This window comes from Drosophila hydei, unplaced genomic scaffold, assembly GCF_003285905.1.
Source record: "Drosophila hydei strain 15085-1641.00,03,60 unplaced genomic scaffold, DhydRS2 tig00000237-arrow-arrow-pilon, whole genome shotgun sequence".
Lineage (NCBI taxonomy): Eukaryota > Metazoa > Arthropoda > Insecta > Diptera > Drosophilidae > Drosophila > Drosophila hydei.
The window spans coordinates 1,429,721-1,496,010 of NW_022045691.1; the positions used below are offsets into that span (position 1 = coordinate 1,429,721).

The 66,290-nt window shown below is 43.9% G+C and overlaps 15 protein-coding genes across 28 annotated transcripts in view; 8 read left to right on the forward strand and 7 right to left on the reverse strand.

Moving 5' to 3' along the window:
• Positions 1-252: 252 nt before the first annotated feature.
• LOC111605152 (hornerin) lies at positions 253-1,599 on the reverse strand (the record flags this gene model as incomplete). Its single annotated transcript, XM_030223582.1, has 1 exon — positions 253-1,599. A coding segment is annotated over one exon (1,347 nt), but the record flags the coding sequence as incomplete, so codon positions are not given.
• Positions 1,600-9,229: 7,630 nt separating this feature from the next.
• LOC111605148 (putative cyclin-dependent serine/threonine-protein kinase DDB_G0272797/DDB_G0274007) lies at positions 9,230-10,631 on the reverse strand. Its single transcript, XM_023323531.2, has 2 exons — positions 10,274-10,631; positions 9,230-10,215 (listed from the first exon to the last, which is right to left on the reverse strand). Exons 1-2 carry the CDS (start codon positions 10,286-10,288, stop codon positions 9,289-9,291), a joined length of 942 nt encoding a protein of 313 aa, XP_023179299.2. The 5' UTR covers positions 10,289-10,631; the 3' UTR covers positions 9,230-9,288.
• Positions 10,632-11,564: 933 nt separating this feature from the next.
• On the forward strand, positions 11,565-16,085 carry LOC111605147 (sex-lethal homolog). 2 transcript variants are annotated; one of them, XM_023323530.2, is made up of 7 exons: positions 11,565-11,692; positions 12,801-12,908; positions 13,010-13,660; positions 13,922-14,029; positions 14,143-14,324; positions 15,372-15,883; positions 15,982-16,085. In XM_023323530.2, exons 2-7 carry the CDS (start codon positions 12,831-12,833, stop codon positions 15,996-15,998), a joined length of 1,548 nt encoding a protein of 515 aa, XP_023179298.2. In that variant the 5' UTR covers positions 11,565-11,692; positions 12,801-12,830; the 3' UTR covers positions 15,999-16,085. The 2 variants fall into 2 exon arrangements, with proteins under 2 accessions (XP_023179298.2, XP_023179297.2); XM_023323529.2 differs by lacking the exon at positions 15,982-16,085 and having other exon boundaries at positions 15,372-15,964.
• A 4,341-nt stretch (positions 16,086-20,426) lies between these two features.
• LOC111605154 (5'-AMP-activated protein kinase catalytic subunit alpha-2) lies at positions 20,427-23,875 on the forward strand. Its single transcript, XM_023323537.2, has 2 exons — positions 20,427-21,275; positions 22,287-23,875. Exons 1-2 carry the CDS (start codon positions 20,997-20,999, stop codon positions 23,757-23,759), a joined length of 1,752 nt encoding a protein of 583 aa, XP_023179305.1. The 5' UTR covers positions 20,427-20,996; the 3' UTR covers positions 23,760-23,875.
• Positions 23,876-25,029: 1,154 nt separating this feature from the next.
• LOC111605142 (thioredoxin, mitochondrial) lies at positions 25,030-26,586 on the reverse strand. The gene is made up of 2 exons (XM_023323522.2): positions 26,207-26,586; positions 25,030-25,591 (listed from the first exon to the last, which is right to left on the reverse strand). The coding sequence occupies exons 1-2, from the start codon at positions 26,393-26,395 to the stop codon at positions 25,292-25,294; spliced, it is 489 nt and encodes a 162-aa protein (XP_023179290.1). The 5' UTR covers positions 26,396-26,586; the 3' UTR covers positions 25,030-25,291.
• A 303-nt stretch (positions 26,587-26,889) lies between these two features.
• LOC111605139 lies at positions 26,890-29,235 on the forward strand. Its single transcript, XM_023323518.2, has 3 exons — positions 26,890-27,556; positions 27,621-28,152; positions 28,228-29,235. Exons 1-3 carry the CDS (start codon positions 27,240-27,242, stop codon positions 29,233-29,235), a joined length of 1,857 nt encoding a protein of 618 aa, XP_023179286.1. The 5' UTR covers positions 26,890-27,239.
• Positions 29,236-30,009: 774 nt separating this feature from the next.
• Positions 30,010-31,973, forward strand: LOC111605151. The gene is made up of 3 exons (XM_023323533.2): positions 30,010-30,676; positions 30,779-30,891; positions 30,945-31,973. Exons 1-3 carry the CDS (start codon positions 30,073-30,075, stop codon positions 31,971-31,973), a joined length of 1,746 nt encoding a protein of 581 aa, XP_023179301.2. The 5' UTR covers positions 30,010-30,072.
• Positions 31,974-32,185: 212 nt separating this feature from the next.
• Positions 32,186-35,638, reverse strand: LOC111605126 (titin-like). Of its 3 annotated transcripts, none has more exons than XM_023323483.2 (2): positions 35,329-35,638; positions 32,186-34,866 (listed from the first exon to the last, which is right to left on the reverse strand). In XM_023323483.2, exon 2 carries the CDS (start codon positions 34,736-34,738, stop codon positions 32,195-32,197), a length of 2,544 nt encoding a protein of 847 aa, XP_023179251.2. In that variant the 5' UTR covers positions 34,739-34,866; positions 35,329-35,638; the 3' UTR covers positions 32,186-32,194. The 3 variants fall into 3 exon arrangements, with proteins under 3 accessions (XP_023179251.2, XP_023179253.2, XP_023179252.2); XM_023323485.2 differs by lacking the exon at positions 35,329-35,638 and adding an exon at positions 35,084-35,218; XM_023323484.2 differs by lacking the exon at positions 35,329-35,638 and adding an exon at positions 35,053-35,218.
• A 636-nt stretch (positions 35,639-36,274) lies between these two features.
• Positions 36,275-38,086, forward strand: LOC111605149. The gene has a single exon (XM_023323532.2). It carries the CDS (start codon positions 36,275-36,277, stop codon positions 38,084-38,086), a length of 1,812 nt encoding a protein of 603 aa, XP_023179300.2.
• Positions 38,087-38,662: 576 nt separating this feature from the next.
• On the reverse strand, positions 38,663-42,252 carry LOC111605128. 5 transcript variants are annotated; one of them, XM_030223554.1, is made up of 4 exons: positions 42,236-42,252; positions 41,702-41,874; positions 40,169-41,243; positions 38,663-39,813 (listed from the first exon to the last, which is right to left on the reverse strand). In XM_030223554.1, exons 3-4 carry the CDS (start codon positions 41,054-41,056, stop codon positions 38,785-38,787), a joined length of 1,917 nt encoding a protein of 638 aa, XP_030079414.1. In that variant the 5' UTR covers positions 41,057-41,243; positions 41,702-41,874; positions 42,236-42,252; the 3' UTR covers positions 38,663-38,784. The 5 variants fall into 5 exon arrangements, with proteins under 5 accessions (XP_030079414.1, XP_023179255.2, XP_023179257.2 ...); XM_023323487.2 differs by lacking the exon at positions 42,236-42,252 and adding an exon at positions 41,483-41,512 and having other exon boundaries at positions 40,169-41,160; positions 41,702-42,004; XM_023323489.2 differs by lacking the exon at positions 42,236-42,252 and having other exon boundaries at positions 40,169-41,160; positions 41,702-42,004.
• A 1,085-nt stretch (positions 42,253-43,337) lies between these two features.
• LOC111605137 (defective chorion-1 protein, FC125 isoform) lies at positions 43,338-49,919 on the forward strand. 2 transcript variants are annotated; one of them, XM_023323514.2, is made up of 5 exons: positions 43,339-43,666; positions 44,089-46,576; positions 46,631-46,890; positions 47,487-47,626; positions 49,144-49,919. In XM_023323514.2, the coding sequence occupies exons 1-5, from the start codon at positions 43,469-43,471 to the stop codon at positions 49,844-49,846; spliced, it is 3,789 nt and encodes a 1,262-aa protein (XP_023179282.2). In that variant the 5' UTR covers positions 43,339-43,468; the 3' UTR covers positions 49,847-49,919. The 2 variants fall into 2 exon arrangements, with proteins under 2 accessions (XP_023179283.2, XP_023179282.2); XM_023323515.2 differs by lacking the exon at positions 49,144-49,919 and having other exon boundaries at positions 43,338-43,666; positions 47,473-47,554.
• Positions 47,635-49,127, forward strand: LOC115482972 (defective chorion-1 protein, FC177 isoform-like). Of its 2 annotated transcripts, XM_030223562.1 has the most exons (2): positions 47,635-48,737; positions 48,846-49,127. In XM_030223562.1, the coding sequence occupies exons 1-2, from the start codon at positions 47,661-47,663 to the stop codon at positions 49,032-49,034; spliced, it is 1,266 nt and encodes a 421-aa protein (XP_030079422.1). In that variant the 5' UTR covers positions 47,635-47,660; the 3' UTR covers positions 49,035-49,127. The 2 variants fall into 2 exon arrangements, with proteins under 2 accessions (XP_030079422.1, XP_030079421.1); XM_030223561.1 differs by having other exon boundaries at positions 47,635-49,127.
• A 1,003-nt stretch (positions 49,920-50,922) lies between the features above and the next one.
• Positions 50,923-53,688, forward strand: LOC111605138. Its single transcript, XM_023323516.2, has 3 exons — positions 50,923-51,935; positions 52,331-52,588; positions 52,762-53,688. The coding sequence occupies exons 1-3, from the start codon at positions 51,105-51,107 to the stop codon at positions 53,557-53,559; spliced, it is 1,887 nt and encodes a 628-aa protein (XP_023179284.2). The 5' UTR covers positions 50,923-51,104; the 3' UTR covers positions 53,560-53,688.
• A 3,508-nt stretch (positions 53,689-57,196) lies between these two features.
• Positions 57,197-62,338, reverse strand: LOC111605125 (RING-box protein 1-like). 5 transcript variants are annotated; one of them, XR_002751787.2, is made up of 6 exons: positions 62,258-62,338; positions 62,083-62,194; positions 61,895-62,021; positions 61,797-61,826; positions 61,691-61,745; positions 61,502-61,635 (listed from the first exon to the last, which is right to left on the reverse strand). XR_002751787.2 is itself a non-coding variant. In XM_023323481.2 (5 exons), exons 3-5 carry the CDS (start codon positions 57,651-57,653, stop codon positions 57,223-57,225), a joined length of 297 nt encoding a protein of 98 aa, XP_023179249.1. In that variant the 5' UTR covers positions 57,654-57,765; positions 62,083-62,194; positions 62,258-62,338; the 3' UTR covers positions 57,197-57,222. The 5 variants fall into 5 exon arrangements, 1 of the variants encoding a protein (XP_023179249.1); XR_002751785.2 differs by having other exon boundaries at positions 61,503-61,635; positions 61,797-61,833; XM_023323481.2 differs by lacking the exons at positions 61,502-61,635; positions 61,691-61,745; positions 61,797-61,826; positions 61,895-62,021 and adding exons at positions 57,197-57,422; positions 57,476-57,503; positions 57,585-57,765.
• Positions 62,339-65,211: 2,873 nt separating this feature from the next.
• Positions 65,212-66,290, reverse strand: part of LOC111605143 (mitochondrial carrier homolog 2) — a 1,228-nt gene continuing 149 nt past the window's right edge. The window contains exon 1 of the mRNA XM_023323523.2: positions 65,212-66,290. This exon is cut by the window's right edge and continues 149 nt beyond it. Coding sequence (XP_023179291.2) covers positions 65,250-66,290 — 1,041 coding nt within the window. The 3' untranslated portion in view covers positions 65,212-65,249.

The following is a 66,290-nucleotide window of genomic DNA, read 5'->3' on the forward strand; positions in this document are numbered from 1 at the left end:
TATATATATATATATATCCAATTTTGATGAGCTGCGCATGCTAAAGAGATCGATCGAAAGTCAGAAAAGTAAGAGGGGGGCGTGGCTATGTTTCAATTTGCTTTTATTGGACGAGCGCTCCATTTGGCATAAACTTAAACAAAATCTACATGAATATAAAATATAATATATGAAAAAAAAAATAGATATATATACATATATATATATATTTATATATATATATATATAGGTATTATAAGTAATGTGAATAATTTAGTGATAGTTGTGTGTGGGCGGCAGATATGTGGATTCTGGCTCGAATATGGGCGTGGCCGAGTCGCCCGATTGCCCGGGCGCACCATAGAGCACCGCCGGACCTGGAGCCGCATACTCATAGCCCGCTGCCGTGGGCGGCTGCAAATACTGTGTGGTGGGCGTGGCAAAGTCTGAATAGCCAAGGCTCGCCTCGTGCTTGGCGCCGAGGAAGGCGCTCGGCTTGAACGGCGCCTTCGCCAGCTCAGCGACCAGCTCATTTTGATCCTCGTGCTGATGGATGTCCGTGTTGAGGGCCAGCGGCTTGCTGGACGTATAGCTAAAGTGACCCAAGCCCTTGTGGCCGAGCGCATAGGCCGGTGTCTGCTGTTCCGTATGACTCTTCTCGGCCGGCAGCTGCTGCTCTTCGTGATGCAGTTCATGCTGCTGCTGATGCTCCTCCTCCTGCTGGCCGTGCTCATAGCCAGGCAGCAGCGGCACGCCGTAGCTGTTCAGCGGCTGCTTGGCAAATTGCTGCAGACTGGGCGCCTCGTAGCTGTAGCCCAAATGCTGTTCATGTTCTGGAGCGGGCGCAAAGCCCAAGCCGTGACTGCTGCCACCCAGGCTAGCCGGATGACCATGACCAAAGCTAATGCCATGGGAGGATCCGCTGCTGCTGCCGACGCTGCCTAGACTACCGCTGCCAATGCTGCCGAGGCTGCTGCTTCCTAAGCTGCCACTGCTGCTGCTATAACCGGGCGTGGCCAGCAGATAGGTGCTGCTGCTGCCATGCTGCTTGTGCGAACCACCGCCCAGCAGGTTCAAGTAGCTCGAAGCGCCGCCATGTCCAGAGTACTTGTAACCACCATGACCCTGTTGAGCAAATCCATGACCACCGCTGCTGCCGCCACCACCACCGCCGCCATTGCTGGTCTGTACAATGTACGTTTCCACCTTGGGCGGACGCGGATGATAGCCATGGCCAGCACCAGCAGCAGCTCCGCCAGCAAGGCTCGAGGAGCTAATGTACACAGGACGCCCGTGACCATGGTAAGAGCCTAGCGATTGATATGTGTGTGGCTGATGACTATAATGATGATGGTGATGATTATGATAGGGATGATGATGCTGCGCTTGATGATGAAGCTGGCCATGATGGCTGCTGTCCGTGTCAAGGCTGGCAAAGTCAAAGCCGCTGCTAGCGGCCAAGCCATTGCCGTGCAACTGGGCGTAGGTGCTCTCATAGCCGCCAGAGCTGGCAGCGGGCGGCAAGTATTTGTGTGAGGGTCCATGATAGAGGCCGCTGCCAAAGCTCAAGCCAGCATCACGCTTTAGCTTGGCGGACTGCACATCTTTTTGCTGCTGCTGCTGCTGCTGCTGCTGCTGTGGCTGCTTGGCGGCGGCAAAGGCGCATAAGGCGCAAATGAGAAGCGCGCGCGAAAACTGCATTAAAAATTGAAAATTTTCGTTTTTAATTTGAATTGAAATTCGGCAATGCATTTATAAATTTAAGACCAGTGCGCAACAACAGTCGTGATATTTGGTATAAATTTGCAAATACAAGTAAAGGATTAAACGCGTTAGTGCATTATTTAAATTTTATTTGTCATTTCACAACACTTACAGCGAGCTGCATTTTCGGGGTGCACGTCAAAAAATACCAACAAAAAAAGCTCAGCAAATACTATTGATCTATTTATATCTGTTATCCTTTCGTTCACTTGCTCTCTCTCTTTCTCTCGGTCTTTCTTTTTCTCGATCTAACTCGGGTTTATTCCACAACCGCTGCGCGTCGAATGTTGACGACCTCTGCGCCGGCCAACCCTTTTATACGCGGCCTCTGCAACAAATCGCTTGTCATTGCGCACGTCTACGTCGGCGTCGCAGTTAACTTGACGCAGCGGCGTCGGCGGCGATGCGAAAAGCGCCAACTCGACGCGGCGTTTTTGTTGCTGCCCATTTTGCATATGAACTAAAGCGATTTTGGCTTTGCTTCGCTTTGGTTTACCGCTAACCGTCTCTTCTTACTCGCACTCGCACTCTCACTCTTGTTTGGGTTGGTATGGCGCACGCTTTGCGGACATGAGTCTGGACCGTTGCCTTGGCACAGTGGGACATCATTAATTGAGTATGTTAATGTTTTTTGGCGGTAATTTAGCTAAATATGAGTTATTTGTTCACTCAAATTTAGAAGATTACAAATTTCTAATTAGATATAGTGTGTTTTGCATTTTTGTAAAGGAAGTTAATTGATTATGTATTAATTTTTACGTATTAAACATACATTGGGCTTATTCCAGTATACTTGTCTTTTTTTTACGATTTTTGTGCTCACTTGACGACTGACATAATTTTATTTACTTTTTCCACAGTCACGTACCACGGTGCATTGTGACTGTTGCATTGCCTCCCGTTCGTTCGCCTCAAGTTCAAGTGACACATTTGCCATATCGCATGTCTCAGTGCACAGTGCGGCCCACCGCCTCTCTCTCCCTCTCTCTCTCTCTTTCTTGCCTTCACAGACACCCTCTCTTTAAGCTGGTGCGTGTCTTTCTTTTCTTTTGGGTTTTTGGATTTAGCCAGCTTTCCCAGTCTTTTGGCTTATGCGTGAATTGCAATTAATTCCAAGTAACATTTTGATGAATGTGAGTGCGGATGACAGGGCGTACCCCGACCCACAACAGTCCTCTCCCCCCTGCGCCAACCTATTCTTGGCGCTGGCAGCGTTAACGGTAATTTAACCGCTTTACTAGTGCATATGCTCATTGTTGTTGCTGCAATTGCCATTGCTGATGAATGTTTTCGTTTGTTGTTGTTGCTATTTTGTCAGCTGTTGCAAATTTGTAACAGATTGTGTTTGTCTTTCATTTTTGAAATTTGTATTTTTTGTTTTCTACAAACTGCAATTTAGTTCGGGTTGGCTGTTCTCGTAATCTTTCCCTTTTAATTAAGCTCTTTGCGGCAATGTCGTAACAATATTTTCGCCAAGGTCTCGTAATTCACTTGTCACTAGCGTTAACCGTTAACCGTTAACTTTTACTTAGGGTTATCCCCTGGCTGTGCCTTATATGTGATGCATCTATCAAGTCAATCAATTTATCGATCATTCAGTCAATCATTTATGATCTTCCATTTGTTTTTAATAGACCTAATTAACTCTACGAGTCGTACACCTTGATTGACTTTTTAAAGTCTCTTTCCCAATCGAAGCCTAATCGAAAGGTCTTGACTGAGCTTATTAATGGCACTAAATGAGCTCATTATCGAGTGTAGTAAATTAGGATCGGCTGGATCGTCTCCTCTTAAATTAGGTAATACATATAGTGGACTAGTGGAGTGTTGGAGCTGCCCGATGTTTCCGAACATGAGATTTGTGGATAAATAAAAAAATTAGACTTGAGATTAAGCAGGTACTAGACGGCTTCTTGAGCTAAGTAACATCAGTTCAAGATAACACTCTGAATAGATAGATTCGCCTTTGTATATGCTTAGATAATGTCTGCCAATTTGATACCAGGTGGCATTGCACTGGATATATTACTCGATGTGACACTAGCTACACTCTTAACTATCTGAACTAAGCACAATTTGCTTACTTAAATGAGTGATAAGTAAGCCTTGATGGATTACAAAGTTAGGCTAGAGAGTCTCTAGCTATATAAGTACGTCTGTAGTTTAAGTTTTTTATAGTAGAATCTAAACATTTGTAGTTTGTTAATATAATATTCTCTGGTCTATTGCTAGGTGTGTTAGGCACGAGAAAAGACGAGTTATACTGTGGTTGCTACTGCCTATAGCTCTATAAGGCGTAAGCTAATGACTTCTATCTTAAGTTGAGAGTTAAGAAAGCCTGATCAAGGCTGGCTCTTCTATAAGATTGATAGTTAAGGAAGCTTGAACATGTCTGATCTATGGCTAGCCTTAGTTGGGTAACAGTATATCTTGTCTGCAGTAAGAGTGAGCTGCATGGGTCCATAGCTAGGTAAGATCTCTCGCTGCTAGCTGCAATAGCTGCCCGATAGTTGCCTAGTTCGCTAGACTGTATACATATAGTTGAGCTAGTAATATATATGTTAGAGATATATCTCTGCATACAGGTGTAACAGCAGCAATTAGTAAGTTATAGCACCCGCTATTTGGGAGATCTCTTCGCTTAGTTAACGCATCGATGTGTCTGTGCCTAGCCGAGCAATTACGTCAATTACTTTTGCTCCGCTTGTGCTGGGCCCTTGCGGCTGTTAGTTGGGGCAATTGCCGGGCCACTTGGGGCGTCTCTTCCATTGCCAAGTCTTTAGTCTTCAGTGCTCAAATTGACGACCTCGTAAACCTAAAATCGATTGCGCAATGCTCAGCGAGTCGTTGCCAAGGTCAGACGAGAGCTAATTTCACCAAGCGAAAGCAAAGAGCGAGTGGATAGATAAAAGTTTCTTTGTTTATATGGAAAGTAGGGAATACACACAGCAATCGCAGCTTAACTTCTAACTAGATTATACTGATTGGACGGCGACATGTATAGATAATGTGGGGGCTTCTGCTCCGCCTGATCCTCGCCGATGAGCGGGGAGGCAACGACAGCGGCTGCTGGTTGGGGATAGCCGGGAGCATAGAAAGGTGGCTCCGCTTGCTGATGCAGCTGCTCCAGCTGCTGCTGGCGCTGCTCCACTTGCTCCAGCTGCTCCTCTTCGTCGGTGTAGCCCGCAAAGGGCGAGGGTCTGAAGGGCACCGTAAACTGCTGCCTCGCCGGCCTGAGCCGCAGTCCCAGCACAACCGGCCTTCTAGCAGTTGTCGTCGTCGGCGTCTGTGCCTGCCCAGCGTCAAGCGGAAACGTTTGCGGACCCGTATAGCCCAGGCTCAGCTGTTGGGTGTCCAACTGCTGTCCGATGGCCGGCACCAAAGGTCGCCAAGGCGTTGCATAGAGCCAGCTGTGATAGTAAAAGGGCGGCGATTGCGCCTCGACTAGCCACAGGAGCAGAGCCAAGCCCGATGCCCAGCTGAGGGCACGCATTGTGTCCATTGTGCGCGAGCCGTGTCTGCAGCCAGGCATATACTCGAGCCCACTTAAATAGCCTATGCAGCGCTTGTAATGCGATCCAGGTGGTTCCGTTGTAAGCGATATGGGAAGTGCAAAATGGAAATGGAAATGGAAATGGAAATGAAAATGGCAATGGAAATAGATATGGATACGGATATGGACATGTATATAGTTGGATATGGATGGAGCGCTGAGGGCAAGGCTGAGCTCAACGACAGGTCGTTCAATGCACTTCCTCATTGCATCATCGGCAACAGCTAAAAGCGACGAAAGTCAGGCTCAGAGTTGGGCTAAGAACGGATTTGCGTAATATGGAGACGGATACAAGAAAAAGTAAATATTTTTTATTTATTTTTTTTTTGTAGTCTTCGAGTTATGCTAAAAAACAAGTTCTAAAATAGATTTTTATGGATGGAAGGGATATGTGGCAAACATTGGGAAGCCTAAATGGATTGAAAGCAAGCTAGCTCGATTCTGGTATAGGGCTCTCTCTCTCTCTCTCTCTCTGTCACTCTATCTCTCTCTCTCTCTGTGACGCTCTCTCTCTCTCGCTCTCTCTCTCCCTCTCCTTCTGTCTGTGACGCTCGCTCTCTCTGTCTCCCAGTCTCTCTCTCTCTGTCTCTCTCCCTCTCTGTCTCTTTCTTTCTTTCTCTCTCTCAGTTTCTTGCTCTATTATTTCTCAGTCTCTCCCACTCTCTGCAAATTCACTCTTTCTCTCTGTTTTTCATTGCGTTTCTCTGTACATCCTCTTCCTTACCTCCCTCTCTCTGTCTTTTTCTGTCTCTTTCTCTCTCTCCCTCTTTCTTAACCTCTCTTTAGCTTTCTCTCACCTTTGTTCTCTTATTCTTCTTCTCTAATATTTCCCTCAGCTTTTCTCTTTTTCTTTCTCTCTCCTTTCTTTCCTCCCTCTCTCTGTCTCTTTCTCTCTCTCTCTTTTTACCTCTTTCCCTACCTAGCTATCTCTCACCTGTGTTCTCTCATTCTTCTTCTCTAATATTTCTCTATGTCTTTCTCTCTCTCTCTTTCTCTCTCTCTCTCCCTCTGTCTTATTCTGCCTCTTTCTCTCTCTCTTTCTCCTTACCTCTTTCCCTCACCTTTGTGCTCTCTTTTTCTCTAATTTTTATTGTAATATTTCTTTACGCCTCTCTCTCTCTCTCTTTCTGCCACTCCGTCTCTCTCTCTCTCTCTCTCTCCCTTTCATCTGTTCGTTATAAGCTAATTGAAGCTAACTCGAAAACTATTTTCGACGCTTGCGCAAATCGTGTTGCAAGACCCAAAACACAAACAATTACTTAAGCCAATGATAATGATAATAATAATAATAATGATAATAATAATGATAATGATAATGATTCATCATAACGATCGTTTTTGCTCAACAATTCATGGAATTGGAATTGGATTTCGAATTGGAGTTGGGAGTTAGGTAAATGGGCGCATAGGCTGAGGGTGGGTGCGCCCGCCAGCAGTATACCCTATAAAAGGCAAACAGGGTATATGTTCGTTGTAAGCTGTCTTTGCAGCAGACTACCAAAGAGAGCTACGATCTAGTAACTGGGGGTCTACTGAACTTAGAGTGAAGCAAAATGAACAATCGATAACTATCGATGCTGCTGAGAAGCGATTGACTTAAAGGGCATCTGCTAGTCGTGCACACTCGCCTGCCAACTAATGGAGCTGTGTGCAAATCGCTTCGAATCAAGCACTTGACTGCTGATGTTTTGATCTTACATAATCTCTATATAGATATTGAACAAAACTCTCTGATGGACTTTCTCCCATTGAACCACATTTTCATTAGATTGAACATAAACGATCTATAAAACATTTGATTGGATCAGTCTGGCTTCCTGGCTGCTTGCTGCTGCCGCTGCACTTGCAGCTGCTCGAATGAAAGTTGCTGCATTCGCTGCGGCCCAGGAGCGCAATTGGGCGCCTTTAATGGGGCGCTTAAGTCGAGTTGAGAGCGTAGTACTGCTCTGCCTTGTTGACTCATAAGCTACAAGTGACTTTCAAACTGTTTGTATATTTAATTTAATATGCAATATATGTGACTAAATTTCAATTCGAAAGTTTTAGGCTTATGCTTTTAATCACATTTCTAGCTTGACAGCTGGCTGGGGTCCCTATGCCAATGACTGCCAAACTGTATGCATATAATGCATGGAATGATATCAGTCATCTGGGAACTTTCTGGTAATTGAAGTTCACATTTAGCCTACTCGATTGGCCCCACTGCATAGGGATTTAGTCAAATAGTAGCACATTACATGGAACATCGTATGGAAATGGAAATCTGGAGTAATGCTAAAACGGAAGGTACAAATAGAGCGTATAGGCTATGTCTCTATGTCTATGCAATACTCGCTTAGAGCACGTAAAGAGACTCAAGTCTAGTTTTTTTTTATTTTTTTTTTAAATTTTATTTAGTTGCAGCGTATTGTCTTAGACTCTATATATACTCAATTCTAGTTGCTCACTTAAGCTTAATCGCTTAGCCGTAAATCAAATAAAAGCCGCTGTTCTATCGGGCCCAAAAATCTGTCATGTGTTTGATCCGCTACTGGCTGATGGCGACGGCGACTGCGACTGCGACTGCGACTGCGGCTGCGGCTGTGGGTGTTAAGTCTTTGATTTTGTTTGCTTTACCTTCACTTTTGCTCTCTCTCACTCTGCGCCCATTCACACTCTCCCTTCCTCTCTCGCTCGCTCTCTCTCTCTCCGTTTGCCCTCTGTACGTCTTACAAAGCACGTGCAACAATTGGAAATAATTTGCATAACGGAAGCAAGAAAAAAAGATTAATTTACAGAAGTAAAATTAAAAAAAAAAGACAACGAAAACGCGTTCAGCGCGTGCGTTTTTCAGCTTATTTAGCAGAATAAATTTAAATTTAATAGATTTTAATTCAACTTAAGCCAAGTTTCAAGTTCACAAATTACACAGCGCCCGCAATTAGTGGCCAGAATTTGGAGTTTGATGCGGAAACACGGCTGTTGGAGCGAAAATGCTCTGAGAAAATGTTGCCGTAAACAACGAGCATAATCAAATTAGCTGCGATTATTTACGACGCTACTTAATACTCTGCTCGAGGTCGCAGCCCAAGATTTGCTCGAAATGACAAAACAAAAGAGTTTTCCACATAATTCACGCAGTCCAGAGCAGCGCAGAGCTCTTCACTGGCTGCTGACCAAAACCCTTTGGGAATTCCAAATGAAATTTGGGCTTGGAAATCTTGCATTGAATGCTGATTGGATTCAATTGGATTGGATTGACTCGCTTATCAATTCTAAAGCTACTTGAGAGGCCTTCTTATACCCTGTACATATTGCAAAGGGTATGCTGTCTTTTTGCTCACGTATGCAACAGCCCAGAAGACGGCTGCAGCGAGCCTATAAAGTATATATTGTATATAGTGCATAGTATATATTGTTGCTGAGCCTGATTCACTCTGGCCATGGCCGTCTGCACGTCTGAGCGCCTGTCGAAGCGCGCCCATCTATTAAAGCTAGCTAGATATGCCCAGTGCTGTTATCGATAAAAATCGATTTTTGTAATTTTTAGCTTGAAGTCTACAAAAGCTAGAGACAACATCATGCGGAGCTACTCGTGATAAATTCATAGATTACTATCTACATATAGATGGCGCATATAGAGAAATATATAGAAAATATATAGTCTATATATATATGCCTATGCAATGGCTAAAACCCTTTGAGAATTCTAAATAAAATTTATGTAAAGCTCAACTTTAGCCTTTTGAGTAAAATGAACATAAAATGCGTTTTAATATTCTTAAAAATATTTAAAAAATATATATAAATATATTTTTTAAATTAAAAAAAAAATGCGATTTATTTAACTAAGAAAAAAAATGCGAAGAGTCGCTTAATGAAATACAAAAATGCTTTTGCTTTGAGGCCAAATGCAAATGTTTTCAGAGCGCTCAAGTTTCTAGGCGTGGGATGAGCTGGGCGGAGTGGGGATTGGGGAGCAGGAAGTGGGGCGTAGGATTAGAGGATAATACTTAGTAGTAGGGCGCCTGAAACTCGCGACTTGGCTGCGTGATAAAGGCGTTTTGTGTGTGGGCGTGGTCATGAAAAGAGCTCAGCTGTTGTGAGTAGTCGAAATGTTGCTGCTGCTGCTGTTGCTGGTGTTGCTGTGGCAGCAACTGTTGCTGCTGCTGCTGCTGCTGGTGTTGCTGTGGCAGCAACTGTTGCTGCTGCTGCTGCTGTTGCTGTGGCAGCAACTGTTGCTGCTGCTGCTGCTGTCCATAGTAGTTAGCTTGGAACATTTGCTGCGGCTTCGTCTGCGGCTCGTACCACTCGCTGTGCATGCTATAGCTGGGCGGCAGCTCGTACGAATGCGATTGCATTTGCAGATAGCTGGGCGAGGGCTGCGCGAAAGGTTGTCGCTGGTAGCGCTCGGGCAACGCCTGGCCAACTAGCTGAGCACCTCGCTGACCAGACTCCATGCGGCGATCATGCTGTGCGCCAGCAGATAGACCAACAGCTTGACCAAACTGACCAGCTGCTGCAGCAGCAGCAGCACCTGAATTATCGGCGGCATATTGAAAATTATTCATATTCAATTGCTGCTGTTCGATGGGTGCCCGTTCATAGTATTCCATGCGATAGGGTCCAGTGTAGTCCGAAATGCTGTTGCTGTGGCTGTGGCTGTTGCTGTCGCTGCCGCTGCCGAAGGTGTGCTCGAAGGGCAGCTGCTGCGCGGGCTGCTGCACAGGATTGGGCTGCCAATGGCCGGTGGTGGTGACGGCCTCAGTGGTTAGCTCGCTGGCAGCTGGCAAGTATTTGTGCGCAGGTCCATTATAGCGATAGCCATTGCCATGGTCAGGGCTGGCTGCGAGCTGAGCGCTCAGCGGCTGTATGCCATGGACAACGGCCAGGCTGGGCGAGCAGGCCAACAGCGCCGTCAAGACAATGCCCAAAATACCCTGTAAAACGGCAAGCAGTTACATCCGCTGCCAGCACGCTGCACGTCTAACAACTCACCGTGCTCCGTTCCATTATCGTATATATCCTTGCTGCTGTGTGCTGCTTGCTGAGTGCTGAGTAGACAATGGCTAGACTAGCGACTGCGACAATAGTTTTTATAGCGCTGCGAATTTATCATCAATGGCCAAGATTTGGCTGAGATTGAGATTGAAACTGTGTGCGTGTCTCTGTGTGTCAGCAATTGAATCACGCTTTGTTACTACAAAGTGTGTCACAAAAACAGAAACAAAAACAAAAATGTATTATTTATGCTTTTGGGCATCTGCGTGTCTGCTTAATCGCAATGTTTGCTGCCGATTTTCGTTTTATCTCTCGTGTAACGAAGCGACAATTTGGCGTCTAGTTGGCCGTGACCGTGGCAGACGTGTGAAATGGCTTTCTTTCTGCCATTCAAGACATTTGCATTTGGCCCATTTGCAGCCGGAAATGCAACTGTCAGCTGCCAACAACAACATTTCATTCAGTTAGAATTCAAATAATCGATAACGATTACTTTGCCCGCCTAGCGTGTGTGGGCAGCACTTTTACTTTTCCCGTTCGTTTTTTTTCCTCTCCTTAAGCTGCTGCTGTGTGCGTGCGTGCGTTACACAATCGTAATCGATGATTTTTGAATGTTGGGCGCGTGGGTGGGCATCAATTATTTGTACTAGCATAACTGCCATAACAAACAAAAGCCACAATTTCAAGTGGACCAGTAAATATTTCAATGCCAAACTAATTGCGACTGACAGCAGCGGCAGCGCCTACTTTAAATATGTACATGGCAAGTTTCTAAGCTTTCCGATTGAAGTGACAATGGACAAATCAATAAAATCAATAACTGACGCTGGTGTGGCTATATCAAATTACATTCCATTAATTAATGCCATTATAAATGCATGTATATATTTTGATGTGCCTAAGTTAGCCGTCGTGGCTGATTAGACAAGCATTACTCAAATCCAATTTGAAATTTATTAAATTTCCCAATTGCCAACAAATTTCCTTAGCTTGTTTGTTTTTTTGGTATTTTATATATTTAATAATACCGAAATATCGATTGACGAATTGGTACACATATTAGCTAAGTTGTGGTATTTTTTATAGCAAATTATTGCTAACTAAAAATAAATAAAAACTTGTGGGATAGTTATTATTCACATGCTGCATTTATTTACTTTTTTATTTAAGTTCAAATAAACCAAGCATAATAAAAAATACCAAAGCGTATCGATATGTATAATATCGCGTTCGAAAATCAACGATACTTTGAAAAGTATCGTGTTGAAGCTGTCGCTATGGTTGATACATCGATGTGTATTTTTTTTACATGCTCACTACATTGCTGTGAAGTCGCCGCTTTGAAAGCGTTTACGGGGGAAAAAAGTGCAAAATAAAAAAAATTAAATTTTTAATTAGTGCAAGTGTACAGCTCTAGTAAGTACAAATATGTTTTATTGAAAATGCTGCTTAAAACAACAGAGGAAGCTCATTTTTTTTATAATATTGGACACGGCTTTGAATATATACATATATCAAATTTTTTTTTCTCGCCAAAGACTAGCTGTGTACATGTGTGAGTGTATGTGTGTTCAATTTTTGTGCTGGTATAGTGTTTTTTTTTTTCATTTCGGCTTTTAGTGCCGCTTCCACGCAATAGTTTTACATTTGCGCCCTATTTGAATGTAGTTGTGTCATAAATTTGTTAATTTAATGTTTTAACACGCCACAAGTGCACAGATACACATACACACAAATACGCACATACACATTTATACACACACACTCCTAAATTGTAAGAAAAAGAGAGTGAGAGGGCGCGCGCGAGAGAGGGAGACACGCATACATGCGCAAAAGTGCAATCGGCGTTGTTTCTAAGCCCGAAAGGCAGCAGCAACAGCAGCCGAATTTGATTACCTCTTCAGTTTTTGTTGGTGCTGCTGCATTCGGTTGGTCGTCGTCCGGTACCCGGGCCCGGGGCCCGGCCTTGGCCTAGGCCCAGGCCCAGGCCCAGGCCCAGGCCAGGCCCCGGATACGTGTCGCGAGTCCCGGATGCCGAACAATCGAGCTCGAGCCCGTCAGCAGCCGAAGCCTTGCAAAACTGTTTCAATATACATAAAATACGTGCACTCGACTCTATCCTGTCACAGTGACGTCTGAACAATAACGCATAACGGACTGTTGCAGCGCATCGAGCGGAATCATTAATTTTTGCAGCTCAGCTGCAGCTTGCAACAATTTTCACAGCACACGTTGTTTTTTTCATTTTCAATTTTGAATTTTCATTTTCATAAACTTTTTCTGTTTTGTGTAAATTTTGTGAGTGGAATTTAAGTGATATTTGTTATAAATTGCAGGCAACAAGGAAGCTAGAATAAAGTTGTAATAAAATATAAATATATATATCTATGTATATATATAAATATATATGTATATGAATATATATAAGTATATGTATAAATATATATAGATATATACATATATATACATATATATATATATATATGTATATATGTATATATATATATATATATTTATATTTAAGGTGCAAGAAGCAGCAAATTGATTTCAAATCATGCCCAAGCCGGACAATAAAAAGCAACGGGTAAAATATAAAGAAGAAGACGACGAAGGATCGGATATTGAAGAAAAGGTAAGTTGAGAAAAAGCAAAAAAAAAATCAAAATCAAAATCAAAATCAAAAATGCAGCTTATATATGTATGTATGTGTAAATGTTTCTGTGTATTCGAAAGGATTCGGACGATGCCATAAAGCAAGAGGTTGATAGCCAGGACGGTGGCGAGGACATGGAGGCTGATAGCGATGATGATGATGACGACGATGACGACGACGACGACGACGACGATGACGACGATGATGATGATGATGATGACGACGAGGACGACGACGATGACGATGATGATGACAAAACCGAGGACGAAGACACTGCAACCAATGATAAAAAGAAAAAACTAACTACTACAGATAATAAGAGCAAACATCAGAAACTGATACAGCAGCAGCAGCAGCAGCAGCAACAACAACAACAACAACAGCTGCAGTTGCAGCAGCAGCACGCACAACAGGCTCAACAACAGCAGCTAGATCAGTCTGACGAGGAAGACAACAATGACGATGGCATTACCCAACAGCAGCAGCAAATGCAGCAACGCCAACAGCAGCAGCAGCCACAACAACAGCAACAGAACAGACAGAGCAACACCAGCGGAGCTGCGGCCGCTGGTGCTGCATCAGCCGCTGCCGCCGCCACTGCTGAAGATCGCACAAGTGCTACGAATCTGATCATCAACTATTTACCACAGGATATGACAGATCGTGAGTTGTACAATTTGTTCAGCAGTTGCGGTTCCATCAATACATGCAAAATAATGCGTGACTACAAGGTAAGCCAAGGGGTTGCATATTGAGTGGGGTCAAGGATGATGACGGGGTGGGGGTAGTGAAGTAGCTGCAAATCAAATTATGTGTATCTAGAGGCTGTGTCCGGGCCCGAGTCTCTGCCTGTCCTTGTCGCACAGAGTTATACACACACACACACATACACGCATACACACATTGATGCACTGCATGCATGCATCACCTCTCTCCCTCGCTCTCTCTATTTCAAACAACTGAAATGCACTGTTGCCATCTCTTTTTCGCAGACGGGATACAGCTTTGGCTACGGCTTCGTTGACTACAACTCGGAGGTGGACTCCGAGGAGGCAATACAAAAACTTAATGGATTTTATGTGCGCAATAAGCGCTTAAAGGTGCGTCCAATCAAGAAAAAGAAGGTTAAATAAGAGTTAAACAAATCGAACTGTTTAGTTGATATGTTTGATTTATTTGCATAAAATTATAATTAAACTCTGCTTTATATTAGGTATCTTATGCACGACCTGGCGGGCAATCGATCAAGGACACTAACCTGTACGTGATCAATTTATCCCGCAACATTAACGATGATCAGCTGGATAGGATATTCTCTCCCTATGGGCTGATCGTCCAACGTAATATTTTGCGGGATAAACTAACGGGTCGTCCACGAGGCGTTGCATTTGTACGGTAAGCTTCAACAGATAACAAGCATACATAATAAAAGCCCTAGATGCTATATACTACATATAGACATCAATATTGTGATGTCACTAAATTACCTAAATATAAGTTATAAATTGTATGCTAGCTAGAAACTTAAGAAGCTTATTCTTCAAATGCTTGTGATAGATTGTGCCCTGGTAACTATATTTCTATGATGGCAATATTGTCATGTCCTATATGTATGAGTTGTATTTGTATTTTAAAATGTTTGTTACGATTTTTATTAATATTAACTAGCTGAAGGCCGATTGATTTAAATCATTATTGATTTACAATTATAAACCGAAGATCTGCTTGGAATTATACCCACTTTGATTTGACATTTCCCAACAGGGAAAGCAAAGGTGCCATTTTTGAACCAAAATTGTTTTCATTAGTTAATTTTACAAAATTTAAATCAAAAAGTTAATTTCTTTTGTATACCCCGAATCTATTGGCAATGGATGAATGACGTATAGTATATAGCTGCATATTTGTAGTTATAAGACAAAGTGCATTTGTTAAGCTTGTTGCAATGAAATCGAATATGAATAGCCAAAGTCTTGTCAACAATAATTTTTTGTGACCTGAGCTTTAGCTCTTCCTTCACTCCAATCGGAGCGTTCTATCATATGTCTCTTCAGTTTCGGGAACAAGCAAATGTCAGCCGAAGAGTTTTTAACTGTACAAGGTATGCAGCAGTTCAGTGGTTCTGGGTATCTCCAACTCGAGCACTCTTAACTGTTCAGTTTTGCCTAATGAATTTTGTCGAAGAAGTTTTAAGTTAACTTACAAAAGTTGACTTTTGTATTGCTCAATCATCCGTCAATCAAAAGTTTTTTGAACTACTAGTTCTTTTCTTTCCTATATTTTGGAATTCTCATGCTCATGCTGTGGTTGTCTCTCTTAATGCAGTTGTAACAAGCAAGTTGACTTTTCTATTGATCAATCATCCGTCAATCAAAAGTTTTTTGAACTCTTCTATATTTTGGAATACATTTGCTCATGCTACGGTTGTCTCTCTTAATGCAGTTATAACAAGCGCGAGGAGGCGCAGGAAGCAATCAAGGCACTAAACAACACAGTGCCGGAGGGCGGCTCCCAGCCGATTTGGGTGCGCCTGGCTGAGGAGCACGGCAAGGCGAAGGCTGCGCAATTTATGTCACAAATAAGTGGCGGGCCGCATATGGGGCAGCAGCAGCAGCCCCTGCCGCATCACATGAATGCCCATATGCAGCAGCAGGCGCCGCATCATCAGCAGCAGATGCATCATCAACAACAGCAGCACCATCAGCAGCACCATCAGCAACACCATCAGCAACATCAACAGCAGCATCATCATCAACATCACAGTTTGCCACCACCGCCGCACCACCACATGCAACAGTTGCATCATCATCCACACGGAGGTGGCGGCGGGATCGGTGTCGGTGTCGGCGTCGGTGTCGGTGTCGGTCTCCCACAGCCGATGCATGGCGGTGGCGGGGTTGTCGGCGGCGGCGGCGGCGGCGTCGGCGGCTATCACCACAATATGGCACACAGAGGTAGATCAAATAGAACAACACGATCTCAAAAACCGCATCCATATAACCATGCACAGAAATTTATTTAAAACAAAATTAATTTCTTTACACAATATTAGCTGCATCTCACAGGTGAAGTGTTCATGCTGCCATTGCCAATCACTATAATGCCAATGCCCCGACCACAAGCAGAGCGGCTGCAGCTGCAGCTGCAGCGGCAGCAGCAGCAGCGATGTCTGCTTCTGCGCCAGCAGCAGCAGCAGCAGCCCCACCTGTGCGTCGGCAAAAGCGTTGCAGTTGTAACTGCACCGGCTCCCACGTCGTCGGCAGCAGCAGCAGCAACAGCAACAGCAGCAGCAGCATCAGCCACAGCCACAACGGCAGCGGCGGCAGCGGCAGCGGCAATGGCCAACAACAACCCCACAGCACTGGCAGCATCAACAACAACAGTAACTTCAAATACAGTAATTCAACCACAACAACAGCTACAACAACCTCATCAGCAGCATCAGCACCTGCAACAACAGCAACAACAACAACAACAACAATCATTAATACAACAAGAACAACAATATTAACATTACACAGCAATAGCAATGCTTCAGCAACTGTAGCAGCTGCGGCAGGCACAACAGCAGCTAGCGCAGCTGCAACCTACAGCACGACAAGTGCAACATTAAGCATTGAAACAGCTGAAGCTGTAACGGTAACACAAGCAGCAGCTCCAGCTGCACCTGCAGCAGCAACAACACCAGTTGCACAGGCAACAACAACATTAACTGCAGCAGTAGCAACAACTTCTGTTGCAGCAGCAAGTTCTGTTGCCTCAGCAACCACCAGACCTGCAGCAACAACTGTAACAACAACAAGAGCCAATCATACAAATACAAATAGTAATGTCACCGCCAACACGTATGTAAGACAACAACAGCAGCAGCAGCAGCAGCAGCAACAGCGGTTCCGACAACAATGGCCACAGCAACGGCGGCAGCAACTGCCACAACAGTCCCATCGACAACATCAACAACAAATGCCACAGCAGCAGCAGCGTCGACAACAATACCTGCCGCAACAGCAACTGCCACAGCAGCAGCAGCAGCAGCAGCAACAGCGTCGATATCAGCCACAGCAACAACAGACACTGCCACAACAGCAACGGCGACAGCAGCAGCAACATCAACCGCCTCCGCGGCAGCGACAACAGCAGCAACAACCGCCTCCGCGGCAGCGACAACAACAGCAGCAACATCAACCGCCTCCGCAGCAGCGACAACAGCAGCAACATCAACCGCCTCCGCGGCAGCGACAACAACAGCAGCAACAGCCGCCTCCGCGGCAGCGACAACAACAGCAATTGTTGCAAGAGCCAGAGCAAACTCCATCACAAGAGCTTTACGAGCGAGTGCAACAAATGTTTGTTCCACAGGAGCGATTGCCGCAACAGCAACAATTGTTTGTTTCACAGGAACGATTGCCGCAACAGCAACAATTGTTTGTTCCACAGCAACAAAATGATTGGCAAGAGATGCAGTTGATAACCCAGGAAGCAATGCTACCACAACAATCGCTGCAGCAGGACTTCCCACCACAGCAACAATGGCTGCAGCAGGACTTTCAAACACAGCAGCAACTGCAAGAAGACTTGGAGCAACTGCCACAACAGCTAGAGCAAATGCTGCAACTGCAGCAACCGATACATTACGTACAGCAGCAGCCGCCTCAACAGTTCCCTGAACAACAACCACAACCACAATTCGCACAGCAACAGCCTCAACTTCAAACTCAACCACAAGCGATCCAGCTGCTTCCTGTGCCCGTCTCTGCTTTGCGGCCTGTTTATGCGCTGAATAGCAATGGCTATTTGGTGCCCACACCCTATGCTCTAGTTCCCGCTCAGTATGTGCCCTATGTTGGGCCAACGACAACTACGACGACAACAACCACTGCAATGTATGGGATCAGCTGCGGCTATTATCATTATACGAATTCAAGTATTGCCAATTATGATCCCGATGCGAGTCAAATGTGTGCAATGGGCGTGGTCTATGTCGAGTTCAAGTATGCCACACCAGCCGAAGTGGCAGCGGCAGCAGCCACAGCGGCCGCGGCTGCAGCTGCAGCTGCCATAGCGCACACACAGGCGGCAGCATATGCGATGGCACAAGCACGCGCTGCTGCGCAACAACAAGAGGAAGAGGAAGAGGAAGAGGAGTCGCAAACAGAGACAGATGAAGAAGAGCAAACAGAACCAGAAGAAGAAGAAGAAGATGATGAGGCACAGGCAGAAGAGGAAGTGCCGGCAGAAAATGTTACGGCAGAAGCCGACGATGAGGCAAAGGCAGAGGCAGAGGAGTTGGAGCAAAGTGACGACAGGCGTGAAGGCGGTGGCGCTAACTAAACGGAAAGACGTGTACATATGTAAAATGAAAAGCGGCGAAAAAAGCTAAAGAAAACTTAAAGGAAAAACAGTTTCTACATCTTTAATATACTCGTTGTTGTTATCGTTGTTGCTGTAGTTGTTGTTGTTAGGTTAAAACCAAAACCAAAACGAATCTATATGCTGAATGTAAGGAAGCAGAAACTATAGACATGATATGTGCTTCAGATTATATATATATATATATTTATGAGTATATGTATATAAGCATATATTAAAATAGATATATATATATTTATTTATATATACAAAATCGAATTCGAAATCGAGAAATGGAAATTGAACTAAAACAAAACATTTTAAAGATGTGGCTGTAATGAGATATGCTTGGAACATGGGCATAGATTACCAATTTATATATATATGTATATTTATATATGTATTTAACTATATATATATATATATGTGTGTATGTACAAGAAACTCAACTGAATAGCAATTGGCAGCAAGACACAAAGAAGCAGAGCAAAACACTCTAGACAAACTCAAGCAAATACGTTTACACATGAGCTTATAAAATATTTATGGAAATACACACACACACGCACACACACATTTTGATATTGTTTAGCACTAAATGATTTATAAATTTATAATTTTGTTCAAATTTGGCTAGCTAAAACGAATTTTGTTTTGTAGCAAATGTGCGCACAGGCTGTAAAATTATGAAAGCCAAAAAATACACACAAACACACATACACACACACACACAGTACAATACACAGACCAATTGCTATGAATTTGTATGGAAACACAAAATAAATAATGCAATGAGAAATGCAAATAAAAACTAGACTAAAAAAGAAATATAGAAAAATATATATATATTTATATATGCATATATTATTTAAATTGATGTATATATATAGAGATATATATTGATGTACGAAACAGCAACAAAAAGATAGTGATGTGTGTAAATTATAATATTATATATATCGATATGTCTATATGTATATATAAAAGGCTTTTAATCAAATGCTGATTGATGAATTTGAACCTACGAATTTGTAAACGTGGTGAGACAGACAGCAAATCTATATCTATATATATTTATAAATATATATATTTATATTATTACAAAGCAAAAGCATAACGAAAGAGTGTAAAAACAACAAAAAACAATTTGATATAAACTGACTTCTTTTTTTTTTGAATAACTTTTAAAAACTAGTCTAATAGCATTACAATAGTTAAGATCAATTTTTTTGCAAACAACAAAAAACCAATCTAAATTTAAAGGAAATGAATAAAAAAAAAACAAAATAAACTAAAACTGTACTAAAAATAATAAAAATAAGCAAAAGAAATTAGGAGTTAGGCTAAAAAAAAAAAAAAAAAAAAAAAAGAAACTGTACATAAACAAACTTTTTATACGGAGAAGAGAGTGTGAGAGAGAAAGCTAGCCAGAGAGTAGTTACACTAAAACAAAATGGCGTCCGCATAGAGCATACAAATGAGCGAGACAGCAAGCATGGATAGAAAGAGTTAGCTAGATCTACATATATACAGGTACAGTCAAGTCAAACATGGGGCTTACAAAAGAATAAAACTAAGTTATAAGTACTTTATGCTTATACCTCTAAGTGTAACTAATGTATGTAATATGAACTTGGATAATAAGCAAAGCAAACGTTTTTTTTTCTCTCTATATATAGTAAATAGGTAAAATTTGTAATTAGCAGCAGCTGCATAGAACAAGAACTTTCTACAGGATATATATATATATATGTATACAAAAATGAATGTCGCTAGAAATCCATATATCTATATATATATCTATATATATATATATATATATATATATATATATATATATAAATATATATACATATACATATACATATATTGAATGTATGTAATTGTATACAATACACTTTATTTACAAGCGAAAATTGATGTCTATACAAAAGAAGGATAACTGAAATCGGTTTTTCTTTTTCATTAAAATGACAAGAAATTGATGTATGTATTATTTTGCATGTGTCAAACTGAAACCTACTACAAGTACGTGTAATAAATGTGTTTCAAGCAACCAACAAAAAATAACACGATTTTCATTTCCTGTCTTATAATTAACTTTGGCTTCCCGCTGTTTAAATTTCGCGCCCATTGCGCTGTTATGTTAAATAACAGACATCTTCAGTTGCTAACAGCTCAGTGGTGTCAATTGTCAGTTTTATGCATGTGGGCACACTGGCTGACAGTGGAAAATACCGTGTGGAAAATACCAGCACACATTCCAATAAAGGCAATTAACGAAAGAAAAAAATAAAGAAAAACTAACGCAACGAAAGAACAGAAAAAAAAAAACAATAGCAGGACCAATAAATACAAAGCTAGAAACGTGACTGGGCTTCTATACTTATATATATGCACGAGTGCTAAGCGTATACAGACGCAGCGAGTGCGTTCAGTCGGAGGCAGCGCAACGCAGTCCGTCGGCCAGTCGAGGGCCAACTACATATTTTCGCCAATGCCTCTGAAAACGGAATACGCAATAAAAAATTGTTCAGCGACGACCTTGCCTATTGTGTGAAAACGGCGGGACAAGCGGAATACAATCCCAAATACACAATAAGAGGATAATTGCAATCCAATTGCATTGGAAATCATAACGATAACGATTACGACGACGGCGACGACGACACACATACACATCGATAAACATCGCTGCTGCTGCTGCTGCATCCAAAGATGCCACAGTTGAGGGCCGCTGCCGCTGAAGCGGCCGCTGCTGGCAGCGCCGGTGCCCAACCGCTTGTCAAGATTGGCCACTATCTGTTGGGCGCGACGCTCGGCACGGGCACCTTCGGCAAGGTGAAGATTGGCGAACATCAAATTACGCGGCTCAAGGTCGCCGTCAAGATTCTCAATCGCCAAAAGATCAAGAGTCTCGATGTTGTATCCAAAATCAAACGTGAAATCCAAAATTTGAAACTTTTCCGTCATCCGCACATCATCAAGCTATACCAGGTGAGCAATATACACCGAGCCCTCTCCCACCCATACCCCTTGTCAGCTGTATGCCTCAAGCAGCTGCACTCAAACTGTAACACTTGAGCGTTATTTTGTTTTGCTTCAAAGCACTGACCCTCCAACTGTAATCGTACAATGCTCCCAAAACTGTAGGTCGAGAAGGGCTCTGCAACTGTGATCGTTCAGAAATACAGTTAATTGTCTTAGCAATTCTACTCAAACATGAAACAGCTATAACGGTAACAATGAAAAGTTACTTCATTTTGTAATATGAGCGATAATTCTCACTCTTTATCTTTTAAAGATCGATAGCGCCAAAGCCGCGAGATGTTCCATATAGTTGAACCAATGGCGCTTAAACTGTACGCTTTATTGTGTTTTATATTTAAAACTGACTAAGCAAATGATATAGCTAGAAGTAAACCATAATTCTTCCAATTTCATAAATGTAAATGGAATCGATGCTGAGACCGCTGCGCTTGTTTATCATTCCATCCCAGAGTCTGTCAACAATTAGAAAATATATGGGGCACAAATAATAAACAATAACTCTTGTTGACATTGAGTGCCTTGCTTGATGAGGCAATTGGCTGGCTGACAGTCAATGATTGATAGTGATTGATAGTCAGTTTGTAGACTGATGACTACGTAATCTTGTGTAGCTCTCAATTGACTGATTGACTAGTCGATTGTTTAACTTAACGAATGAATGATTGATTGATTGACTAGATTTAATTAAGTAACTGATTGATTGATTGACTGCTAGTAAGCTTACAATCTGATTGACTAACCTATCGAATGACTGACTAATTGATTGATTGATTGATTGACAGACAGACTAATTGATTGATTGACAGACTAATTGATTGATTGATTGACAGATTAATAGAATAGTCATGTAATCGATAAAAAAAAACTTTGAGTCTTACATCTCGCGATCTCATACGCTTTCATTAAATCCATTTGCTAAATTTCTATCGCTCAACCTCTCTTTCCGTACTTCTGCAGGTCATCTCCACACCATCGGATATATTCATGATCATGGAGTATGTGAGCGGCGGGGAGCTATTTGATTACATTGTGAAGCATGGCAAGCTGCAGGAGCATCAGGCGCGTCGCTTCTTCCAGCAGATCATATCTGGCGTGGACTATTGCCACAGGCATATGATAGTGCATCGCGATCTGAAGCCGGAGAACCTGTTGCTCGATCACAATATGCACGTGAAGATCGCCGACTTTGGCCTGTCCAACATGATGCTCGACGGCGAGTTCTTGCGCACGTCGTGCGGCTCACCCAACTATGCAGCGCCGGAGGTCATTTCGGGTAAACTGTATGCCGGACCGGAAGTGGACATCTGGTCATGTGGTGTCATCCTCTATGCACTGCTCTGCGGCACACTGCCATTCGACGACGAGCATGTGCCGTCGCTGTTTCGCAAAATCAAATCGGGCATCTTTCCCATACCGGAGTACCTTAACAAGCAGGTGGTGAACTTGGTCTGCCAGATGCTGCAGGTGGATCCGCTGAAGCGCGCCACCATCGAGGAGATCAAGAAGCACGAGTGGTTCCAAAAGGATTTGCCCGCCTATCTCTTCCCCTCGTCTATTGAGCAGGACTCGAATGTCATCGACACGTACGCCGTGGCCGAGGTCTGCACCAAGTTTGGCGTCAAGGAGTCCGAGGTGCACAATTCGCTGCTCAGCGGCGATCCGCACGATCAGCTGGCCATCGCCTACCATCTCATCATTGACAACAAACGCTTCGCGGACGATGCCGCCACACAGATAAGCGAGATCAACAATTTCTTTGTGGCCGGCTCGCCGCCGCCGCCCATGGCCCATTCGCCGCACGAGCCGCGCTCCAGCGTCCAAGAGTCGGGAGCACAGGGAGCGGGCGCCACTGTTACCATCGGTGGCGGCACGGCGGCCAGCTCTGGCACAGCCACGCCCAGCGGCTTGGCAAGCAGTGCAACGCCCACCATACGAATGCATCCGGAGCGTATAGCGCCGATGCGTGAACGCCAGCTGGCCATGTCCGTGCAGAATACGGGCGGCGCCGCCTTTCCGGAGAAGACAGCACGCGGCGGCACGCCTATTAAGCGTGCCAAATGGCATCTGGGCATACGATCGCAGAGCAAGCCGAATGACATCATGCTCGAAGTGTATCGGGCCATGAAGGCTCTCAACTATGAGTGGAAGATCATCAATCCATATCATGTGCGTGTCCGGCGACAGAACGTGAAGACTGGCAAATTCTCAAAGATGTCGCTGCAGCTCTACCAAGTGGATCCTAAGAGCTATCTGCTCGATTTCAAATCGCTGACCAACGACGAGGTCGAACAGGGCGACGATGTCATCATGGAGAGCCTAACGCCGCCGCCATTGAGTGTGAGCGGCGCGATGCCCTTGCAGCCCACTGGACACCATACGATGGAGTTCTTTGAGATGTGCGCCGCACTCATCATACAGCTGGCGCGCTAACGGCCACGCCTACCCCAAAAATCAAACGCCTACATTTTTTACGATATGGCAAGACTTGCAAATGCAAATTGAAGCGAGAGAGAGAGAGAGAGAGAGAGAGAGAGGAGAGCTTTGCACGCTTTGCCATGTTAATATTATTATTCTAATTATTATTATATATATAAATATATATCCCTCCAATCCCCTTTTACCCCCCTCTACCTACCCCTCAGAGCCCCAAACCTAGCAAATTGTTAAGCAAAGCAAAACAAAACCAAAATTTTCACGTTGTTAACGCTTAAGTTTGTTCGTTTTTTTTTTTAATTTTAATTTTGTGTTTCTTATCGTCAATTTTACATTGGATCTATATATATATATATGTCTATATAGTAATAACTGCTCTATCAAAAGTCAACAACGACACACACAAATTGTATTCAATCTGTTTCCCCTTCTCTACACATTTCTGCTGGCCTCTTGTTGAAACGATTTTTCTACTATTATTAAATATGGTATAAGGCATAGCTAAAGTTACAAAAATGCTTACGGCAAACAACCAATTCGTTATTCTAACTGTAATAAGACAAAAAACAAAACCAAAAGATAAAAACTGAAACAAAATATACACAATATTTCCATATATCTAAATCTATATATACAAATTTGATATACGGCTTGAGCTGCCCGAAAATCAGATTTAACTATTCGTTTTGTTTACTGTTTAATATATTTAACAATAATAGAGTTGTCAAACTTTGTAAAAATATGTTTATTGGCTATCGTTCTTTATGGTATCTGTAAGACATAGTATCTATAGAGTGCATAGTGTATCTATGGGATATACAGTATCTATAGAGTACGTAAAGTATCTAAAATATATTTTCTATAGAGTACAAAAAGTATCTGTAGGATAGATAGTATCTTTATTGTACGTAAAGTATCTAATGCTATATACTACCTATAGAACACATAAAATATCTATAAATATATAGTATCTATTTAGTACGCAAAGTATCTGTGAGGTGTATAGTATCTATAGAGTACATAAAGTACCTAAAAGATATATAATATCTTTAGAGTACATAATGTATCTATAGGCTATATAGTATCTATGGAGCACATACAGTATCTACAAGATACATAGTATCTAGACAGTACACAAAGTATCTGTAAGATATCGAACTCTTGGCATAATTCAGTTGTGCTATGGCAATCTAGCTCCATAATTATATGTTTAAAGACTCTATGTCCGTCCAACATATATACGTATAGAAAAACTTAGTTCTTAGCCAAAGCTGACACAAACGTTGGCTGCTTTTGACTGTACAAGATTTATTGAGCATTGCTTAATGGCTAAGTTCTCATTATACATTTAATCAGTATCAATTCATCAATCAATCGCATCATTATCATTATCATAATCATAATTACTAAAGTGTGGTGTGTGTGCCCTGCCGTAAACCCCGTCGTGCCGTGCACCAATTAAATTCATAAGGCCGCAAATACATTAATATCTTAAAAAAGTTGCTGCTGCTGCTGCTGCACTGTGAGTTCTATTGATTCTTCTGCTGCTGCTTGCGCTTCAGTTTGTCGATTAGCGTCTCTATGCTGTTGGCGTCCACCAGGCCGATGAACTTGTCCACAACGACGCCGTTGCGGAAGGCTAGAACCGCTGGCACGGCCTTCACTTCAAACGTTTCGACCAAATCCAAATTGGCCTCCACATCGATAATGGCCAAATCGATTTCATTCGAGTTCTCCAAAAGCTCCAACATTTTGGGTGTCAGTATTTTGCACGGATCGCACCATTCCGCATGGAAGTTCACAATCACCGGATTGTCGCTGTTGATGACCTGCGAACAGATAAAGAAAAAAACCAAAACTCAGATAAAAAACAAAAACAAACCATTCACGTTTATGTATTTATGTATTTTGTCTGGTCAAACCGAGTGGTTCTACCTTATTTGCATACACGCGCATACGCATAGGCCAAGCTAATCGTGGTGCGGGAGTCGACTAGCAGATGCCCTGTATTGTATGTATTGCCTTTTATTCAAATATAATTATTTCGTTTACCAGAAGTTTTTCATATATTTTCAGCTTAAGTTTGTACCAAATTCAGAAATTTTAGCATTTGTACACGATGTGCCAACTAGTGTACCAATGCACATCAATGTACCTTTTTTGGTACATTTGTGGGCGAGGTGGCAACGAGTCCCCATCGTTGCCAGCAATTTGTTTACAGGGTATTATAGTACGCAGCGCACACAAATAGCCGAAATGCGTCATGGGTTACGGCCGGAACCGCTCACGTACGCCAATTGGCCAACAACCAGTCGAATAGAGCATTGCATAATGCTACAACAACACTTGCATCTGTATGCTTATGCATATATGCAAGTATGCGTGTGTCTGTGTCTGTGTGCAAGTGTACACAAATGTAAATAGAGGTAGTTGCTGTGGCTCACCTTCTGATCAAAATCGTAATGATCCTTGATCACCAGCTTTTTGTAGTGCATTTGGGACTGTGAGAGGTACTTTTGTGTGGCTTTGGCTGCCTGTGGCGCTATCCGTTGGCAGCTGCTCTGTGCACTGCTGTTGATAAGACAACAGGCCGCCAGGCGTGGCGCAATTCCCTCCGCTGCAATTTTCAGCATTGTTGTTCTTGTTGTTGTATTGCAAAATATAGTCCTAATGCAGTGTTATCTCGTGTATTGCCTCCAGTAATGATCTTGGTCGAAGAATGCAGATGCGGCGATAAGATAAATAAATGGAGAATTGTTCACTTCTGTTTTTTTTTGTCTGCAGGCGGAGGAGCGGGTGGCTATGCGATTGTCTGGCAAGGCTGTTTGCTTATAAAGTGCTGCCAGATGCCTTAACTATGCTCGCTTAATGCACATGGCAACGCCGCAATTTGGCGCCACTTTTAAATGCAAACTAATACTTTAAAAAAACAGTTATATATTATAGAAGGTCATCTGGTGCTTAAAAAATATATCAATTATATTAATTAACATTTAAAGGCATTCGTTAAAGTTTGGCTATACAACAATTTTAGGCCTAAATGAAAATTTGGCTACTCCAAATTTGTGCATTTAACAACACTTGTCCGTGATAAGAAATGATGTTTGTTTAGGTAGCATATAACAAGGGAAATGCGAAGACATGTATGTGTGCTTATTAATTTTTATTGATATAGACATAGAAGCAATGGCCAGGACAAAGACAGGCAAATACCTTGTCTCATTGGAAGAACTGGAAAGTAGAGTACAAATTGTAGATATATTGGCTTCCATGGTCATGGTCATGGTATGTACCTAATGTACCAAATACTTTGGTACATTTAGTTGGGCACAATAAGAACTCATAACGGTAATTGTTTGTGTTTAATTAGGCTCGCATAGAAATTTACCTTTTGATATTATCTGAACGGTGATAGACGTTTTATCTGACTTTGTGGTAGTTCGTTTGAAGCAGTCGCCGGAGCAAGTTGAGCAGAATATGAACGGGAGCAGGATCTACGCCAGCTACCTGGATAGCAAGCTGATTGGCATCCAGGCGGAAGACGCAAATCAATATGTGGTCCGTGCACTGAAGCATGTCATCCAGGATGTGTTCGCACAGCTCAGTACGACGCTGGTAATAACACTCGCCACCACCGAGGTGAAGATTGACAAATGGTTCGAGAATGTAGTGGGCGATCTGGCTAGCGCCTGGGAGTCAGTCTCCGTGCAGATGCTGCATGTCAACCATTTGCCCCATGTGCCCGGACGCAAGTATTGCAATCTATTGCTGGTGGACTCCTATCAGGCATTGCTGTGAGGCACTTCAGATCCGATTCGAATCGAAGCAATATTTAAATAACTCCCACATCCCTTGCAGCTCCACGCAGATCACTGAGGATAATGCTGGCTACGATGATCACGAGTATTATTTCATCTTCCTACAGACGCGCGATGCGAACATTCCGTATGAGCTGCAGCAAATCCTGGACCATTGCCTCAACAATTTTTGGCTGCACTGCAACGTGATGGTGCAGACAGCCCAGATGGAGGTGCTCATATATAGCTATTATCCATATACCTCGGAACGCTGTCAGTCCGCACAGCCGCAGCTGGTGAATCGCTTTGATGGTCAGCGCATGCTCCATGCCACCATGTTTCCGGACAAGCTGCAACAGCTACATCAGTGTCCGCTCACCGTGGTCGTCTGGAACTCGCCGCCCTTTGTCGAGCTGAACTGGGATGATCAGGCGGGGCAGCTAGACGCCATTGGCTTCGAGATTACACTGGTTAAGCAGATGGCACAGCATCTCAATTGCAGCTTGATCCTATACAATGTAACGCTCGAGACCATCGCCAGCTATCAAAAGAACTGGGGCAATGGGCGCCGACCGATGGGACCACTGGAGCTGGTGTGTATGAATATCAGCCTCGGCCCAACTCTATTGACTACTATCTCTGTCTCGCTCTTTGTCTCTCCCTTTCAGCTGATGAAGCGACATGCTAATCTGAGCGTGGGCAACTTTCGCAAGACACCTGGTCGCAATCGCATCCTCACCTCGCCCATGGCTCACTATTATGCTCCGCTGGTTGCCACCGTGGCCATTAAACACTTTCGCTTTGGCCAACTCACTTTGCTGTATTTTCCATTTCAGAGCGGCGTCTGGTTGCTGCTGCTGGTGGCTGTGGTGCTGCATGGCCTGATCTATATGTGGCGCTGGCGTCCAATCGGCCTGCAGGTGTTGGAGCTGCTATTGGGCGTAACGTTGGTGCGTCTGCCACGATCCTGGCTGCAACGTGTCATCTACGCCCATTGGCTCTATGGCAGCATCCCATTGCGTGTGGTCTATCAGTCGCTGCTATTCCATTTCATACGTCTGCAGCTGTTCGAGCAGCTGCCGGATTCGTTTGAACAGCTCTTGGAGAGCAATTTTCGTGGCATGTGCACATCGAACATCTTAGGTATGCTGCGCGAGATGCCGCAGGCGGCGCATAGTTATGAAAACTACATTAGCATCCCATCGCCCTTCGACGAGGCCGTGCTGGATACACTGCATCAGATGGGCGATGGTCGGTATTTTGCAATCACCGGCCTGGATCCGGCCACTGCCCATTTGAGCGCAACTAATCGTCAGAACAGCTATCACATTCTCTCCCAGTACATCAATCTGCAGCAGGTGGTCATCTATATGCCCAAGCACTCGTATTTCAAGGAACTGTTCAACGATATGCTGCGCCATCTGGATGCTAGCGGCTGCATTGACTTTTGGCGTCGCGCCGCCTTCGCCGAATACAGCCGCCGGACTGTGCAACAACGCAGTCTGTCCCAGATGCAGGACGATCAGCAAGTGGAAAGACAGAATGAACAGTTGCGTCAGCTAATCGGCATCTACAGCCTGATTGGAACTCTCTATGCTCTCTCCATATTGATTTTTTGTGCTGAGCTCCTTTGCCATCGGCTGACCAAGCGAAAGATGGTGCAGCGTTTGCTTTAAGTCAGAAAGTTATAAATAATAAAATTGACTACGATTTCTATTCATTTTTTAAATGGGCCTTACCTTGAAAAAAAAAAAATAGTAATTTTTAATCAAATTTAAATGTTTTTTTTAACATTTAATAGTTTTTACTTTTACTATCTGGCAGCACTGAAACTGAACTTAATATTAAGTTGGCTGCGAAAAGTAGCTTAAAAAAATAATGGATTTACTTAATAAATGCAAATATAAAGTAATCAATTATTGAAATTGACCCACGACAAACAACATGTAATGAATATTTACTTAGCCAATACCACGTTCATTATCAAACACTTGCAGTTGGTAAATAATGTAAAAGATAAACAAAGCTTTGAACCAGTTTGACCATAACCAAACCATAATGATGTCAAGATTTCTTGAGATAATGAATAAATTTGAAAAACTGACCTTTTTGTTGTCCACACAACTTTTCTCTAGAAAGATTGATTTGAATTTGACGGCGGTAACCGTGGCAGTTGCTTTTGAAAGATGTGGCAGCACTAAAATTCTGAGACTTAAGTTGGCTGCACTTGAACCGCAAATAAAATTTTCGAATATAACTGTTAAATAAACTCAATTGAGTGCAATGAATAAAACGACGGCAAAGAATGAAGAGAAATGAAGAAAAATCATAACAAAACGAACATAAGTATCAACTATTTCCTCAACTACAGTTCCACCGGGCATCATTAATCATAAATCACTTACAGCTCAATTAATGATAAAAGACAAACAAAACTTTTGCCACGCTTTAAGACTTCAGCTCGGACTCAACGCCATTTGTACAATCATTTAAGCTTTATAATCGACAAGGAAATGAACATATCACAGCTGTTTCAGTCGTATCAGGATTTGTCTGGGGAGCAGATGAATCAAATCAATGAGTATGTGGCACGATCCTTGCTTTACGTGGTGCACATCCACATTATGAGCGTGACGCCGTCGCTGGTGCTGACCCTCTGCTGCCGCAATAATCATACCTGCAACTTCTACAACGAGATGATGAGTGTACTTTTTCGTGACTGGGGCATAGCTCCACTCCAGATTGTCACTGTGGAGCAGGGCATGCTGCGACAATTTATTCCGGGCCGCAGGCATTACAATCTGATATTCACGGACTCCTACGCAGCCTTTGCGGAGATTGAGGTGGAGGCTCATTCCAAGGAATACAATTACAATGAGTACTATTACATTTTCCTGCAAGCTCGCGACCACTTACTGCTGAGGGAGATGCGTCGTATCTTCGAGCATTGCTGGCGCCATCAGCTCATCAATTGCAACATCCAGGTGCAGAGATCCAATGGAGATATCCAGTTGTACACATATCTGCCATTTGGACCCCAGAGCTGTGCTGATACGACGCCACAGCTGATCAATCGTTACAATGGCAGCCATATGCTCGAACCAGAGCTCTTTCCCCGTAAGTTGGGCAACTTTTTCGGTTGCCATGTGCGCGCTGCTCTGCAGCATTTGCCGCCGTACATCTAGCTAGAGGGAACTGGATCGGATATTCGCATTCTAGGCGGCATTGAGGGCCGTATTTTGCAGACGTTTATTGAAAGACTCAATTTAAGCATCCATGTGCAACAGATACCGGTTGGGACAGAATACCAGACCAACAGACTACTCCAAATGGTGAATTTTGATAATTCTGGCCTTCTTTCTTTCTAAATTTTTTTTTTTTATAGCTGAACAGTAATCAAGCCGATATATGTGTGGGTGGCATTCGCCAGACGGTAGAACGCAGTCTGTTGGGTACATCTACACATAACTATCTCCAGACAACCGTCCGTTTTGGCGTCTTGGGTGTCACCTACGAGCTGACCTCCTTAGATATTCTACTCTTTCCATTTCGCACATCCATTTGGCTGGCAATTGGCGTTGTGCTCACTCTTTCGCTTGTGATGCAATTAACTATGGATCGGCTACTGGTGCTTAGGCAACAAGGTTGTCTCTTGCTCAATCTGTTGTTGATTTTTGTGGGCATGCCTATGCTACAGATGCCGCGCTCTATTGCGAAGCGCGTTTACTCCATAGCGTTAATTCTCTACACGTTGCTCATACGCACCATGTACCAGGGCATGCTTTACCATTTGATACGCACACGCATGCTGAGCCGGCTACCCCAGTCCATCGAAGAGCTGGTGGCTCACAACTATGAAGTGGTGCTTTCAACTGGAATTAATGAGGTACTTTCTGAAATACCTCTTGTGCAACAGATGCGATTCCGAGTGGTCGATGGGGACGGATCTGAAATGAATCCTTTGCATTACCTAGCGCAAAATCAACGGGACAAGAGGCAGGTGGCAGCCACTGTGCTAGATTTATTTCTCCTGTATAATCAGTTGAGTGTCTACAATAATAAAGAGCCAATTCAGGAGCGGACGGTAAATCAATTCGAGATCATAGCGCAGGATGTGATCGACCTGCAGATGACCATGTACCTAAGAAAACATTCCTTTCTGATCGATGCTTTCAACGAGGAAATCATGTGGATGCGTTCTGGAGGCCTGCTGGCAATCTGGGAGCGCTGGGAGCTGGACGATCGCTATTTACGAGACACGCAGGAGAACAACTTCAGAACATTCGGTCTCCATGAACTATACATTGTATTTGTGCTAATGCTGATTGGACTAATGTTTGGCGCGTTTATATTTTGCCTGGAGCTGATCTCATTACGATTTCCACGATTTCAGCGCTGGGTTCTATTACAATAAAAACTTGGTATTTTGTATTTCGTGCTAATTAGTAGTTACAATTAGTATTTAGAATAATATTGACGCTAGCCACACTGTTCAGTCAAATACTAAAAAAAAAACAACAGAACTCAATATAGATTGGACTACTGGTCACACTAACATAAAAAAAGAAAACATTTGTTTAATGAAAACATTTAATTTAAATAGAACAGAAAACTAAAATACGCGAAAAAACTACATTATTTTTTTAGATTCCCGAGAACGAATGGTTCATCTGCTTGCTGTTTTCGCAGATAGCGTTTTAGCTTTTTGATCACTACACGCGAATTGCCGCAGTATTTCATTAGAATACACTCAACTGTGACGAGCTTGTCCTTCAAAAGTGCGATCTGACGACGCATGTTCCAAATACGATCATCTTCCTCATCGTCCGTGTCTGAATCCGATGGCAGTTCTACATATTTGCATCCGTCCGAGTAAGCACGTTCGTATTTTAAGATCGGCCGCTCCACTATTAACACACCTGCGCTTCCGTAAATTGGAAGGGAGAGGTCAGAGCCTGGAAAATATTCAGCCTCATGTGCTAATAGTTCCGGAGTAGCTGATCGGTTATTAGCTTTATGAGATCCTGGAACTATAGCTGGAGGTGTGGCTGGCTTGTGCAGTAGTGAAACTGGCTCACGGTATAACTGTGCCTTTAATGCAGGCGGTAATTCTAGCGATGAGCGAACTGGTTCTTGAACTGTCAACGGAGATTTGATAGAGTTTTGCTTAATAATCGTCACGGTTGGTTTATAATTAACATGCGCAATTTCTGCAATTGATGGAGATTTCACATTGAGTGCATCAGGGCGTAGATGTGATTTCTTCTGAGCTTTTGCCATCAGTGTTGGACTCAAGGTAACACGCTTCGACGTCCCTGCGTTCAGCGAGGCGGTCACCGAATCAATTGTTTCATATTCAGACCGAGATGAAGCCGGGACTTTTGATTTGTCGATAGTGCTACTTTGCGCACTATTAGAATGAGCGAATAACTTCGGAGCAACTGGCTTATCTGCAAAAAGCTTAGGACTATAATTTACTTTATCTTGGACTTGTGAAGCTATTTCACAAGCAGGCTGCTGAGCTGCTGTTTCAGATAGTAACAAATATGGATCAAAAACGGATGGTTTAGTTTGCTGAGAAACTATTTTCAGATTGGCTTCTTGCGGAGATATTAGCGCATCTGCCACGTGCACTCGTTTGATAGATACCGGTGATACTGGTATTAATTCTAATGGATGAACTGGTTCACAACTGACCAGATTTATTTCAGAAGCCATTTGTTGAGATGTTCCAATTATGCGTTTCAAATTTATGCAACCTTGTTTTGGCTTTATATTAAGTGGTGGCGTAGTATTTTCTTTACGTTGGATTCGTTTAAAATAAACATGTTTTGACGGTGACAAGTTAACTGGTTCTGGTTTTTCGGCTGGCTTCATTTTCGATTGGATAAGCAAGCCAGCTTCTATTTTAACTGGTTCCAGCTTTGCATCAACTGGGTCTTGTTTTACATTAATTTGTTCTGCTTTAATTGGAACTGGTTCAGATATAATTGGCACTGGTTCAGATTTCATTTGAACTGGCTCTGATTTAATTGGAACTGGTTCCGATTTCCTTGGAACTGGTTCCGATTTCCTTGGAACTGGCTCCGATTTCTTAGGAATTGGGTCCGATTTCCTTGGAACTCGCTCCGTTTTCTTTGGAACTCGTTCCGATTTCTTTGGAACTGGTTCCGATTTCTTTGGAACTGGTTCCGATTTCTTTGGAACTGGTTCCGATTTCTTTGGAACTGGTTCCGATTTCTTTTGAACTGCTTCCGATCTCATTGGAACTGGCTCCGATTCCTTGCGAGCTGGCTCCGATTTAATTTTTTCGATTTCAGACATCGCCTGAGTTGGTTTAGGCTTCACTCCAACTCTGAGCTCTGGTTTTCCTTTAAATGTTTCTGTATTCGGTTGATCTGATTCACAAGCCGGCTGCGTATGGCTCAGATCAATGTCGCGAACGGCTTCCTCTTCTACTTTATTTCCAACAACTGCTTCCACTTCGGGAAGGACTGGCTTATCCATAGCAGCGTGATTGGCTGTTTTTTGACCTGTGCCTTTGGCCTTGGCCTTAAGCTTATCCGGTGTTACTTTGTTTTTAAAAAGCCCAACATTTCTATGCTTATCCGGCTTTGCACAGATGCCAATCAGGCTGTGTGAACGAGGCGCCAAATCCATTTGCTTGTGTGTATTAAAGGAAGAAACTATTGTGGTGCTGCGTCTCAGATAGCCTGAGTAATCGATGCGTCGATCCAGATCTATAATCCTTCTCAAGCCGATCGGTTTGTCTTTACGCTCACCGAGTGCATCGTAGGGTTCACCATTATGGTTCTGCTTGTGGAACTTGTGCAGCCAGTTAAGAAACTCATAGTGTCCGCGTCCCTTTACAAGTTCACGCTGTGGTACCTCCTTGCGGATATTCAGCTTGGAAAATGTGCTGCGTATAAGCTTGAAGTTTGCTTCGATCTCATAAGGGGCATTTGTATGCAAATAAACTTTGCTCAGCGATATGGAAGTTGGAAACAGTTTATGTATAAATTGGCAATAAATTGCGCCTGTCTTCATCTCTGATAGCTCCTTCACATCGCATTGCATCTCGTCGTTAACCCAATTGATTAGCTCGCGCACCGAGCAGGTGTCCTTCTTCAGTACCATCACGTTCCTCACAAACTGATTTGAGCACTCAGAATTCGCCATTGTACTTCGTTATAATAGACTGTTTTAACAATAATTGAAGTGTTCCGTATTTTCAAAAGTTAAGAATTTGACCTTGACTCGAAGTGGACGTTAAACTCAAGTGCCCACTTTGATTATAAACTGCTGAACTGAAAAACAAAATGGTTTGCTTAAAATAATATACCAAAAAGTGTACAAAATACAACAGCAAAAACTGGCTAAATAAGGAAGAAAAACAATGGCGACACAACGCAGCACCGTTTCCGCTTTAAAGCGCGATGCTTAGTTTGAGGTTATGCAGGACTCGTTATTAGTTTTCATATTTTATACATTACCTTTACACATTACATTACATTTACACATTACCTCATTAAGGTTAAGTTTGAATTCAGTTTGAATTGGCCAAAAATTTTATTGCAACAAAAAGCTAAATTTGTGAAACTATAAAATGGCAATCGGCATGCCCGTTGCGTGTGGAATATACTTTCTATGGCAATTATACAGTTTCTTTTTTTTTTTCACACAAATTGAAATATTTCGAAAAATAAATATATATATATGTGTGGACTTATGTATGTCGGATTGCCAAATGAGCTATGGCAAGTACTTACACAAAGGATATGTAATTGACGTTCGGAACAGTGTCGTGAACGTCTATTCTCTTGGCTTCAGTGTTGGAAATTAACAGCTTTAATGACTTGACACAAATCCAGCAAGCCGTCAATATATATACAGAGGTTGAACTGTGAACATTTATCCATTCAACCAGCTATCGAAACAGTAGGGGCCCAAACACACACTTAGTTTATTGGAACATATCGCGAACCCTAAACCGTTGAGCTGGCCTAACACAATCGTATCTTTTTGATTTTTATGTACTTATCCTTCGAAAATAAAATATAAAAAAAATAAGAGAACAACACCCGAGTACTGATTTTGTCAGATATGCTGAAATTATTACAGGAACTACTTATTATTTGTAGCAGCCTACTATTATAATGAATTTATTTCGTTGAAAAACTTGATTTTCATTATTTGAGTGTAACTGTAAACGTTACAGTTTGACATGCCATTTGAATGCCTTGGGAATTAAACATGTCGAACAGTGCTGCAAGTGGCACTTGGCTTAAGTAATTTACACTGATTTCCTAATGCACGATTTAAATTAATTTCGTTTTTCGTACATATTGTCAAGGGAGCTCAAGCATTTGTACTTACCACTGGCATTACATATTAAGTTTAGTGTATTATTAATTTAACTAGAAAAATTGATAAAATTATTACATTTATTAATTTTATCTATAATTCACTAAAAAATTCCAAAAAAATATGCGTATGTATATATGCATATATAAAATGCGGTAGCTTTTGATTGTAGATTTTGAATATTTTCCAACACTGAATGACGTTTTTTCAAATTTGCACTTAAACGGCTTTCAAAGGTGATTTCTCCAGGGTGTTTGGACTACAATCATAATCGATATGCATTCAATACATATATAGAATATTACCAACTGGTGCAACTTCAGTTATTCCGTGGAAATGGAACGGAACACTATGCATTTACTGATGTTGCTGCTGCTGCTGCTGCTGCTGGGGCCATGCCTCAGCTATCTGCCAAGACAAAATATGGAGAACGAACAATTGGTTGACAATTTGTCTAAAACGCTGCAAATGATATTGAGGCAGACCTGTTGGGCATACAACATGAGCATCTTCATCAGCACCAGCTACAAGGATCAACTGCCACTCAACGAACAGCGCCTGGTGGAAAGTGTGCTGACGCGCAGCTTCATTCCAGTTGTGCCTTGGGTGTTGGACAAGCAGCTCAATGAACAGCTAGGCTTGCGCACCCAAATGTTGCTGTTCTTTGTGCAGAATGCCAATCAGTTGATTACAGCATGCGATCGCAATCCGCGCATGAATAAGGCACACAAATACAAATTTTTAGTCATAATGATAGCAGCGCAAGATGACTCCGCCTGGCAGCACTCGCAGATGAGCCAAATCTTTGCGTATTTTCTGCACTACCGTTACAATGTGCATGCGCTGCTGCTGCTGGCTCAGCTCGAGGCGGGCACAGTCAGTGCCTTCACGTACTATCCCTACTCTGGTCTTGGTATTTGCGGGAGTACACAGGCGTTGCCTGTCCTGCTGCATCAAGGACGCATCGAACAGACCTATCCACGTAAGCTGCAAAATCTGAACGGATGCCCTTTGCACGTGATTGTCTGGCAGATATTGCCATACATGCGACTGCATATGGAACGGACGCAACCCAACGATCGAATCTCCGGCATTGATGCCGAAATACTGAAGCTGCTAGCGAACAAGCTGAACTTTAGCCTGGTCCTGGTGGTCAATGAGCCAGCGCATTTGATTGGGGGCTCTAGCTTTATGAACGGCACCATGACCGGCGCCTTCTATATGCTCCAGCAGAGACAGGCCAATCTTACGCTTGGATTTGCGGCCTGCATGGCGGCTCGATATAAATATCTGTCCAGCACGCTGCCCTATAGCCAGGTGGAGTATGTGCTGGTGATGCGCAAGGCTCGTCCGTATAGCGTCTATGAGGTCATGCTGCTTCCTTTTGATTCGCACGTCTGGCTCTTGATTCTTGTGCTGACTACACTGCGTCTGATGTGCTGGGAGAGCGGCTGGCGTCGCGTACCGCTCCTCAATTTGACCTGGAATCTGTTGATCTTTCTGTTGCGCATAAGCTACGAGAGCTCCATATTTATGTTCGTGCACAATGCACCAAGTCGTCCTTTGCCGCACAGCCTGGAGCAGGCGCTGGCGCAGGATTACCACTTCATTACGGATCATGTTACGTATCGTATGACGACGTTGCTGCCCGCCTTAAGGGCACGCACACGCATCCTGCCCGGCCAACCAGTGGACATGTTCGAGCAGCTGCTATCCCAGCCGGAACATCATCGTGTCGCCATCATCAGTAACCTCAATTTTGTGGTTGACTATCTGGCCAGGAGGGGGGAAGATCCTCACAGATTTGTTATAGCCAGCAACAAGATCATTGAAAACATGATCTGCGTACACTTTCCAAAGGGCTCCTATCTGACCTCCAACTTCAATCATATGCTATTCCTTATGCGCAGCTCCGGCATTGGACAGCACATTAACAACCGGCTCAAGTCGTCCCATCTAGCCACCACCTTAATCACTCGACTAAATCCGTTGCAACACTCCTCAGATAATGTGGCTCAGTTCAATGAGTCCATGCGCCTAATTTATGCTGCCTTAAATTGCCTGATGTTTGCCCAATCCGTAACACTGGCCATCTTCATCCTTGAGCTATGTAGTCGACGCGTACGCAATCGCTGGCTATCTAGGATTTTGGAGCGTCTGTGAAAGATTTTAAATTGATCTATAAGAGTACTATTATTTATTGAAGCTTTAATTATATGTTCAACTGTATTTTCTGTCCAATTGATTGATCTGCACATAGCCTGAGGCCTGACAACGTTAAGCTATAATGTAGATAAGTGACAATATAGATAAGTTAAGATGTTGTTACGTTACGATTGGTTATAATGTAGATTAAGTTAAGATGTGGAAAAGGTACATTGTAAAAAAGTTACTGGGTAAAAAAGTTAAGTTAGCGTGTGGATAAGTTATATTGCAGATAAGTTACAATGAAGTTAAGTTACAATCTAGATAAGTTGCAATGTAGTCAAGTTACAAGGTAGTTAACATAGTAAATAATACTGTAGATAGTTACAATGCAAATGCAGATAGTTTTAAATAGAGCTAAGTTAGCATGTGGATAAGTTATATTGCAGATAAGTTAAATTGCAGTTAAGTGATAATCTAGATAAGCTGCAATGTAGTCAAGTTACAAGGTAGTTAACATAGTAAATAATACTGTAGATAGTTACAATGCAAATGCAAATAGTTTTAAATAGAGCTGGGTTAGCATGGGGATAAGTTATATTGCAGATAAGTTAAATTGCAGTTAAGTTACAATCTAGATAAGTTACTTTATAGCACATGTAGTTGCAATATATTTAAGAGAAGAACAACTTCAATTTGTTCCGATTTTTGTAGCTTTAGACCATATAGCGATTGGCCGCATTCATGAGTCGACGTAAACGCGGTCGCTGCGGCTGAGCGGCGCCCAGCTCGAGCAGAAAGACGATGCTGGCTAGCAGCTGCATCAGTCCAAAGCTGCCAAAGAGACCGGCCAGCAGCCAGAGGCTGAGCTTGGTGGGCTCACGGTTGCGCTCACTGGCCAAATGCTCGATCCTGTCCAGATACATGCGACGAAAGCGATCCACCAGGCCCGATGACATCATATTGATCAGCAGCGTGTTGATGCGTTGCTTGAGATAGGAATGCGGACGCATGTAAAGGGTCATCGGGGCGGTTAGCAGGGGATAACGGAGCATTGCTAGACGCGGCTTCTTAGGACCGGAGTCCATGTCGAATCGGGATGCGGTTGGTCTCAGCAGTGGCACCACAAATTGTGCTTCGGTATCATCGCGTAGCTGGGTTAGCGAAGCCTCCAGTCTGGAAATAACAACCACTCGCTGCCGACTGACCAACTTCCGAAACACTGGCTGCAGTGCTGGCAGCATATGGAACTCGTACTTCTTGTCCAGCACCTCGGTCAGCGTGCGCAGCGGCGTACGCACCCGTCCATCCTGTAGCAGTATGTACAGCTCGCCCGTGTAGGCGGCACGCAGCACCAGCGTTTCGAGCAGCCACAAGGCTAACAGGAAACGGGCGAAATTCCGACGTGGCGGATGCATGTGAAGGCCACCCAACAACGTGCTCCACAGCTCCGTGCGAGGCAATCGATTGTTCTCGCCGAGCACAAAGCGACTCAATCGCGGCACGCTCAGCAATTGCAGCACTGTAATCAGTGTCAGGCCGAACAGTATGCAGGTCAACAGGCACAGCCACGTGATGTACCCAAGCGGTTTGGTCAGCCGTTCCAGTGGTGTCAGCGATCTGCCTCCAGGCACACAGAGCACAATGGGAAAGCTGGTGTACGAGATGCTCGGCAGCATATACATGGCACGCTCCTTGTTGTAGATATATGAGACGAAGGTAATGTTCGCCAAGCCATCGACGATCTGCAAATGTGGAGTGTCAATAATTATCGTCTATCGATTTATCGATTTTCATTGAAATCACTTGGAATCGGAGGGCAGAGCGGTTTCTTATGACTGTTTGGTTTCAAGTCAAAATATCGGTCTTTATCGATATTTATCGGAATGGAAAGAAATTTGATTTGAAATTAACAAAAATTCGTTTACGACTTCAAGCTTCACTTAGAGCTTTACAATTATAATTTTGATCATAGCAGATGACTTTTTAAGGAGTGTGAACTTAAATAAAGTTAATCGATTTATCGATTTCCATTCAAATCGTTTGTGTTTATACAAAAAATATATGTCTTTTCAATTGCCTTCGAAACCGTTGACTCACCATCTTCATGGCACCTGTGAAGGTGCCATTAGGATTGACAACGCCACGATCCGCATTGGGCTCCTTCACCAGTTTAATTGCAAAGTTCATACGCTCGGCTAACAGTTGATAGATCCTGCCCTCGATGCCTGATAATCGCTGATCATCAGGCAGACTGCTATTATCATCGATGATGACAAACGGACGGTGCTGAAAGGTGACGGTGACCAGCTTACAGCCATGCATGTCATCCACTTTTCTGTCAAAGAAGAGAACGCTGTTCTCCGAATGAATGATCGGAGGGGCACCCATGCTGCCTTGGAAGGTGGCATAGTGCACTGGCTCCGATGACTGACATCGATACGGACGGTATGGATAGTAGTTGTAGACCTGGATGGTGCCATTCTGTCGATTGGTCAGCAGCACATTCACATTGATCACGTAGATAGCGAGTAGACGTCGAAAGATGTTGTAAATGATGCCGAGGCGTCCGGTCTCTTCGCCCGTATATATAATGCAATAGTAGCCGTTGCGTTTGTAGAAGCTGCCCGGTTGCATCAGATGCTGCTCCAGACGCAAATAGGTGGCCCAGCTATCCAGCAGAAAGAGTCCCGTGTCCCTGCCCAGCACTCCGCTTGCGGGTGCCTGTGGTGTTTCTTCGGTCAGCGACTCGTCGCTAACGATGCCCTCGTTCTGCAGTAAAAACTTTATGCGACCGGCAGCGGACGCGAGACCCAGCACAGCATCAATGAGATCATTGTGCTGAGCACGGCTCGATTCCCGCCTGGCGAAACTCATGATGGACAGCGCCTTGCTGGAGTCGCTCGCATAGTGGCTGTTAATCGTCCACACCACGGCGTATATTAGCGTTATGTTATGAATAGATTGCACCGACTCGCTTGACAACATGTTGGCGCGCAAGTGAGCCAGCGAAGTGTCGTCAGTTAACTGTGTACGATGGCAATTTCCGAAGCTTTTAGTCGTTGCATGTGCAGTTTATCGCAGCACATAATCTGGCAAATTGTATTTAAATGGATGTGCCATCAGTTAACAAGTTATTGGCCAAATTGCCTGCCACGCAGGCCAAATGTTACATCTGAAAAAGCCAATATCTATACTTAAATTGCTTATTTTATAAATTGAGTTTTTCGTTTTTTTTTTTAACTGCCTAGTCAATTTAAAGCAGCAGCAATGTGACCAGTATACCTTTTTCTTATTTATACTGAATATTCTGGTCAGAGTTACGTTAATCTCAAAATGAGAAATTAACAAATAAAATGTTGCAGTTATAATTAAAATTATCCATTTATAATTTATTTATAGATGTGATATTACCTGCCGCATGCCACACGGCGTTTACCATATCTGCAAAATAAAACCAATTTAACAGTTTAGACCATAAATTAGGTTGAAGTTGCTACTGTCAGTGTGCCCAGACATTATTTTATTTAGTTTACTAAATGCATAAGTGTGCCCCCAAATATAGCACTCAAATTGGCCAATAAGCTTTTTATGCGTTTCTGTGTCTTTGGTTTTTTATTTAGTTTTGTTTACCTGGTTTTGATTCGCCTTGCAATGACTAATTTATGATGAAATTGCAACAGATGCAACAATTGTTCGTGTCGCAACATACTTTACAGATCGCTGACCGTATTTTATGAGCTCGTTTCCATTACATGTAATTGTATTGCTGTAGTTTTTGTGCTGATCTAAGCAGACGCCCGCAACTTAAAAAAAATAAATAAATAATACTTGTTCATACACATTTCGTGTAATACGTTATTCTTATTTTGTACAACAGACAACGAGTTAAAAGTCCATTGCAACGCTTAGTTCAGCATTCATGCACTTTGCTGGCTTTTTAGCTCGATGACACACTTTTGCGATAAGGCGGTCTACGCTGCGAGAATTATTTGGTCAAGCACCAAAACACTAAAATCGAAAGCGTCATAATGTAAATGGAATATGAATATATTTTTGCATTTAATTATAATATATATATATATATATATATATATATATCCTCTATTTTAATATGAACCATCTTTCGAATATTGATATTTCTATATTTGATTTTCACCGACTAACATATAGAGATTCGGGAATTATACTTTTAGTCATACGCCTTTTAGCGTCAGACAAGCTTCCAGCACTGAGTAATGCTACGTACAATAACGTTTAGCGTGCATTTTGCGTGTCCCATGCTACCATCTCTATCGTATATTTGAGATGAGCACGTACCGGCGAGTGTTCAAAAAAAATTAGTATGTAGGGTCACACTTTTTGCAACGGTCATAAAACGCGAGATAAAACGGTTAAAAAAAAGTCGCGCACAGCTTCCGGATTGACGCAAATCGTAGATCAAACAGTTTCAAAATAACAGATAAGAGAATAATTGTAAACTTTGTGGAACTGCGGATTTGTTTTCAGTGCATCAGAATTTGCGCTGATTCCATGAAAAGTGGCTCATCAGCAAATTGTTAAGCCAAGGTTTTTCTTCATATAATTTTTCTTTCTGCTTTTGTTTTTGGTTTTGAATTTATTTATTTATTGTGCTGCGCCGGCTGCTGCAGTCTTTGATGTAGATTTCTACAATTTCTTTTACTAGTTATACCCTGTACAATTTGAAATTTTATATTATCGATAACTTTTTGGTGATTTAGAAATCGATACTTGCAGCTTAAACTAGGATTTGTTAATAGAATTTTAAAGCTGTATTGCAACTCATTTTTGGCTACGTTACTTCTTCTTCTCTAGGTGCACGTTTTCCAAACATCGATTGGCAATCGATAAGTTATCGAAGCCTATGTTTGTCACATTGCTTCTTTATATATAAATGTCGCTCATTTTGTAAGTAGATTCATTAATATCTATGCATCACTGAATCGATAACGTCAGTTTGATATTTATCGATTACAGGGTATCTACGAGTTGCTGACTTTCAATTAAAAGACTCTATACCTCTTAGCTGTCTTTTGTGGCACACGGAAACGAAATTGAAATGCAATGGCAAATATTTTTTGGTGTCAAAGCCGGGGGGCGTGGCCTGCCACCTCGCGATGCGTGCAAAAAGCGGCGCAGCTCTTTAGCACGATTCGGCGACGTCGACAATTTTTGTCTGCTGCTGCTGTCGCCGCCGCCGCCGCCGACGACGAGCAACTATTCTATATGGGCCAGCGTTGGAGCGCTTGGAACGTCAGTTGCCGTTCGACGCTCAAGCGAAAGTGCTCTGGAAAAAGTGAAAGTGAAAGTGACAGTGGAGAGTGTGAAGTGCGGTCTATACACAAATAGGATATAGAATATAGGATATACGTACTAAGGATGCGTTCGTTGTGCTTAACGCTGCTACTGCTAGGCGGCGCTCTGTGCAGCGCCCAGGATGCTCAGCCGAGTGCCAGCATTGTCAGCGGCCCCGAAGCAGCTGCTGCCGTCGACAGCTTGACGAAGACAGACGCTAAGGATGATGCGACAAATGCCACCGCTGCGCAGACCAAGCTGACGATACCCAGCCAGGAGCAGGTTAGTAAACGGAAAGGACAAGCCTAGAGATGGGCGATACTCGACTTATCGATAACCCATGAGCAGGAGATTCTGATTGTTTGACATAGTTGGGTCATTCAAATATATATATATATATTTGTATAGATATATATTGCTGATCGACTTTTCGGTTTAGTCTAATCTAGTCTCTAGTCTTTCACGATGAAACTTCTTTCTCTGTATTTATAATCATTTGTGGATGTTTGTGGATAAGTTTTTCTCTTCATAGATCAGATAGTTGCTATAGGAACAATCCGTTGAGCTTTTAGTTATAGTAAACATACGATTATTTAGATATAATTCTCTAATCCTTTCTCTTTCTTTCTTTGCTTCATGACCTTTTCGTCCTTGCGTCCCACTCTTATCCCTCTTCTTCCACAATTCCCCTTGCCCAATTCTAGATACTTTCGCAGATGCCGCCCGTTACGCTGCCTCGCAGTGGAATCCCCACTGTCGATGCTTTTTATTTAATGTTCCCGGCTTTAAGCAGCCTCTTGCGTTGGGGCAGCCTATTTCCCGCTCAGACTCTGCTCGGCGCCGTGCCGGACAATCTGCAGGCAGCTCCTTCCAAGGTGGTGCTTGTCCTAGCCGACGATGCGAATGGTCACAAGTCACGTGTAACGCGTCAGGATGCGGCGCCAGCTGCGCCACCTGCCCCAGCACCGCCAGCTGCATTGAATGGAGCTGCTATGTTACAGCAGATGCAGCAGATGCTTGGCCAGATGCCGCCGCCGCCAAATCTAGCCCAAATGATGCCCCGACCGCCCGCCGGCTGGCTGCCGGATGGCTTCACCCTGGGACAAATGCCTCCACTGCCAGATAACTTCAATCTCGGCCAGATGCCGCCAATGCCGGATGCCTTCAATCTAGGCCAGATGGCACCCGTTATGCAGAGCTTTGGATTGCCTTCACTCGATGGCCTGCTCGGCCAGGCGCCCGTTGCGCCCGCAACCACAGCAGCACCGCCCGCAGCCAAGGCCGCGGATGAGCCAGCGGCGCCGGCGCCTGCCACTCCTACGCTCGGCCAGGCTCAACCACCAGGATTTGGAGCGCTATTCGATGGCAGCAACAATCTGTTAGGCAGCGCATTGAGCGGCATACCCGGAGCTCCGACGCCGGATGCCTTCATGGCTGGCCTACGTCAGTTCTTGCCGGGCAGCGATCGTAGCCCTCAGGCCTCGGACATATCGGAGGTGCGCGTCAAGCCGGATAACCAAGACAGCATTGGCTATCGGGCGCCACAGCAGACTCAGGCGCAGCTGGCTCAGCTGAAGATCAAGTCAGCGCTGCAGATGGAGCAGGAGAAGCAGCGAGTGCCGCTGCTCTGGTTCCGTATGCCCAGCAAGCAGGAGAACGAAGAGGAGCAAGAGAATGGCAAGAACACCGATCGTGCTCAGATCGAGTCCAAGCTGGAGGCCTTCGAGCGCCAGGTGATTGAGGAGCTGCAACAGCTGCAGCAGATCGAGCGCTTGGCACGCGAAATGCGCGCCAATGCCCAAGGCGAGACGCCTAGGAATGGACCCGCCTACAAGCTGCGCTACCCACTGAGCCGCACGCCAGTGCACAAGATCACCCGGGCCGACATTGAGCGCGCTCTCCGCGACGACTATGTGCGCCGCCTGCTGCACAGGGAGATGCAGCGCAGAACGTATGCCAAGCGCCAGGTTGGGGCTGCTCCGCAGAGCTTATCCAAGGAGGACATAGTCAAGGTAATGGCCTATGCCTATCGCATGGCCAATGAGAATGCCGAGCGGAGGGCCAAGGAGCAACAGCTGTCGCAGCAGATGCAGGCACAGAATCCCATGACGATGCGACAGTGGATGGAAGGTGGGGCCAAGGCCAAAGAGCAGCAGCGTCAATGGATGCAGGAGCAGACCATGACACAGCAGGAAAATCAAAAAATGATGCGACAGTGGGCGGAAAACCAGGCTAAGAGTGCCGAGATGATGCGACAGTGGACGGAGGATCAAACGAAGGCAAATCAGGAGAATCAACAGCAGCAGCTGGAGCAGCAGCAGCAGCAACAGCGTCAATGGACCGAGGAGCAAGCAAAGGAACAACAGGCTAAGGAGCAGCAGCGCGAATGGAGCGAAGATCAGGCTAAGGCTCATCAGCAGAATCCCACAATGTTGCGTCAATGGACCGAGGATCAGGCCAAAGCAGAGAACACACCACAACAGATTCCCATGACGATGCAGCAGCCAGCAATGACCTCGATGATGCGCGAATTCATGGAGGCACAGCGAGACGCCTCGCAGTTTCAAATGCCCATGCCGCTGCGGCAGCAGGGACCCATGATGATGCGACAGTGGACCGAGGATCAGGCCAAGGCACAGCAGGAGCAGCGCCAATGGATGGAACAGCAGGCAAAAGCGCAGCAGGAAATGCAGCAGCGTCAGTGGACCGAGGATCAGGCCAAAGCACAAAGGGAGCAGACTCCTATGATGGCGCAGCAACAGAATCCCATGCTGATGCAGCAATGGACCGAGGATCAGGCCAAGGCACAGCAGGAGCAGCAGCGTCAGTGGAGCGAGCTTCAAGCAAAGGCACAGCAAGACATGCAGCAGCGTCAATGGACCGAGGATCAGGCCAAAACTCAGCAGGAGCAGCAGCGTCAGTGGAGCGAACATGAAGCCAAGGCACAGCAAGACATGCAGCAGCGTCAGTGGACCGAGGATCAGGCCAAGGCGCAGCAGGAGCAAATCCTAGAAGCTCAAAAAATGAAGCAGGCAGCCGAGCGTCAGTGGGCAGCTGAGAAGATGCTGGCAATGCAGCAGCAACAGCAGCAGCCACAGATGGAGCAGCAACAACCGCAATTGGAAGCCGAGGGAATGCTGGGAGAGGCGAAGCCGCAAATGCCCGAAAATGCTGGCCAGGCCCGACACAAAGGTAATCTCTTTGGAGTATTCCGAAATACCGATCCTAATCTCTCGCCACGAACAGTGGACGTGCTTGGCTTGGGCAAGGATCACCGCAAGAAATCCAAGTCCAACTCGGCTCACACCGTCATCAACTACTACCAGAATGCGCCGCCAGCTAGCTACGCACCGGCCTATGGCCCAAGCTACGCACATGCGCATAGACCCAGCTACGGCACCAGCTACGGCGGTGGCGGTTACGGCTCCAATGGATATGGTGGGTATCGGGCGGCTGTTGGTAACGACGAGATCGATCACATGTTGCGCCAGCATAACACCATGATGGTAAGTTTGGCTGAAGACAAGGCAATTGCTAGAAGGAACCAGCTCAGGACAAACAGCCATTCCACTCAGTGATTGGAGCGCTAAGCTTAAGCTAAGCCAATGTTGGGAGCCTTAAATTAGAACACGACATGCAGATGAACCCAACAGATCAAAGCACCAAATGCAGCTTAGTTTTGAGAGCTTGAACCTGAGACTTGGGAGGGTTCTGCACAGGGAAATTCGCATAGGAAACTTTGAGCCAGCCAAGTTAAGCTTGAGCAAATGCAAACAGAACTTTCATAGTGGACGCAAATTTAGCTTAGGCAACTTGAAGCCCCTCAAATTGATGTGAGAACAGCTCAGCTATAGCTGAGTCCGGGACTCACACTGACTTAGCTGCTTTCTCCTATTGACCTTGCGCTAGCTTTATACACAGAGTTTAATTTGCTTTAGGCTAAGCCACGCACACTCACACACATGCGCACAGCACACTCACACATGCCCTAACACACACACACACACCGACACCCAAGTAGTTGGCTTCATATCATTCACATTTCTCCATCTTCTTCCATGCCCGCTGTTCCTCATTGTCATTAACAGGCGACGCATTTCAGGCAATAAAACCCGACGAGCAGGAGGAGCGGCAGCAGGAGGAGCGGCAGCAGTTGACCAGCAACACGAACAACAGCAGCAACCACACTAGTTTGGCCACGCCCCCATCCCTGCCGAGCGGCGATCATCGCATAGAGAAAAGGTTAGCAAAACTCTTAAACCATTCCTCGCCAGCTATGCGAGCCGGCAGCTGCGGCTGCGGCAGCGCTCACTGCGCCTGCGGCAGCAGCTGCCGTTGCGCCAGCCGAGCCAAGTTGGCTGGCGGCTGTCGCTGTGCCAGAGCGCAGCGAACGAGGCACAGGCGCAACGCCGAATACGGCACATTAGAGACCATCGATGAGGGTTCGCTGAATGCGCTGCGCAAGGAGTACAAGCTGGGCCTGAAGGAGATCACCTTGAGCCCGGATGAGGATCCGGCGGAGGCCTTGATGCGCTACAATGCGGCCTCGGTGCGCGAGGCTCTGGAACGCGCCAGCCAGGAGCCGTTCGAGATAAGCGGCGATCAGCTGGCAGCTGGCGAGACGGTTGCCAACCAGCCGGAGGAATATGCCACGGAGACAACGACAGCTGCCCCACCCACTGAGCGCACTGTCACCGAGCGTACGCAGCTGGATGTGGAGAGCAGCGAGCGTTCGCAAATGCGCGCTGAGCTGGCGGCGGCACGAATGGAATTCAAGAAGCTCTACAGCCTGGTCGAAAGCCTCAAGGAGCAGTTGACGCAAGCGGAGCAAAGGCTAAGGGATTGCCGGCAAGTGGAGCCAGCCACCACGAGTAGCAGCAGCAGCAGCACTAGCACCACTAGCACCACTAGCACCACCACCAGCACCACCACAGAGAAGCCGCCAAGTGCCGAGCATTGGACACGTCTGCTGGCCAGCAAAGGCTACGATACCAACTATTTGTCCAAGACGCATGAGCAGCAGTATGCGCAGGGCGGGCAGCTCGATCTATCCAAGCCTGACAGCAGCGGCGCCGGCGATTACATCTACCAGGAGCTGCAGCCTTACGATCCGGATAACAAATCAAAGCGTGCCACTTACTCCACCAGCACCACTGAGCGCTCCCTCGGAGCGCTAAATCAGGCGCAGCTGCTGAATGCGGCGCTGCATGGCAATGCCATCAGGGAAACCGAAACGGAGGCTGCCGCCGATGATGGGGCTGACACGACTACGCCCACTCCTTATGCGCTGCGCGGTAAATTTGTGCGCAGGCGCAGCACACGGCTGGGATTGCGTACGACGCGTCAAGCGAAGGTAACGAAGGCCAGCGGCAAGGCGACCAAGGAGCTATCGCTGTTGCGCGAGCGCAGTACGAAGCTCGATCAGCTGATCGATGTGCTAAACGAACTCCTTCGTTTGCAGCTCCAGCGTGAAAATGCGCTCGCCCAGATGGCCGGCAACAGCAACAGAGTCCCGAATCGCTCCAAGCCGACCAGCGCCACTCCGCGTCCCAGCAAATGTTCAAAGCGCTTGCGCCGCAGACGAAAGCAGCGGCCAGGCAGCAGCAGCAACAGCAGCAACAGTTCCATCTCATCATCATCAACTAATTAAATATAATACAAATTCCAATCATTAACTTTAGCATTAATATAAACATTAACATTTTCATTCACTAATTTAACTTAATTTCATTTCGTTCATTTTCATTTGCATCAAACAGTCCATCAACAGCATCCACATCAACATCCACATCAGCATCCACATCAGCATCAGCATCCACATCCTCACCGAATGTTAACGAAACTCTTGGCTCTACGATTGGCTTCAACGAGGGCCTGCTACGTCCGTACATGGGCCTGCTGCCCGTGGCCCAGCCGAACGATCCCTGGAATCGGAAGCCGTACGATCCACACTATCCGCTTTATAGCGGCGGCGGCAGCTATGAGGCATATCTACGACCACGACGAGATACGCACATCATGGCGCGCACTCAGCAGCTGCTCACGCCCGGCATGCTGGAGCGTCTGCTGCGCATTAAGGCAGAGTTTCAGCGTCGTTTTCCACATCTCTACCAGGGCATGCTCAATCATCATACGAATCAGACGCGTGTGGTCGTCAAGCCGCCGCTTTTGGTGCGTCAGTCTAGCAGCAGGACGAAGGAGAAGGATGCACCTGTCTATGAGCTAGGCGCCGCCGAACGTGGCATCTTTGACGAGACGGAGGAGGAACCGGAGCCGAACGACCAGGAGCAGGCCAATGCGATGCGAACGACCACCGAGAAAAATAAGCCCAATCGACACGTCGCCAAGAAGGACGACCTTGATGGCGATGTGGACTATTTCCATTTCGAGGATGACGATGACGATAACGATAACGATAATGATAACGATGATGATAGCGATACTGATATTATTGATGATTAGCTGAAGGTTATTTGAATTATGTACACCCAATTAAAAGAAGCACTTTAAAAAAAATCTAGAAAATGAAAAATAATTAGTTTTAATTTGAAGCGAAAGGCGTTGAGAGAGCATCAATCATCGAACATATCGATAGTAGCTAAGAGACTGTGAGAAAGAGAGAGAGAGGCTTAGTTAGCTTTGCTTTTTGCTCTTCAGTTAATGCTTTGACTGACTCATGGGAAATGTGTTTAATGCTGACTTAATAAACATGTGGCAGCGTAGCAAGCCAAATGCCTACCAAGCCTTGAGGCGTATTTTCATCTGATTGGCTCAATTACTCAATTACTGAATTGAAATCGATTTGAAGCTTTACTGAGCTTTCCTTACATTTGTTGCTATGCTCGTATTTTGCGCTTCATTTATCGAGTCTCACATCAGTGTTAGCGATTGTCACATTTCCCTTCTTGTGCTGGGGTATTTATTGTTTTTTTTTTTATACATTTTATTGGCTGCCGATTGCTCATCTCTATCAAATGTCCCTTATTAAGCTTTGGTATTTTATTTTGTAGCTCTGTTCTCATCTGTTTTAGACTGTTAAATTTCCCCTCTAGTGCTGGGGTATTTTATTCGTATCGAAATTCTTATTGCCAACTGCTCATCTCTATCAAATGTCCCTTATTAAGCTTTGGTATTTTATTTTGTAGCTCTGTTCTCATCTGTGTTAGACTGTAAAATTTCCCTTCTAGTGCTGGGGTATTTTATTCGTATCAATATTCTTATTGCCAACTGTTCATCTCTATCAAAGGTCCCTTATTAAGCTTTGGTATTTTATTTTGTAGCTCTGTTCTCATCTGTGTTAGACTAAAATTTCCCTTCTAGTGCTGAGGTATTTTATTCGTATAGAAATTCTTATTGCCAACTGTTCATCTCTATCAAATGTCCCTTATTATGCTCTCTAATATTCGTTCTTTGTAATTTTGTTTATGTTCGTTTGCAAGTATAAATAATAATCGTTTATCTTCGTTAGGGACTTTATGGTCGTTTCAATATTCGTTAATCGATTCCAGTCAAACGAAAGCCTTTATTTAACGGTCTTGTGATAATCATATAAAAGAAAATATAATATAAAAAGAAAAAGGGGATATAATTTTGAATTCTCATACGCGCGTATGCTTATTAACTTTCCATTAAATAGATTTCCCTGGAGTCGGCGAATCAAGTATAAGAACAAGGGCGATGCAAGCCCAGTGGCTGTCAGTTGCGACTCACAAGTCGAGAAATGCGGCTAACTGTGCGTCTTCTGCCCAATGTGCTGTTATTGCTGCTGCTGCTGCCGCAATGTCACGCGACGCTGACGATGAGGGAAACCTCACGGCTGGACTCACTGTCTCTTGCATTGGCCCAGGTGCTGCAACAGTCGGAGATGTCACATAGCCAGACCCTTTACGTTCATCTGGAGTACAGCTCGCTGACGGCTCGGTCGCGGCTGCAGGAGCTGCTTGGTGGGGTGCTAATGGCTTTGCCAGCCGCAGCGCTGCAACCGCGCCGACTGTTCCAGCAGCAAGCCTTGACCTACAGACCGTATAAGCATGCTGTACTGTTGCTGGTAGAGGATCTACGTGCACTGCAACGGCTCTACAAGCATCTGGGCGCTACAAGCGATTTGTCCTATACGCTCATCTATATGCTGAGTCCGCAGCCGGAGCCGGCCATGCAGCTGATGTGGAGTCGGAGCGTGCTGAAAGCTGGCTTGCTGCTGCCCGACGGCCAGTGGCTGCTGCTGCTCAGCTATTTTCCGTACAGTGCTACGCACGGCTGTCAGCATATCCGTGCCAGTGTTGTAAATCGATTTGACTGCACCCTTGGCACCTGGGAGAACGACGAATATTTCCCAGAAAAGCTGGACAACTTCTACGGCTGCACCTTGACCTGTGCCACGTGGCCGGATATGCCGTATTTGGTGCTACGCGCTGATGGCACCTTTCTGGGCATCGAGGGCGAACTGCTGCAGTTCATGGCCAATAATTTGAATTTTAGCATGGGCCTCTACTGGCTGAACGAGTCAGAGGTGCGCGATACATTCGATGAGTCCGGTTATGTGTTCGAGCAGGTGCGTATGCGTAATATTTATGTTTTCATTTTGTTTGAATTTGTTGTTTAATACTGAACTTAAATTTTTAGTATATTTTTTTTGATCTTGAGAATTTGAACTTTTTGGTATTTTGCATTGAATAATATTTTTGTGGTATTTTATTTAGTTTTCAGAATTGCTTCAAATTTGTTGGTATTTTATTAAGCAGTATTTATTGATATTGCATTAAGGTATTTTATTTGGTATTTTTAATTATTGAATAGCAATTAGATATGCCTTGTACGTTATTTGGTATTAATTAATTATGAGTTGGAGTAGATTGCTGTATTTTTGGTTATTGCAATTGATTTGCGGGCTGGTACTATGAATTTACAGATTTTGAATCAGTTTTGGTAATATTAATTTGCTTACAGATATTTAGTAAAGCGGAATATGCATTGGGCGGCTTCCACTATAAGCCCCATGAGCAGGAGGAGGTGCCCTATTCGCAGTCGACATACTACTTCATGAGTCACATTATGCTGGTCACCAATCTGCCGAGCGCATACTCGGCTTACGAGAAACTGGCCTTCCCCTTTCATCCCAGTCTGTGGCGGGCCATTGGGCTGGTGGTAGGGCTGGGCTACTTTGCAGTTTGGCTGTTAAAGCGATTTGGGAATACGTTGCCGCAGGTAAATACTAGTAGTTAACAGTATCTAAATTATATCCTTAGCATTATTATATATTAATATTACAAGTACAAATATAGATATTGAGGTTAGGTCACAGTTTGAGTGAGGTTAGGTTTGCAAAGCTGACGCATATATTGTCTAATAAACAAGTTTTCCTTCCAACTCCATTTCAGCATCCGTATTATCACCTGCTGGTGCTGACCATGGGCGGAAATCTGTTAACCAGGGAACTGCCGAGGTCTAACTCGCTGCGTTTGCTGCTGGTCACGTGGCTGCTGTGCACCTGGGTAATACGCAGCGCTTATCAGTCGGGCATGTATCAAATGTTACGCCAGGACAGGCAACGCAATCCACCGCAAACCATAGCCGAGGTGGTGGCACAGAGATATACGATTCAGCTGGCTGCCGGCAATGCGCAACGCTGGCTGGAAAGCTTGCCGGAGCTGCAGGACCAGGAGCAGCGTGAGCTGGAGGCCAGTGAGTTGCAGTCCTTTGCCGCTTTGGCAGCGCGCAGCGGCAGCGATGAACGTGTGGCGATCATAACGCCATACGAATACTTCGGCTACTTTCGCAAGGTGCACGCGATGAGTCGCCGGCTGCACTTGGTCAGGGAGCGCATCTTCACGCAGCAGCTGGCGTTCAATGTGCGCCAGCATTCGCATCTGGTTGGCGTGCTCAACAAGCAGATTATGCAGGCGCATTCGCATGGCTTCCTCGAGCACTGGACGCGGCAATATGTGAGCGCTGTGGATGAATCAGAGCAGAGCATCGCACGGATCGCTGCCATACCCTATGAGACGCTGAATGGACATCAGCCGGAGGGTGAAATCGAGCAGCGAGAGGATGAGACAACGCAGACCAAACTATTGGTATTATCCTTCAAGGAGCTAGCCGCCCTGTTCTGGCTAACGCTGTGGGCCCTCCTCGGCTCTGGTCTCGTCTTTGGCCTCGAACTGTTGCTGCATAAATAATGCTCGAAATTTATTTTGTGCTAAGACGTTTTAATTAAATTACTTCATAATCCAGCAGCATGTATCCAACAGGCGCACGCCGAACTGCACGACTGTAAGATACCCCGTCTGCCACTGGACACTATCCCATCTTTCCGGTCTATGCTAATGGCAATCAAGAAAAATGATATTCATAGTCTGCGTATACCCTATAGGTAGCTACATACCAAATTGCATATGCCTAGCTCTTGTAGTCTTCGAGCTATGTCTGAAAAGGCAACTTCTTAAATCGATATTTATCGATATTCTGAAATTCCTGAAAGACAACATCATATCAGCTATATGTAAGCATTTGGCAGTCGTAAATACTGTGCTCTGTCGCTCTACCCATTCCGCTATCGTTTGCCCAATTGGTACAGGGTATAAAAACAAAGCTCTTTCAGCATCGCCCGCTGATAGTTCGCAGCGCTTGCTGCTCGTATCGTAAAAACGCAAAACGTTTTATCTAAAAGCGATAAATTTGCAAAAGAACGAAAAAAATAAGGAAAACTTACAAACGCGCCACCAAAATCTCAATCCACAAAAAGCACTTGCACTCACACACAGACACACATAGCCCACCCACATGGACATCAATTTTCTCGCCCTCTATCTGTGTGTGTGTGTGTGTAAATGGGTGGGTGTGCGTGTGTGTGCCGAAAAACGTTGCAATGTCGCTTGCTTCGCTCACATTCCAACACCCTTTCCTAGCCTTAACTGAACTGATTCTGAAATATATTGAGTGAAAACGATTGACTGATTGATAGATTGATGTTTAACGTACAGATCAAAAACTGCAAGAGTTCAAATTGCTGCTAAAGCTGCACGCTGCAATATATGATCAAAGTTGAAGTTCATTGATTGATTGATTGATTGATGAGTTGGCTGACTGCTTGATTGATTGATTGTTTTACCTTGTCTAGACACGTACATTTGCTATTGTCTTCGTAGCATATGCAAGAACTGAAAATTAGTTGATTGACTGACAGATTGATTGATTGACTAATTGAAAGGCTCTGCTTTAATAGCTAGTTCGTTAAATTTTCTATCGCTTTTGTAGCATAGAAGGTTTAAATTGATTGATTGACAAACTTGACTGATTCGTTGGAGCTCTAGCCGAAAATTCCAGTTATAAGAGCTAATTGATTGAAAGGTTACCCAAGAGTTCAGCTGTATGCTTCATTATCTATAGTCCTTGGTTCACATCATATCATTTGACTGATTGACTGATATATTGAGTTAGTTAGTGAATGATTGATGCTTAGCGAAGAGCTGAAGCTGTTAAAGGTAGGCAACTAAATTGAGATTGATTTACTGACGAGCTGATTGATTGAATGATTAATTACTTAACTACATATCAGGTATCTTATGCAAGGTAAGACAGCATAGATTGATTGACTGATTGACTGATTGATTGACTTTTAACATGTATAGCTATGCATTCTGTAGTATTCTGTATTCCTTTCATAATTTGTTGTTTATATTCCACTTTCAGCCACACTGCTTGCCACATATTGCATTGCCTTGGAATAGGACTCGTGCCGAGCTCAACTCTATTTAGTTTCCCGAAAAAAACACAACCCAAATTGTCCCTCCCAAGGCGCCAGATTCGAGCTTTGAGTGGAGCTGCTTCTGCTTTGCTTATCGCCTCGCACATTTGCGCTTTTCCCGAACATTTTTTGCGCCACAAAATGTGCTGTAATGGGGCATGGGGGTTACAATGTTACCGCCAACTGTACCACCCATCAGCTCACCCCCCGCCAGGCATAGAGCATCCCCACTCCCAATGCCAAGTAGTCAACGACATCGACGTCGTCATCCTAGCTGAAAATTCAAGTAAATGTATTGAACTTAAGCTCATTGCCTTCGCCTGCATTGTCGTCGTATCGCCTATCTCCTTCTCTCTCCTCTAGCATCCTTTCCCGGCTGGGAAGCTTGTCACTAACCCATCGTCTCTTTAATATTGAGGAAAACTTTGTGCAATGCCTTTTATAAAATGTTTTTCTTTTTCTGCTTGTATTTTTCTTGGACTGCATCATGTACAATGAGATAACAGGCGAGTAACGAGTAAGTAAGTAAGAGAGAGAGAGAAGAGATAGATATATCACGACGAGTATAGACGAGCAGCGAGTAGAGTAAAGTATATCAACGAGTAAGAAATGAAAAGTTGAGCGAGTGAAGAGCTTCGAAACTATAACGAGTAAGCGTGAAAGTAAATGTTCTTATCAGCTCTGATACGTAACGAGTAAATGACTAACGAGTAACGAGCAAAGCTGTGCTCAGTGTTGCAAAAGCAGCGAGCAAGTTATAAGTAACGACTAAGTATAGGCAATAAGCTTGAACGAGTGAGCAGTATCTGACGAGTAAATAATCCTCGAATGAAGAGTAAAAACTTCAGCCAGCTAAGCAACGAGTGGATACACGAAGACTTAAGCGAGTCAATCTTAAGCACCGGAAAGGGACGAGTCAATAGAGTGGGCTATCAAACACTCATTGAAAGCATGTAGCATGTAGCAACTGCAGCCACTCTACAAGAGTGAATGATGCTTGGATGTGGGGCACGCCCAGCGCTCGTTGATGTGGCTCAGCTTTTATAGCCAGCCAGAGGCAGGGCTGAGCTGCGACTCGTCTGGACTGCTTACTCGCGGCGATTGGTAATACTTTGGCTGCTTTTTGTTTTTTTTTTTGCCAATGAATTTTTATGGCGCGACTTTAACGCTTAGACGATGTGGAGAGAGCGAGAGAGATGAGGCAAACAAAACAAATATATTCATGACAAGATTATGTGGCAAGCCGACAGCGAGCGCACTTAAAAATTAGAGTTAGATGGAGAGAACGAGATATATGCAAAGGGTGTGCGAGAGAGAGAGAGAGAGAGAGAGAGACCATTTTATCAGCTGCTGAGGCTGCTGCTTAGGCCACACAAAACGGGCAATTTCCGGCCGCGGAATTGCAGCTAATTAGCTAATCAATACAATTATGAGGCAGACATGAACCAGGACCAGCAACAGGGCCAGCGTATCAGGAAGAGGAACAGCTACAGCTACAGCAGCAACGACAACGGCAATGGCAATGGCAGTGGCAGTGGCAACGGCAGCGGCGACGGCAACAGCAACGCGAACAGCTAAAAGCCAAATGCAGCGGAAGTTAACCAGACACAGAGACCGCAGACTTCAGCCAAACAAGCTTCATCCTTCACATCCGCCTGGTTACAAATGTTACCCAACGGGCAGAAGCTGCTGCTGCTGCTGCTGCTTCAGCTGCAACATAAGCAACGTGGCGTATGAGCTATTAAGCAACAGCTGCAGATAAGTCAAACGACTGCCCGTTGAGAAATCGTGAACTTGCCATTTAGATGAAACTATTAGGCGTTATAATATATGATTGGGGAAATCATCTACTCTATAAGCTGATGACAATGCAAATCCCATATATCTACGGCCCATTCTTCCGCATGTTACAGATATCCTGATTTGCCAGTTGCCCATGTCTATAATATATGATCTGAGTTTAAGCGGAAACCAAGTTGTCTACTTTCATTCAATGCATTTATTCAATATATATATGCATATATGGATATATCATATATATCATATATGCATATATATTTATATATATATCTCACTTGGCTATTCTAAATTTGGATCAGTTCTTGTATTGCCAGACACGATAATCCAGAGGGCAGACTTCACGCTTGGTCAGCCAGCGCGAAATGCAATGGAAGTGATAAACATGCTGGCAAGTCCCAATGGCCTTGGGGCATTCATCGGTTCTATTCGATTGGCATTCAATGCATGGATCCTTGATCAGATTGCGACAAATGGCGCAAGTATCAACCTGAATATCTATCAAGAACAAGAAAGTCGAATAGTATGTCAAATTGCTGTAAATAGCTTACCCCAAGCCCACAGAGCATTGGCATTCCACTGTATCGACAAAAGGTTTTGGGTTAGTTTTTGGTTACCTTCAGATCTATCTTAATAATTTCGCATTTGATGTTATCTTACATTCATTATTTCGAAACGTTTGTTCTCCTTCTGATTTGCATCTTTCTTAATATTCTCAATCTCTTTCATTTTGAATTCTTGTGACTTGGTTGTGATTATGTAATACGATTATTGGCAATGGAAGTAAGTACAGTAGGCACATCAGTTGCTATATAGAAAACTGTCAGCATTTTTTTCAGTGCTGTAAAGTGTCAAAAAGACAATTAAAACAAGTGCAGAAAAACAGCAGGTAACTGTCAAAATTTCAGTGTTACACAATGTTAAAATATACAAAACTCTAAGTGAAACTGGCAATGGCAATATCCGTTTGTTAAATTACTCAAAAATAAATTATCAATAAATGTCATCAGGTGGCTTTCTCTCGACCCATGATGAAAACACTACAGCTGTTGCGGCAAGAATTGCAGCCAATAGTTTCCCGTTTAAGTTTCCTTTTACAGCACTTATCTGAAAGAGCTCGAATAGCTGGCGACCCAATTGGCTGAAGCCGTGCTAGCTCATTTGGTATTAGTTAGTTCTTTTATCGGATTCACATGTATCGAACTACTCGTAATGGCTAAGTGCAGCTGCTCAACACTAAAGAGTTGCTGGTTCATTGAGCCAGTTGGCATGATCTCCTGAGCTGGGCATTCAAATTAATTAGTTCATTACAAAAGCAACGGGAAAAAAGCAAAATGGCATCTGGCTAGCTTAAGAATTCAACATCATCATCGTCATCATTATTGCCATGCTTAATATCCTGTGTCAACTATTGTCTGTTCCATTTGCATTTTTGCAATTATTTCAATTAAACCTACAAAAGAAACGTCTGGCCGCGGCCCCAAGGCAAAAGCAGTTGAACAAAAAGTGGATAAAAGGAGGCTGAGGGGAAGGGAAGGGAGCGGCTGTCCGGTTGCGTTTGGCGAATATAATTTCCTTGCGCCGGATGTGACAATGAATACGCATTAATAAGTACACACATACAAAAATTATAAATATACACCCACACACACAGACAGAGACACCTGCGTGTGTGTGCCTTCCGGTGTGTAAATTGATACGCCCGTTCATTTATTCAACCGTTCAGAGACTCGCTTGACCCCTCTCGCCCCTTTCGCGCTATCCCTTCGTTGTGGGCAGCCCAGACGTAACCGCACAGCGTGCGCTTCAATGAATGGCTGGCTAATTTTGTAGAGAGGCGCGCGCGTACGGCACGCGCTTTTAACAATATTAATATGCACAATAATATACTAGCAGACATACAAACATACATATAAATGCAGTGGCGGCACAGCGAGACATATGAAGGATAAGCTGAAGCCAAGGGGGCTACCAGCAAGACAAAAGGCGCAAAATGAAAGACGAAGCAAAGCAAATAAATTTCATTGTAGGCGGCTCGCGCGTGACATGGCAACATAGTCGCCGGCGTTGCCAGATGACAGCAGGCAGTCGTCGGTGGCGGCGCCTCAAATTGGATTGGATGACAGACAGCACTGCGGCTTCTCAATTCGCCTGTGCGTCTGTCTTATTGTTGTGCTTGAACATAACAGAGCTGTCAGAAATTAAAAAGCTAGATCTACAATAAAAAGCAAGAAGTCGCCCTGCAGTGGTGAAGTGGCATCAATATTATTTAAAGCGATATGTGTAGCGTTGATAAAAATCTATATTCAAATAAAACTATTTCAATTTTTCTGAAATCTAACTTTCCCTTCGGATATGTCTCCATAAACGCCAGCTACGGCTATTAAAAAGCGAAAATGTCAGCACTGTTGCGCACTCATCAAGCAGCAGCCGCATGTGCGTAATATGATTATTTACATGCTGCCAGTGTTGCCATATATATTTTTCTGTAATTTATTTTTTCTTCCCTTTGCACGCCGTCGTGCGCGTGCTGTAAAGATGAAATTATATGATTTGAATAATAATTGAATTAGAAAATCATAGTCAAAGCCCTACAACATGCGCCACTCAGTTACTGCCGCCTGCGGCGCAAACAAACAGACACCATAATCAATGTGACAACATACTGGCACCCTCAAACCCACAAACCACCAACGAATGATTGTCACATACGCGCATTTATATGTGCATACATTCCTGCAGTTTCTGCTCTTCCTACTGCGCCTGCTGTTTCTTTATGGAGCTCAAGTTCTTTTTGCGTGCTAACATGCTATGCACATAAATTTTTTTAAATTTCCAGTCCACACCCAACTGGCTAACTTTTAGCACTTTTTAATGAACAAGATGGAAGCTATGTCAAGCGATCATCTGATCACCGAACCTAAAAAGTGTGCTTTAAAAAGGGTGCAGCGTTTAATTTTTACTTTTTTAATGCCACGAAACTAATTTGTGAGACTTAAATCGAACAATTCATTTAAAATCCAACAAGGCAATCGCGCTTTCAAATTTGCATGCTAAAAAGCAGCGCGAAGTGTACGAAAGTATGTGCGAAGAGAAGCGCAAAGCAACTCGAAGCGACTGCCAAGTGCCGCATCCTTATAACTTGGGCTCTAATGCGCACGACATTTGTCGCCTTCAAATGGTTAACAAGTTTCTGAAAACGGCGACAGACAGACATTACTTACTATGTGCGCGTGCGTGTGTGTGTGTGTGCGTCTTGTAATCATGTGAATCCGTTTAAACTGTCGAAGTGTATTGTGCGTCATTATTCTCTTTCGTGCCATTAGACTTGAATAGTTTTTCCAATACCATAAAAAAGTGGAGAAAACGACGCATGCTTATCATTTGTAGCTTCAGCACTGCATGTGCATGTGCATGTGTGGGTGTGTGTGAATGCATTTGCCTTGCACATTCTGTCTTTGCCAGGCGGCACTCAAAATGGCGTCTGATCAAAGCTCTGATTGGCATGTGCTTAACCACAAAATACTTCAAAGAAAACACCACAGTTTGAATACTGAAATTTTTCTGTATCCAAGATGGCTGTCGATCAAAACAGTGATTAGGAACTAAAAAATACCAAAGAGGTATATGCCATTTATGTGTGCTCAAAATGGCGTCCGATCCAAAATTCTTACGTCTAAATACTGAAATTACAACGAATGTGTTAATTTTCACGTGTGTACATTGCCTTTTTTTTATCAGAAACCCTTTTTGAACTTTAAAGCTGCCTTTGCCACATTTTCATTGGGTCTTAATTGCGGCCAATTTGGCAATTTGGTAATTTTTGCTATTTTATTGCTCAACGGCAACAATGCGCTTAAATAAATCATTTTAAAAATTGTATAAAGCCCCGCATGACGTGGGCTATGCAAATTGCATTTTAAATACACAAACAATGTATATGTGCACGAATGTGTTTGTGTGTGTGAGTGCGCGCGTGTATGTGGCTCATTACAAAGATCAATGGCAACACACACACAGGCATAAATTGTGAAAGAAAAAGCTCTACTATCAACTACCCTGTAAAATAAATTAGTAGGTGAAGATTAAGTTAAATTTGTGAGCTGCAAAATATTTGCTTATTTAACATTTGATGTTTTAATTATAATAATTTTTTTAGCTCAGCAGTCATAACCACGTCTCGCATCACCCCAGGGTATTTTAAATATGCAGTATTATGTGCAGAGGCAATACAACAATTGGAATGTCAATTGTTGCTGCTGTGTAATAAGAGGCCTACGAGGGGATAAAAACAATTAAAACGCAATTATTATTTATAAATTTCCTTTTGTAGGATTTGCCTTCATGTTCGCGTTTCAAAAACCTAATAGCGACTAGGAATATACGAATTTTTTATTTCTTTTTATTTTTATTTATTTCAGTATATACAGGATGGTGTGGTATAGGGATGTTTGGCCTTGAGATGATCAGCCTCACGAATTTGTCCGATACTGAATAACCAACAAATCTCGAATTATTTTTTAGCATTTATTTTTAGACTTTAAATGAACTAAACAAACATCGTAATTGACAAAAATTTCGAATTTTGGACATGAAATTTTTTTAAACGGGGAATAAGCCAAATTATCAAAAAATGTATTATTTCCTTTAAAGCGCCTCGAGCTCTATAGAATTATTTGAAGTGAAGATCAATACATCTCAGAAAAACTTACTGTAATAGGTATTAGTATTAGTAATGTGGATATAATGGCATTATATTACGAAACATTTTGGTCCAATCGATTTTTCAGTATGCCGCAAATTTTAAAGTGATTATGATATCTGTTGAGAAAAGCTGCTAGAGTTCCTAGATTAGGTGTACGCAGTGCTTACCTTCCTCGGGGTTACTTTCCAGAAATAGATCTGCGAGCTTTGGATTCTCGTTGCGAGCAAAACTTAAACGAAACTTAAAATTCGAGTACAAAACTCACCTTCCGGTAACAAAAAACGTTTAACCTGGCTATGATAAAGGACTTAAAACACCAGTCCTGGACGTTTGTTAAGTTACTTAAAATTGATCAAGCCATATATAAAGAGCATCTATGACTCCTGTATATTCTATATATATACGTACATATACATTCTATATAAATGTATCTGCTCTCTGGAAGGAACTCACCATTGTGTTTACACACCCATTCACATCTTGAACACATCAATTGTCGTTCAACTTAAAGTTTAAAACACATTTCGAAACTATTTACACGCAATTTTAGGTCTGTTTCAATTGCCTATAAAAAATAAAGCTTCAAATAAAAAAGGTAGAAAATAAAATATTGTTGAAATTTTCTAACCGAAATTTTGAAAAGTTGCTGACTCTAGTAGAGTCCGAACTGGAATGATACTATTTGCTAACGGGTTGAACTAACCTGAGCTGTTCAGACTTTGTTCGATTTCAAGGCCTGCTGAACACGTAGCAGTTCGCCAGTCGGCAGTGCTCGACTAGGAGATGCCGGTCTCTACGAGTGCTCGCCAGTTGCCAGATCTAAAGACTGATTAAGCTTATATGTATATATATTTTCTGTAAGCTTGGTCACAGTTCCTTCTGCCTGCTGCAAAACTAATATACTTCAAGTTGCCATTTTTATTGGTCTCAGCGCATAAAAACCTTAAATCACACTGAAATTGAGTGAAAATTGTTGCTACAATTAATATTAATAGAGCGAGAAAGAGAGAGTATAGAGGAGAGAGAGAGCGAGCAAGCAGGAGAGGCGTCTGTTAATTGTGATATATGAGCCGCCTGTTCTTGGTCAGAGACAAACTGTTTATTCATCTGCGAGGCTATTCGGTATTTAATTTAATTGAATTGCTATAATAATTCATATTTTGATCAATATTAATATCAGAATATCGGACACAGCACAAAAGTGAGGCATAATAATTAAGTTGGGCACACAAACTCGACTCCAATAGCCATGAGACAGTTTCATGTTCATTCAATAGACAGCAAGTGCATCATTTGTTCGACATTTCCGACACGCACACACACACACACACACGCACACACGCACTCAGATAATGCTAAGCACATGATATGCCTATAGAACAGTAACATTTAAGTCTGCAGCATTATGTTAAGTACTTGGAGCTTAACTATGTTGAACGAGGCAAGTTTGAGAAATTCACAATTATTTGGAATTTAATTCAAATTTTCAGAAATCATAGTTTGCACCTATTTTTCACAATTGCAAGTGAAAATGTAAGCCTAATATGAGATATAAATAGCTTTTTAGCTAACTAGAGCCAATGGCTTGAGCTGTGCGCTGCACTTCAGTCAGTCAATCAATCAATCAATTAGTGTGAACATAAAATCAGTTACTCATGGAAGACAAACAGAATTAAATGAAGGAAAGCGCCAGCTAGAGCTTTCTAATGAGCTAAGGCCTAAGGAGCTGAAGGACATCTGATAATCTCATTAAAAAACCATTGTGGACGCACAGACTCAAAGATCTCTTAGCCAACTGAGAATGAATAAGCCAAACGTTAAAGTAGAGTAATAAAAGAAGCAAGGTAAAGTGCAATTGTTCTTTATCCAGAAAGCATGCAGGACAGTGGCATTCGTGCTTAACAGTTGGAACGCCCCTCGCTGCAAACCTTTAGCTGACCAGCGAACAGGACTGAGACCCTTCCGGCACCTGCTTCGCCTGCTCCTTCTCTACATTAGGGCCCTCTCGCTCACACACTCGTTGTAGTTAAAGACAAAATTGTGCTGCATCGTTAGCCTAATTGCATTTTCCAGGCTGTAATAGCAACAAGACAAGTCAAGAAAGCCGAACGAAATGTTGGGGAAAGGGTAAAAGCACATGGGCAGAATCGTTGCATGCGGCAAGCTGCATGCGTGCATGCGTACGTATGTGTGCGTCACAGAGCTGTCCGCAACGTCCTGGCTGGGACTGCTGGTCCGGCGGCTTTGCGTTGGCGTCTGGGCCACAGAGTTGCAGATTGCATTTTTTGGTTATTAAGTCTGTACGCTTCGCCTTCTCTCTATTCCATACTCATTGTCAGCGCTGTGCGAGAGGGGGGTATGCTGCAGCAAGAGGCATCTTTGACTTTATAGACTAATGAAGCTTGCCTGCTTTCTGTGACTCATACTCAACACTCTCTTAAATCGATAAATATCGATAGTACGATAGACTTTTTGATTGATTCTTGCTTTAAATGAATTTAAAACTCATCTCATTTGCTATGCAGATAGACTTCTGAGCAGTTAAAGGGTATTCCTTAGTTGTTCACATTTTTTTCCTTTCGAACAATTTGACTTGTTTGGTTAGCCAGTGTGGCTAGGCACTGTCATTGTCATTGTCATCATGTGCATGTGCATGGCACACGTAACACACACATACACGCACACACACACACACACGCACACACACATGACCACATGTAATAACTAGTCGTTTATTTCAAGAACTCAAGTCTCTGTGGGCTGTGTACAAACTTTTGACTTTTGATTTCTCTGGCCTAAATGAACCTAACCAACAACTGCGCACACATATACACACAAACACACACACACACACACACACAAGAGCTAAACAGCGCTCCTTCCCGTTCCTTGCCCTGCGAAAGGCGTCGACAAAATTCGTTGAAGATTTTTGATATTTTCATTACGTGCAGCTGCCAGTTACGCATCATTGTGGCTGTGTGTGCGTGTGTGTGGCTATGTGTGTGTGTGTGTGTGACTCGTTGGTTGGTTTATAAAATCTTGTACATGAACAGATTTCTATCACTTAATCTCTGCTGACATTTTATGCAGCAGCCAAGAAAAACGAGACCGAACGTAACGCTTACAACAACCAGCCCATTTCCCACACGTTCCGATCCATTCCCATTTTAGCTTTTAGCTTATGAATTAATACAGTGTATGTGTGTGTGTGCGTGTGCGGGAGTGTGAGTGTGCGTGCCTTGATTCCAGTCCTTCGTGCGTCTGGCTATATAATTCAAATTAGAACAAGCCGCCCGAGCTGCAGAAAACAATGGCATCTACTTCACTGCCTAGCAAAGGCTTTCATAAAATTCTAAGCTTGAAATAAAATAGCTCTTGAATAATTTTAGTGAAATTTTGTCAATTTTTGAGCACATGATAAAAACAAATATCGTTTAGATGCAGCTAATACAGATACAGATACGCGGACTCCCACAGATACTCCCATATCTATAAAGCAGACATAGCTAAGACCTTAGCTAAAAAATAAGTAAATAGCGAAATGTTTCAGGTAGACATTGACAAACAAGTTTTTAATGCCTTGTCATGTTAACAAATGTATTTTATTCAATTTTTTTCGCTTACATAGGGCGCGTGAATGGGTCGTGAGCACGCTGAGCGTGCACTTTGGGCAGGGTGCGGCGAAACATGAAGGCGCCGCGATAATGATCTCCGCGGGCTATCAAATCCATCAGGCAGTCGATCCACTTATCGTAGATGGGCATGTAGGGCGGTGCACCCGCAGCCACAGCTGAGCCAGAGCAGGCCATGCAGGCGCCCACGACTTGCAGGGGATAGAAGAGCATGACGGCCCCGAATTGAATCAGAACCGAATTGTACTCCCACCGATCCGACCTGAAGACGGAGAACTGATTGTAAATGGCGCTTAGGGTGCTCGTACAGAACAGGATGCCCAGATCGCTGAGTAGGCGTGGCACAAAGCCTGCATAAAACCCAAGCGGCCCAGCCTGCGCCAGTATCTCCTCGATACTGCCTTTCATACTCGAATAGACAACTTCACGGCCCACAAACTGAGCCATCTGTCGCACCGAGATGACATAGAACGGATGCGAGATGGCCAATCCAGTGACAACGATAATCCCACCACGCACCAGATTCCAAAGGTATTCGCTAAATGGATGCATTCGCTTCTGCAGCTGTCTCACGCCGAACATGTTGACCAAACTCTCCGAGAACAGGGCGTAGCAGGTGGTGCTCATAATGCGGGAAAAGAGACCACGGTACAGGCCAGAGAATCCATCGATGTGCTTGATGTAGCGTATGTACTGATGTACGCTGGGCAAGTATAAGGTGGTGCGACCTAGCCAATTGGTTGAGATGGCAGCGGGCATCGGCTCGTAGCCCAGCTGCATCAATATCTTGGCATACTCATACGGATGCATCAGAGTACCGAAGCTCATGCGCAGCAGAAAGCGCCAGAATTCATGCGGCCTGGCCAGTTCTTGGTCAATCCAATTAACATCCAATGGCAGCGTTTCCTGCTGCTCTTCGGTTTCGGGCTCATCAGCGCCGGCTCCCAGGACTGCCAGCTGGCGATTATCCAGAGCTGCGCCGCCTGCGTCCAGACGCGGATCAACAGACCCTTCATGAGCTACATCATC

Bases quoted from the DNA above. Each gene is read 5' to 3' on its own strand.
- LOC111605147 (XM_023323529.2), top strand. From the start codon at position 12,831: ATGCCCAAGCCGGACAATAAAAAGCAACGGGTAAAATATAAAGAAGAA. The intron at 12,909-13,009 runs GTAAGTTGAGAA...TGTATTCGAAAG, and splicing joins GATCGGATATTGAAGAAAAG to GATTCGGACGATGCCATAAA. The intron at 14,325-15,371 runs GTAAGCTTCAAC...CTCTTAATGCAG, and splicing joins CGAGGCGTTGCATTTGTACG to TTATAACAAGCGCGAGGAGG.
- LOC111605154 (XM_023323537.2), top strand. From the start codon at position 20,997: ATGCCACAGTTGAGGGCCGCTGCCGCTGAAGCGGCCGCTGCTGGCAGC. The intron at 21,276-22,286 runs GTGAGCAATATA...GTACTTCTGCAG, and splicing joins ACATCATCAAGCTATACCAG to GTCATCTCCACACCATCGGA.
- LOC111605142 (XM_023323522.2), bottom strand. From the start codon at position 26,395: ATGCTGAAAATTGCAGCGGAGGGAATTGCGCCACGCCTGGCGGCCTGT. The intron at 25,592-26,206 runs GTGAGCCACAGC...ATCTGTTCGCAG, and splicing joins ATTACGATTTTGATCAGAAG to GTCATCAACAGCGACAATCC.
- LOC111605139 (XM_023323518.2), top strand. From the start codon at position 27,240: ATGAACGGGAGCAGGATCTACGCCAGCTACCTGGATAGCAAGCTGATT. The intron at 27,557-27,620 runs GTGAGGCACTTC...CATCCCTTGCAG, and splicing joins GACTCCTATCAGGCATTGCT to CTCCACGCAGATCACTGAGG. The intron at 28,153-28,227 runs GTGTGTATGAAT...TCTCCCTTTCAG, and splicing joins CGATGGGACCACTGGAGCTG to CTGATGAAGCGACATGCTAA.
- LOC111605151 (XM_023323533.2), top strand. From the start codon at position 30,073: ATGAACATATCACAGCTGTTTCAGTCGTATCAGGATTTGTCTGGGGAG. The intron at 30,677-30,778 runs GTAAGTTGGGCA...TTCGCATTCTAG, and splicing joins CGAACCAGAGCTCTTTCCCC to GCGGCATTGAGGGCCGTATT. The intron at 30,892-30,944 runs GTGAATTTTGAT...TTTTTTTTATAG, and splicing joins CCAACAGACTACTCCAAATG to CTGAACAGTAATCAAGCCGA.
- LOC111605126 (XM_023323483.2), bottom strand. From the start codon at position 34,738: ATGGCGAATTCTGAGTGCTCAAATCAGTTTGTGAGGAACGTGATGGTA.
- LOC111605149 (XM_023323532.2), top strand. From the start codon at position 36,275: ATGCATTTACTGATGTTGCTGCTGCTGCTGCTGCTGCTGGGGCCATGC.
- LOC111605128 (XM_030223554.1), bottom strand. From the start codon at position 41,056: ATGTTGTCAAGCGAGTCGGTGCAATCTATTCATAACATAACGCTAATA. The intron at 39,814-40,168 runs GTGAGTCAACGG...CCACATTTGCAG, and splicing joins TCACAGGTGCCATGAAGATG to ATCGTCGATGGCTTGGCGAA.
- LOC111605137 (XM_023323514.2), top strand. From the start codon at position 43,469: ATGCGTTCGTTGTGCTTAACGCTGCTACTGCTAGGCGGCGCTCTGTGC. The intron at 46,577-46,630 runs GTAATCTCTTTG...CGCCACGAACAG, and splicing joins TGGCCAGGCCCGACACAAAG to TGGACGTGCTTGGCTTGGGC. The intron at 47,627-49,143 runs GTTAGCAAAACT...TGCATCAAACAG, and splicing joins GATCATCGCATAGAGAAAAG to TCCATCAACAGCATCCACAT.
- LOC115482972 (XM_030223561.1), top strand. From the start codon at position 47,661: ATGCGAGCCGGCAGCTGCGGCTGCGGCAGCGCTCACTGCGCCTGCGGC.
- LOC111605138 (XM_023323516.2), top strand. From the start codon at position 51,105: ATGCGGCTAACTGTGCGTCTTCTGCCCAATGTGCTGTTATTGCTGCTG. The intron at 51,936-52,330 runs GTGCGTATGCGT...ATTTGCTTACAG, and splicing joins CCGGTTATGTGTTCGAGCAG to ATATTTAGTAAAGCGGAATA. The intron at 52,589-52,761 runs GTAAATACTAGT...ACTCCATTTCAG, and splicing joins TTGGGAATACGTTGCCGCAG to CATCCGTATTATCACCTGCT.
- LOC111605125 (XM_023323481.2), bottom strand. From the start codon at position 57,653: ATGAAAGAGATTGAGAATATTAAGAAAGATGCAAATCAGAAGGAGAAC. The intron at 57,504-57,584 runs GTAAGATAACAT...TTGTCGATACAG, and splicing joins AACGTTTCGAAATAATGAAT to TGGAATGCCAATGCTCTGTG. The intron at 57,423-57,475 runs GTAAGCTATTTA...TGTTCTTGATAG, and splicing joins CAATGCTCTGTGGGCTTGGG to ATATTCAGGTTGATACTTGC.